We start from the raw sequence: 63,386 nt of genomic DNA, 5'->3' as shown, positions 1-63,386 counted from the left end.
TTTTTGTGTAAGACCTCTCTGTGTTTGTATTAGGGGAATGTGTTTATTCTAGGATCAAATAAGTCCTAATAATGGGGCAAGGTAGGGTCATTTTCTGTTCTGAGTTCTATGACTTCTCATAGAGTGCTTTCTGTGCAGAATGAGTTTACCTATGAAGCAATTAATGTGTACTCTGGAAAACTGTAGTATTGATTTAAGGTAACAGATAGACTGGCCTTTCCCGACTATCATTTTGTCACCTGACCTAGGACAGTCTTTGCCCTTCCTAATCACAGCCTCTGTCTGGGTTTGTGTGCTTCTCTATCTACGGTTCAAATAGGTTTATTTGCAAGAACAGTCTCATGGTTCCGTTAAAGCCTCTGGACTGACCTAAAGCCCACTGATGGTCTTGACCTAAAGCCCACCAAAGCATTGGATCGTGTCAGTTAGAAAAGCTGCTGCAAGCTGCTTACCATACCTCTGGATAAGCCACGAATGGGCAGAAAATTGAGGTTTAGACAAATTGTAAGAAGTTTCTATGGAAGTTTTCACATTGGTTTTGTTCTCAGTTGCCTTCCTGAATGGCCTGGAGACTGAGTTTGAATGGCCGGGTGAGTCTTTTTACAGGAAGATCTTTTCTTTGGTGCTTGTTCCCAAGATGAGGATAAGCAGTGCCTTTGTTCCTGGGCTGTGTGAAGGCTGATAAAGAAATCTATCCATGCTATAAAAGTCAATGTTATAAAAGTAATTTCACTAATTTCACCCTGTGAAGTGGAAAAAGGACTTTCCACAATCACTAGCTAACAGCTCCTCTATAAAAAAACACAAGGGAAGCCATAAGTCTGATCCCAAATCCTTTTCTAGAGTTTGCTTCCACAGTGTTCTTATAGTCTGTGGTCTGGGATCTGATTTTGAACTGATAAGAACAGCAATTACAAGACTAAAGTTGAAATTCAGACTTGAATCACCCTTTATGCCAAATCCTACCCTGACCCTTTAAGAATTCTGAATTTGAACGTATATTCTTGACCTCAGAGCCAGACCTGGGTGGTGACATTCACGCCCTAGAAATGTCCTACCTAGCTTAGTTGGCTTCTCCATGCTACCTGCTAGTGGGTTTGTACTGCTCTGAGAGGAAACAGATTCTTCGAGCACTGCAGTGACTCTGGATGTGACTGGAAAAAACACATAAAGCATGTTTATCGTCAACAAATAGTTATGATTTTATTGAGCGGTAGAATACACAAGAAAAAAATTGTTCTTTTTGAGTTACTGATATATTTTGTTTTTAAAGAATGAAATAATCAGGAGCTGTTCTATAAGGAATGTGGTTTTGATATTTTAACAACTCCTAGAAAACATTTGAAATGTTAGGGCTGTGTTAGGAAGGCTTTCTTAGGAAAGCATCTACTAGAAGAGGCCATGGTGAGGACATGGCAACTTGTTACAGAAAGAAAAGGATGTCTTTGTCGTAATGAAGACCTAAAATCCAGCCAGTGTGATGAGCCCCTGTAGCAAGGAGTGGTGGTGCCTGGAGATATGTCCTGACGAGGCTCTGCTGGTGCTCTGAGCCTCCCAAGCCCAATTTCAGTAGGCAGTTGGGATCTTAGACTCCTCAAATCCATGCTTAAAGGAAAAATCTCAGTGCAAATCCCCTAATTCCCATTGTGCCTCTGCCTAGAATCGTGGGGCTAGATTTCACGTTAGTTCACAAAGCTGGCACGGACCCATGGCCTTCAGTGGAGTTAATTTTTGTTGCCGAAGGTCTAGGCTACAGCTTTAACCTACTTTAGCCAGAGTGGAGGAGAAGCACGTGCTTTGCGGGGGGACTGAAACGCACTGTTGAAGGGCACTGTGTGTTACCCCTGTGCTGTCCCTGCTCTCAGAGCTCGGGGAGGGCAAGCTCAATGCAAGATCCAGCTCACCACGAGATGTCTAGCGATGTTGCCAGCTTCTGCCGTCTCCTTTGAGCCTGTGCTCTGCCCTTTCTTGCCTCGGATCTCTAGCATAAGCTGTTGTCCAGGCAGACGCTAGCGATGAACGGCAGAAAATGGGACACCTGATTTCAAGGTGCTTTTTCTTCTCTCTCCACCCCCTTGGTATTTTTTCTCCCACACTGTCATGCATCCCTCCCCAGCCTGTTCCCTTCCCACGTTTCTCCCATCTCTGTACTTCTCCCAAAACACGTGCCCACCTCTCTCCTGCCCAGCGGCTTCTCTTGCCTTCACTGAACTTGCTTCAGTTAATGCCTTTCCTTGCCAACTGTCTCTGACCATCCTGATCGTCCAGCTTCTACTCCAGTCCCTGCTAACAAGCGACTGAAGAGAAACAAAGCCAGTCCTTTCCTGCCTATTGTTGTATTATCTGCTCTGACACAAACTCTGTGTTTCCAACTCGTGGCCTCTCTCCGTTGCCAAGTGCTCATGTAGCCAATGATGTGGTTTAGCTGGGTTAAATTAACCCTGGCAGGCTCCCAGCATGTTTTACAGACTTTTTGTGTGTGTGTTTGTGTCTCATTACAGTGCAAATGAATGACCTTTATCAAGAGAGAAACTGTACAACGTTTCACCTCATTATTTTCAGAGAAACTAGTTAGTTACAGTCCTCAGAAAGCTGGGCAAAACTGTACTTAAATTTCTGTGTTTGAACCACTTTGATGGCTAATTGTAAGCTGCAAGGGACTCTCATGTGTGACTGATTGCTGCATTTTGCCCAGGTTGGAGACAAAGCCAAGTAAGGTCATGTGAACTTTATTTCCACCTAAGTTTGCAGTTTTACTGAAACTTCTGGAACAACTCCTGTAAACTTGATTTCACTTTGGTGCTACTTAAAACTATAACAAAGCAGATTGCTTCAGAATTCCAGGGCTCTTTGTCAGGGATCTGTTTGACCTGCTCCAGTTAAAAGATGGAGAACTTATATATCAAGGCATGCACGAAACAGCTTGAATTCCAAGACAGAGGGCTGGGATTTTTTGGAGGGAGGAGAAGAAACTATATGAGCCAGGGAGGCTTTGCCTGAAAAAGTAACCAGCATCTTACATTTTCACCAGACAAACTTTTTGCGCATGTAAGTTCAATGAATAAGAAAAATACACGGCTAGTTACAAAGGGTTGGTGACTGTTCTTTGCAGAACAGACCTTTTTCTCTTGCAATAGCAAGGACAAGACACTTGGAAATCAGTTCTGACTATAACATTGCACAGTTTTTATTTCTGGATTTGAGCAACTGAACATTTTTCATTAAAAGGGAAATTTTCTAGAGTCTGAAAGAAGCAAGTAGCTGGGGAAGAGTTAATATCAAGATCTCTCTGTTCCCCCCTTTCTTCCCTTTGGTATCTTCTCCTAAGGTCTTGGGAAAAAAAATTGCCTGTTTGCCTAAGAGCTGGTCTTTTCTTCTGCAGATCGGTGCAGCGTGGTTGCTCTCCTTGAATGTTTCAAGTTCTTTCAGCCATCGTCAGTAATAGCTGCTGTCTCCTGTTAGGCCAGGCTGTTGTGTTGGCAGTACTTTGGGTTTTTAGCAGAAAAACAGTCCTTCCAGTAGACTGGTCAGTGGCAAAAAGGAAGCCAAGCTGCTAAAGCAGGACTATTTACCTAGGCTGAGCTACCAGTTTTCTGCAGTTTCTCTAAGTGTTAAAAAGCAAACAGTTTTCCAAGAAGAAAGGTAAGAGAGGGAAGAGGGGACAGGGCTAAGGAGGCAGAGGCATCGTTGTATTGAGAAAATATTTGCTCTGGAAATAAGAACTGGAAGGGTGAAAAAATATGAACTGTCAGAAAAATAAGCTGAATATTTAAAAGATTGCACTGCTGATGCTACTGTGTGCTTGTGGCTATCCTTGCTGGAGCAGAGACAGCGAGATACATTCAGAAAGAGATGCATATATTAAGGCAGTCATAACAATGTTAGCCACGATCCCAGGCTAGCTTGTTATTACCTGTCTGGGAAATTACAGCATCCAGAAGGATGTTATTTTTTATGCTATTAGAAATCAACTATAAAATCTGCTCAAACTCTGTTTGAGCTTCAGACACCCTGGAGACAGTAGCTTTTCATCCTAACCATTCCTAGTGATATTGAGGTATTGCTAGCTTAGGGGTGGGCTAGAACACCAGAATAAGCCCTTTACAAACCTGAAGTACCACTAGCTAGCTTAAGTTGCAGTCCTGCCTGTGAATTTCCCATCTGTAAGCAAAGATATAATCTCATCTTATTCTCCAAAGAGCGGAGGTGGGGGGGATCCATTTATTTTTTGAAATGGCTGGCCACAGTCCTGGAGTTGTCTCTGTTCATGACACACCTTGCTGATTTTGTGGGACTCTGTCAGCAGTCGAGGATCTGATAGAGAAGATCCAGTTTCAGAGCTGAGCAAAGTAATGAGGCGTGCAAAGTCATTGCCTAATAACTAGAGTATCAAGCCCTATTCTGTGTTTTGAGTGAGCAACAAGACAGCTGTTGGAACTGGAGACTGCTTTTGAAACCATGGCCCTTTATCATAAACTAAAGGGTAGGTCTCTTCTGTCGTAGTATAACTGAATCTAAAGCCCTTGATTTATTTGGGATCAGGTTGCCTGTTAGAGAAGCACCTGGAAGTCATTCATATGATAAGCCATTAATGGATTTTGGTAATGAGGTGTTGGGCGGAAAATGGAGTTTTAGACAACTTGTAAGAGGGTTCTCTGGAAGGTTTCATATCACCAGCACAGGCCGGTCAATTCTGTTTTCAGCTGCCTCCCCGAAGAGCCAAGGGGCCAGGTCAAATGATTTGGGCAGCTCCTCCTTTTGCAGGGAGAACTCTTTTTCTTCGCTGATTGTTCCCAACAGAAGGGTAAACAGTGCCATTGCTCCTGGCCTCTGACAAGCAGACACAGGCTCGGTTTATGCCAGGCATGTGCAGACAGGCAGAACCGTGTGTTTCAGAGCCTAACTGCTCTGGTGAAAAGACCGTTTGTGGTTACACTGGAGCACTCACGAGCAATTAGTCAGTTTGGCTTATGTGACTTATTTTGGTCTTTTATGTAAGTTACTGACAACCATAATGCTGTGCCAGACCTACTGCTCATTAAAGAGAAAATAGACCCTCTCCTAAAGGAGACGTTTTGCTGTATAAGCCGAAAGATCTTCCACAGACCCCTGGAAATAGGGGCCGGTCATAAAATTACACCTATATTAACCCCTCTGAGATGTGGTTAGACATTAGTTGTGCAGGATCAGTATCGCTGCTTTTCCTAAGTGATGCTATGACTAGAGAAAGAAAGGAGGGAGAGAACGGAGGGAGCCCAAGACAGCGGGGCTCTGGGCAGGGCTGAAAGCCCCATCCCAGTACAGCAGCTTCTGGTACCCGTGGGGTGCGATTCCGCATCGCAGGCATCGCAGCCCACCTGAGCTCCCCGTTGCGATGGCGATCCCAGACCACGTTATTTTTTTCCTTGATAACAAAATGAAACTGTGCTGAGCTCCTCTTTTCCACAAACATGGGGAAGAGGAATAAGCTGGATTGCAAATACTCACTGAAGCCTAACAAGTCTTATCTGTCTGTGAATCAGGGGCTTGTGTGGTTTAGGTAGAATTAGAATGAATCTTGTGAAGGGAAGGTCAAGGTCAGATATTAGTGCCCCTTTTTTAAACACTCCTTCTCTCCATCCTCCCGTTTTGTGCGATACTGGCATTGCTTTTCATCCTCTGAAGCACATTTTAAATCTCTCTGGATTAAAGAGGTTGCCTGAGCCCGTACCAGTAACAGTTGACAAGACAGGAACCTCCCCTCCAACTGTGCACGTAGATATAAACCAAAATCTGAGAGTAAAAGACACGTGTGATGTCCCCCCCCCCCCCCCCCGCCCACCCCCCATCCCTCCCGGTCACTCACACCTCCCCATTAAGACTCATATTCACTTATGGAGGTAAGCATCCAGCCATAGATCTCCAGATTTCTTTAGGGACCTGTGGAAAACAAAACGAAGAGAAGTTTGTTCGGCATGCGAATCTTGCCCCTGACATTTTTTTTTCCTACAAAGAAACCTGTTACTGAATTTGAATATGAATGGACACTGAATGTCTTTCCCCAGTATAGCAGATATAGCAAGGAGAGCTAGAGCGAGCAAGAACTTCACCTGATGCCCGCCGTGTTATCTGTAGTCCCTCTGGCCCTGAATAAACAGCAGAGCAGAATTGGCCGGGCTCACCACGTTGCACCTCTGAAGGAGTTGCCCCACTTCCCCCCAGGAATTCTCCTGCAGAATTTCCCATTTACATCAGCTCTGTGAATATTTCGTGACAGATCTGAGCTGGTTTGGGCCTGAAAGTCCTCTGACAAACAGAATGCAGTCTGGAGGCTGGAAATGTAGCTTTATATGGTTTATGGGAGATGATCCTTCTATTGGGAGGGCAAGCAATTGCTGAGATGGTTTCTGAGAACTTCTGTAGGGACATGGGCTCTGTATGGTGGGATGCTGGGCATCACCCACCCTGGGTCTCAGTGTTACATGCATTTTCCTGTGCTAATTGGATAAGAGGACTAAAGGAGGTTTTGAAACGGTTTTCAACCCTTCTGCACGTTGGGGCCAATCTGCTTTAATTCGCATTTGCTTAGAATGGTTTGAGAGTGGAGATCCCTGGCCTGCAGAATACTTTCTCATGTTCCCTGTCATGAATTATTCCCCTTGGAGTAACTGAGACAGAAACGTTAACCCAGAGCCTGCCTAACAAGGACCATTAGACTAGGCTTCAACTATGTCTATAGGGAATAGCCCTGTGCTGCCGGCAGGGCTCCAATGGGAAACAGCACGGGCTGTAACCTGACTCATACCCCTTTGATTCATCTCAGTTTGCAGCCTGAAGATACGCTGCCAGCTCCCGAAAGCAAGAATCATCAGCTGTCAGAACAGCATTTAAAAAGGTATTCTAAAAGACGTCCCTATTAGATCAGGTTAGTACCCATCTAAATGCGAAGTATTGGGTACTTTGATAGCAGCGCTCTGGTTGCAGAAGCTGCTCGGGGGGGGGCCAGTTGCTTCTTCCCCCATGGTGTGGCGAAGCAGCTTCCCATCTGTTGTCACCTGGCATTAGTGCACGAACTGAGTGAAGCTGTGTCATTTCTGCTGTGGGGTCAACATTGCTGCAGGTGTTCCTTGGACTGCGATATGAAAATTATTAACCTAGTTAACACCAGATTACAACATATCGATACGGTATTTCTGAAGGGCCTATAGTGTGCTGAATTCTCTGTACTAGAAAATAGAAGATGTTCAGGTAACAATGAATTGCAAGCTGCAGATGATACCAGAAGGACCTTACCCAATGATGTCTACAAATGCTTTTCCAAGAGGCTTCTCTTCATATTGGACTCCATACTTGGCACACAATGACTTCACCAAAGGTTTCACCTTCCAGAAATTGTGCCGCGGCATTGTTGGAAACAGGCTTGAATAGAGAAAGAGAAAACAAACCTGAGAAAACTCAAGAGACTAACCCCAAGGGATGGGCATCTCCGTCTGCCTCCTCCTAGGGGCTAATTATTAATGCCTTCTCCTCAAGCTGCACAAGCAGACAAAAGAAAGAGAGACACAGAGAGATATCCATGCTTTACAGCCCTCTGTTTCAAGGAGGCTTGTAAAAACCGAATGCATTGATCCTCCTGCCACTCCGCCGTGCCTCAAAACAAATCTGTGTTCAAGAAAGACAATGGAAGTCAGTTCACGCAGGAGAGGATGCTGCGAGTGCAATTCAAGGGAAGCAGGAGTGAGGAAACTCCGCTGAGATGGCTGCCCATTTCCTTGGGGCAATATTAATTGTTTCTTGCCTAATTGAGTTCCCAGTGACCCCCTTTCCCACCTCTGGAAGCTCATGGAACGCAGAAGCAGGTAAAGAAGAATTTGGGCTCTCCTTGCCCTGTGTTGTTCAATGGAGATTTCCTAAGCTGACCTCCAAACCAGTCAGCTTTACCCTAAAAGCCATCTCTTTTACATTTTGTGTTGTCACTGGCAACAGACTGTCCATATGGCCCTGGTTTTAATATCTTTCCTGGAACTTGGTACCCAGCAGCGTACGCAGTCCCACACAGCTGTCACATGCTATAAAACACTGAAGTGCTTTAGGGGAGAGGAAATTTCTGAAATGGATACTCAAGTTCAAGTAGTTAGCTTAGGATTTGAGTCCATAGCCATCGTAACTGGTAGATACGTACCACTGACTTCTAATTAAACCTCAAATTAAAATTGTGTGAGTGAAAGCTGAAGTATTTGGTAGCAAGACGGAAAGAGGCCGTGCCTGTAGTAGAAGCAGACTATGACCCCCAGTAGTCTGGGCGTCTCTTTCTTTGGCATATGGCAGTGCTCCAAGGATCCTGCCCCATCCCACACATGCGCCTTTGGCAGACTTTCCCTCCCCTCAAGTCTGGTGTTGTGACAACCCGGTAATGTCCAAAAGATTCTGGGTCCATACTCACTGGTGCTCGATTTGAAAATTCAGGTGCCCGGTGAACCAGTCATTGAAAAAGGACTGCTCGATATTGCAAGTGGCTGCCACCTGTGAAGGCAAGAAAGCAGATGTGAAGATTAGTGACGTGTCACCCTAAAATCAGAACGAAGCTCCTCTTGCCTGTGGTGTCTTACTGCACTACTGAGCCATCAGAGCACAGAAGACTGCCGTGCTGAGATAGCTGGTTGCAGCAAGGGGAGCTTTAAATCCTCCTTCAGGGCTTACTGTCAGCTCTTGTGCTGACCATGTCTCCAGGGGTTTGACCGGTGGTAAAGGGGACAATATAAGGAGGCAGTTGGTGGACACATGGGGACGAGTCACGTATCAGTCCAATATAAACTCCTAAATCTCAGCCTCTCCCGTTGAAGATCAGATGGTTAACAACAGTACCACGGTGGAAGATGGGGGAGGAAAAATGCATGGATGCAGAAAGCCTGCTTTCCCCATCCCGTCCTGTTATTGCCCAGTTTGCCTTAAGCGCAAGGTCTGAATATTCCGGAAATATTTCTCAGCTACTCTTGCTATTAATGATTGTAAAATTAGGTAGTCCTTCTTAAAATTCTCTTACACTCTGAACTGGCTAAGCTGTGATTTCCACATAGTAACCATAGGACATATACTCTCCTCACCCCCCCAAGATGCATCATAAAACCACATCAGAGAGGCTTATCTCCCTCTATCATATACGTTCTCTCTGTCTCCCCCCAACCTCTCTCTCTTATAATCCCCCTCCCCAAATCTCTCTCTCTCACAACCTCTCTCTGGCTACAAATTCCAGTTGCATAAAGTGCTTAAGCAAAAGCTTAAGGTGAAGATCTGAACACTCCCATGACTTCAGCGAATGTATTCACGTGCTTAATTTAAAACAAATGCTTAGGCACTTTCCTGAATAGTGCTTTCAGCACTTTTTTTTTTAAAGTGCTTTAGTGCTTTTAGCACACGGGAGAGAAATTGACTGTGAGACATTGAAAGCTCACATTCACAACTCCATTAACAACCACAAATACTAATTATACTAATTAACACATAAGATGATTTCTTCTCTCAGCTTAGTCATACTGAATTCATACAGCCAGTGTCAAAATTGCTCTCATTATCCTCTAGGACTGAAAAGTACTTGGACCACTGTAAATAAGAAGTATCCTTTCAGCAGGGTGGGTTTGTCTGACCAGGCATTAAAAAGATGTAGAAAGCAGCTGGTTTTCATTTCAGTCCTTATTGCTGAAATAGAAACTTTAGAAATATATTGAGCTCTCTCTTCAGCTTGGGTTTTCATTGGGGCTCTTCTATTTGCGTATATGCCAAAATACACCGCACAGGAAAGCCACATCGTGCTTCTTGAACCTGATACTGCCTCAAATCTGAAGGAACCTTTGATCGTCAAATTAATTACAGAAGTTTGGATTTCCATGTCTTGACTCAGCATTGCTGGCTCTGAGGAGAACATCTTTATGGGAGCAGTCATGGACAGAGACCATATACAAGTATCTGGGGATAGTGGTAAGCCATCTGCTCGCTGAGTAAATTTCTAATCCATTTTGGGGTGAGTCAGGGGTATTCTTTCCCCTCCCAGTTACCTGAGAGCTAAGCCAGTCTCTGTGCTTCTCACAATCAATTTCCATTGGAATGTGATTCATCTGGGTGACCCACACAAACCAGTGACTCTCCAGAAACCTTCAAAAACAAACAGGCAAAAAGCATGACAATTTATATTGCAGATCGGGATATGAGGCAAATAGACTGGGGTTTACAGGGAGCAGCAGGAGATGCAATTTGTGAGGAAAGTATTTCTCTGAGGTATTGAAGTAAGCGCCTCTAATTCTATGGAAACCAGAGAGAATCACTTCTGTGATGAATTTTTCTTCCCCTCTTAATACCTCTGGGACTAACATAATTATGATTAAGTACAAGCAGGACATCCTCCTGGGCTATCCCTTTCCTTCTTCCTCGGAAGTGGATAAATCTCTCATGCCACTTTTGCCTTTTGCTAAATAAAGATGATCCAACCCCCTGAAAAAAACCCAAGCCCCGATTTAGAACTTCTCAGAACTGTTTTCATCTTTCCCATTGCTTGATGGATATACATTCATTTCAAAATCCACCTGCCCATTGGTGTTAGCTTTCTGGGTGTCAGGCTCAGCACACTGGAGCTCCCAGCTTCCCTTTGCTCTCTCAGTACCTTTGCCATAAGTCTCAACTCTGCCCTGGGCTGGGTATCACTTTAGAGCGACTTGTTTATTGCTCACAGTATATAACTGCATTTTTAGCACCTGTACAGTAGTCTATGGAACTGCACTTTCTTCTCTTTACCCAAAGTAATTTCTCTATGCTGAGACTTAGATGTATGTTGACAAGGTAGTTGTCCAGAAGCATCCTTGCTCTAGCCTTTAGGCTTGTTTTCTGAAAGAGCAGATGATCTGAATTTGCAATTTTGCCTTTCTTCTTGCACTTTTAGCTTAATCAAAATATGGAAGTTTTGGAAATAATGGGTCAGTTGTCATAAGTTTTTTAGCTTGATTTCAGACCAAAAAGGTTGGGTAGGTACTTACACAAATGTATGTCTTTTGAATCTCCTCTTTTCCTTAGGTCCAAAGTGTTTTGAAACTATGAAAACTGAAGTCATGAACAGTGACATTAAATTTTGTGGAGTCAAAAGTTCTAATATTGTGAAGGTTTTTGTACATCTGTTTCCATTTTTTTTTACTCAAAAAAAGAATTTTTTTTTAGAAAATGTTTTTCACTGTGATGAAATGTTTTCCTAAAACTAACGCTGACTGTGGGACTAAATGCCGTCCTTTGGTACTAGCCAGAGGCCATGCAGTCTTCCACACTGGGAGAAGTGGTGAGCATTTCACTTACAGGGGAAGGACGTACAGTGCTCGGGAGGGCTCATGAATTACCTTCCCAGTAAGCTGGGAAGAGGGTGGCTTGAGGCACTCTGGAAGGGTCCAGCCTTGACCAAAGTGGAAAAAATGCATAAATGTGTTGGGATTGGGCAGTGTGTGAGAACAAGGAATGAAGAAAGAAAGAAGAATCTTGGCCGGACCATCTCAAGGGCAAGGAAAGATGCAGGCAGGTGAAGATGCTGAGCACCAGAACCAGCTCTGTTGTGAGGAGGTAGAACTGGGAGATGATAAGAGGAAAGTGAAGCAGTGGGAATAGCCAAGATAACACACAGTGAGGCCAATGGCTGCAGAAAACCTAAATAGGGAAGGCCTGAGGGGCACAGCAGAGCTGAGACTTGGTTCATCTGGCACTGGAGGGAGGGGAGAGCAGCAGGGATGCCCTTTATCTCCTACCTGACAAAAGTGAGGAGAGACAGGGATCCCAGAACGCCATAGAATGGGATGTATGTGATGAAGTAGCGCATGTAGTAGCTGATGGCCCAGGCTAGGTCCTAGGGGAAGAGAGAAGACATTAGGCACTACTTTGCCTATCTCATATAACGTGTCCTTGCTGGTGATGTTAGGGACGCTGGGTGATTAATACAGCAAAGCGCGATCCCTGCCCACTGGTCTCCCTCCCTACTCAAGTGTGATTTCTTACGAGCCAGCCGGACCCCATAAAGATCGAGGGAACGTTTCACTCACCGCCCAGAACCTGCGCCTGATCATGGTCGAGATGATTTGGATTTGGAAATACACAGGGATGAGCAGAGGCGGGAAGACTGCAAAGCAAAGGGAAATGTTTTGGCCATCAGAGGGGTGGAAAGGCACGTGACATGCGTGAGCCAGTGATTTAGGACTGGTTCTAGGGAAAATCTGCCTAGCACTGGTGAGAGAGGTGAGGTGCTGGTGATGGGGGGTGGTTGCCTTTCTGTGAAGGAAGGAGGCTCTGCTACGCACCAGTTCATCTTGACTTATCAAAGAGCATTGACTGGCAACATGCATTTTTTCCATGGAGCCCCTCACACAGAGATTATTTCCTAGTCTCAGTTGTTTGCCTTGCTATACGTGACTATGCTGGCAATGTTCAAGACGCTTGGATATCATTGAGAATCTACCGAACTGAGTTTGGGACCTGCACAGGGGATGGTGGTCCTGAGAAAGGGAAAGATGAGTTGAGACTTACGGAGTCGCTCTGCTAACACAGTAGGGGCTGGAACGGTCAACTGGCATTCAGGGGAAAAGGAAGAGTGCAGGGCAGATACTCACTGAGGAAGAAGTACTCGTGCTGGTGGTTGTAAGGCAGGTACTTCAGCTTCTTCTTGCCATACTGCGGGACACAGAGGAAAAAACTCAGGCTTGGATTATGACACTCACATGCAAGAGAAGATTCTCTGCAATACTTCTTCATTTACTGACTGGAGAGTTTTGACTGAATTCCGACCACCAGGTAAAAAGTGTTTTGGTATGGTTAAATATCTTGACTTTGTAATTGTGCTAGGTGTAAATTCCTTTTTCAAGTCTTCTGGCTTGATATTCAGATAATTTCTATTTACTTGAGAGCCTGATGGCATTTTAATGCATTTCTCCACCTTCTGCCATGCCTGTGGCTGTGGCAAAATCTGCTATCATCTCCATCATTACCAATATAAATGTGATAGGCATAAAGTCTGGCCTTTGGTAAGTCGCTACACTAGATGCCAGTGCAAGACAACGATCCTTGGGTAGTCTTCCATGCAAAATGTCCCAACCATTGATTCTTTTTGACTTCTGCAGCCATCGGTCCCCATGAACTCCTGCCATTAGCCAGATCTTGTAAAAGCTTACTTTACGAACAGTGGGAAAGCTAGCGTGGTCCTTAGCTGTTACTACGGCAAGTCACACAGATGTGCTTAAATCTATAATGGTGTGTCACTAGTTTGACATGTAAGTGATAGGAAATACGAGTGCTGTCACTGAGAGCTATTCTGCACCGATTCCTGTATTACTATGGTCCACCTACGGAAAGCAGATGCAGAGAAATTTCTCCAAACACAGGTTTGGATCTTGGGTTGTTACATTTTTTGCAGGTGCCCATTTCTTTTCAGTGAAAAGAGGGAGCCAAGAGCACCCAGTCTCCTAACCTCACCTCCCTAGTGAAATATCTAGAGCTATACAGAAGTGTCTTTTTTGAGCTCCAGGAGTGTTCACACAAGCAGCTAATGCATGGAGAATCTGGATTGCTGTGAACTTTCATTTTTGCTTCCAGCATAGCAACTTCCCAATGAAGGTAAGTCTTGTAGCACCAATACAGCTGGACTGACTGATATTGGAAGACATTTTCTGTGGAAATGGAAGATCAGTTTTGAAATGTTCTTGATGAAGTACTGAGGACCACCCGATTTTCCCCTCCTGTTGATATTTCAAGCCAGCAGGAAGAAGTTGACTTTAACGACTTTCTCCTTTCTTTCCAATCCCATCTTCATTGCTTTTCCCAAGCTACCCCAAAACACTTTCTCCTGTGGTCGGTATAGGAAACAGGGAATTATATAGTCAATCTTGCTCTTCCACCCAAGGTTTGGGAGGGTGAGATGGCCAAACTCCTGTCAGACAACACAGCCAGATGAAATCCCTGGATGAAGCATTTCCTTTTTTAGCATTCCTGGAAGTCTTGACTGTGTAAGTCATGTCTACTAATACCAGCCAGCTCCTGGTTTTGCACGAGCATTCTCTGAAGCCCTTTAGGACAATGGTTTTCCATGTTTTAGCCGCTTTGCCTTACCTCAACAGGCTGTGTATCTCCGAGGACAAAAATATGCAGCATGTTCACATCTGGGTCCTTCTCGAATATATTGGGCTTGGCATGGTGTTGGAAGTGACGATGGTTCCACCAGTTTGCAGAGGCACCCTGGGCAGATACAAGAACAAGGAGTTCATCCTTGGGAAACTGCAGTTCCTCTAGTGGTAGGATTACCCGTTCATTTATATAAACTAAACCAGTGCAACTCAGATTATGGCCAAACTGTTATTTGCTTTTGAAATAGCAATAAGCAGTAAGTGGCTAAGCTGTCAGTTGCTATGAGACTGCTGGTTTCAGAGGGCTGCTTTGCCCTTGCTAAGGATCATCCGTATTGAAAGAACAGGGAATAAATATACTCTGAGTGAGCTGCATGTCACCATGCCTTCCCACGTGTGAAGTTGTTATTAGTAGCTGAATCATGGAATCATTTAGGTTGGAAAAGACCTTTAAGATCATCGAGTCCAACCGTTAACCCAACACTACTAATCCACCACCAAATCCTCTTGCTGCCTTACTGATTATTATACTGGTTTCCCTCTACTGCCTGTGAGGAATCAGGCAAGATGAAGTGGGTTGGGGAGAATGGGCAAAGCTATGTCCCACCCTCTATACGTTCCTGCTGCAGGTGGATGCCGAAATGCCTGGACTGCACTGGACCTTGCCCAGGATAGAAGTTCTGAAGGCATCTTGAATGGATGGGATGTAGCAGGATGGGACGTTTGAAAAATATTATACCTTAGTGGAGTGCATGGTGAAAATATGACAGGATATTAAAATAGGGGTTTATGCAATTTAATAAGCTTCGTCCTCAGCTGCTATAAATTGGTGCGGTTCCACTGAAGCTTGTGGAACTACTGTCTTCTGTAACAGCTATGATTACAGTCTCTTATCGCTTCTGCACCACAGCTTCACGTGCAATGGTCACTAACTTCTCCTCTGTGCATCTGCTCACTGTGGGAAGGCTTAGAGCTGCCGTTTCCTACTTTAACATAGTCAAAGTGACTGCAGTTGTTTCCACAGTGCCCTGGGTCCATAATGTCCTTTACCTTCAGGTGTCCAATGATAAACTTGTGAACGATGTGGTTCCAGGAAGACTTCTTAAAGACAGAGAGGTGTCCAAAATCATGTTGCAGCCACCCTGCCTGGGTCTGGGATGAAGGGAAATCAAACAGTTAGGAAGCTGTTGGAAATCAGAGTTAAGCACAAAAGGAAATGGAGATAGAAGGCAAGTTGTGAGCGTGAGGAAGAGAGGGAATTAACTGAAGTGAGAGGATAGAATCAGAGAATCATTCAGGTTGGAAAAGACCCTTAAGATCATCAAGTCCAACCGCAAACCTAACACTACCAATATGTGGAAGGAAAGGTCAAATTGATGAGAAAAATGTGTGAGCCACGATCAGCAGTGGGTAGGGGTGGCCAGAAGGCACCACAATGGCAGGTATGCTGTGAATATTTTTCACTGGTGTGAATGTTTTGCGCTGGTAATTAATCTAATATGAAAAGTTCAGCACGCACTGGCCTTCCTCTGAGTGATTGCATAGCCAGTATGCTCTGTGCCTACCACTTCTCACCTGGGAAGTTGTAAGGATGCAGGCGAGGATGAGAGTTGTGATCCAGCCAGTACCGAAGTATGAAACCATTAACCAAGCCAAAACTTCCATTGCAATAATATGGCCGAAGTAAAGAGAGAAGAACAAAGGATTTGCTCTGAACAAGTTCATGTCCTCTGCTGTCTTCCTCAGGGTCCGGAAATCCTCCACCAGCTGGGACTGCAAAATAGACATGCAAGACAGGGTATGAAGCTTATAAGTAAGTCTGAATGAGTCTAAGGAAGGAAGGCTGAGTTCCATACTAAGGACCCTGGCTGTTTCTTGCATTGGTTGGCTACTCCAGAAGTAAGGAAGGACCTGCCTCCATATTCACCCTGTATTCTAGCTTTTCATAGCACTTGCCTATGAATAAACATCCTGGCTGGTCTGAGCCCACGTCCTGACCTTTTGCACCTTGAGCTAGGAGAGTAATTCAAGCCTGCTGCTGTGAATCAGCAGCACTACCTGGCTCTCTTGAGAGTTACATCAGGTGATGGCTCTCATCTGAATGAGCTTTACAAGTATTAAAGAGGCAGCTGGAGAAGGAGCTAATTCAGTCCTATTACTTATGCATAATTCCAGAGCTCTCACGATGAGCACCCAATATCAGAGCACCCGTTGTCTACTTAATATGTGGGTCAGCTACCGTGCAATCATTCGTGAAGAGCATTCCCGGGTTAATGCGGGTTAGCATTGTCTCTTCTATTGTGAGTGATACAGATATATCATAATCATGGCCAGTCACAAACAACGGGACGGGATTGAGTTTCATGGCAAGAGCTAGTCATGCCGTGCGCTGTGCCTGAATAATGAATGAACGGACTGTCTGGGAGGGATACAGAGCTGCCCTGAGGATGCCGGCTGGGTGGAAAAGGGACTTGCTGGGTTGCTGCTCCTTAACAACAGCTCCCGAAATGAGACATCTGGTTCACCTCACCCATAGGTGCCTGCTGCTCGTGCCACGCATGGCACCAACGTGGCCGCTCTCCAGAGCTTTGCTGGTACTGGGCTCAGCAGGATGAGCCAGTTTGAGTCTCAGAGAGGTATTTCCCTGGGAGTAATCTGTCAAAGGAGGCTGCAGAGCAAACAGTGAAAGGGAGTCAAGTCTTGCTGAGGTGGTGAGCAATTTGTTTGGAAGTCTTTTCAGACTTCTTTTCCCACTCCTTCCCCTGTAACAGGCAAGTGATGACACGTGTTTTAGAGCTCGGTCACCAGAGAAGGAATAGCAGAAGGGACACCGGTCACAAGAGCTGGTGCACATTTCCCAGTCCATATGTGTCAGTTCACATTTCCCTTCAGCATGGGATCAGTCCAGCCTGGGCACCGGGAATGTGCTGCTAGAAATGGGACGTGATTACCATAGGCAGAGCTGTTGGTGGCTCTGTGGGAAAGGAAAGGTTTGTACCGCCAGTCTGAATGCGTCATCTCCCTCCCACACACATTTTAATCTATACTGGGATGTGCACATTGCTTCAGATACCGAGTATTCTCCCCCTCTGGAGCTGCCTGTACTGAAGAGACCTTTATAGTCTGCCTGCCTTTGACCTGGAGGACATCCCGAGAGGAAAAAAAAGGTGCAACATACCCATCATAAACCCCAGCTCAGAAACAAATACTCACGTTTTTATCTCGGTCCTGGCTAGGTTCCCCTGGAGCAAGCTCTCCGATAAGTAATGGCTTGAGAAACTTTTGCACCAAGGTGGGATTGATATGGAAGGCCTGGAATGCATCCTGGAGTGGAAATACGAGTAACTGTGTGAGATTCAGGAGGAAGCTGTTGCTTCCTACTCTTTGTGTCATTCCCGTCCATCTCCAGCACTGTCCATCTGCAGTCGTCCCCTCATGTTACCGTGGAAGAGGGATGCCAGGCTGACTTCCACCTCTGCGATCACTGTTCAGTGCAGTACTTTTACTAGAGGCTGATAAATTTGCTTATCTAGTCGCAAGCGAATGGTGAGATCTGGGCTGCTATCTAGACACACAGTGAAAGGCACCTCAAGAAATTTTTTCTAAGCAACTAAATACCTAAATCCTATTAATTCCCTTAGAAGTTAGGCAGAGAGGAATTTGTGCAAATCCCCACTAGGATATAAATACCCTTTGGAAGTCTGCCGCCTGGAGGCAATTCAAGAGAGGGGGTGACTGAATCTGGACATGACTGTAGATACAAAAAATATTACTGAATGTTTTAGCCGGACCTGTAGATCCCAGCACTACCGCAGCTGAGGAAAAAGTGGTGACTCTTCATTTTGGAGACTGCCTTTCTCTTTTTGTTCTGTAAGACGAGTAACTGAATGCTACTGTAGCTCTTCTTTATTCTAGAACCATATTCTAGATATCGAGGCAATTCTATCTCCATGCAAAATGTCTTAGAAAGGAACCAAATCAAAAACACGGTTGTGTACTAGAACTTTAAGCAATTGCCTTAAAGTGCTTGCTATCAAACTTTGCAGTGGCTAGGACCCCATTCAAAAAGGGACCTACACCAAAAAGCAACTTTATTCATTACTCTGAAATATGCTAAGCAGGTTAGCAGTCTTGAAGAGATTATAGTTATCAATACATCTGATAGGACTTCTTGTCATTTCTACTGTGCTGTGGTATGCGGCTGCTTGTCCCTATAAGAGGCCCATTAATCTTTTGCGGAATGGCTTGTATATTTTCTATTCAGTACCTGCCTTGAGTGTTGGGTACATTTTACTGAAGTCTCTCCAACATGTGATAATAGACATAAATAGCTTGCTAAGTTTCAGCAACAGAATCTAACTGAGGGATGAAACTCAATGTTGATGAAACTCGTGAAATAAATCCTATCCCATATACTCCTGAGGCTGGAAAAGCAGTAAACCCAGCTCGAGTATTATTTTTCTTAGATATTTTCAAGACTTCTAATATGGAAGGACAATGCCTTGCTTGTAGAGGCTTTTTGATCCTGGCATTCATGAGTTTGCCTGGCTCTTCTCTTTCTCTACTCCTTCCCCTTTCCACATGTGTTTGTCTACCTATGTCCTACAGGTGCCTGATGGGCGCGTGTATCTGATGCATCTGCTGCTAGTAGTGAGAACTTACACGCTCCTCCTTTCACGTGGCATGGCTTGAATTTTAACCCCAAATATAGTGCTAAGGACAGAAAGTTGACCAAAGTCAGAAACTCTTACTCTGCCCTTGCCTTTTTCTTACCGCACAGAACTGGAGTTAACTCTAGAAAAATCACCTAGGAGAGCTGTAAAGGTGTAATCACATGAAGTGCTAAGACTGGTACAGAAAAAAACAGTCAAAAATAGAAGTCAGGAGTACCACGTTTCAGCCTTTTCACACTTGTCCCATTGCCTAACAATAGTAGGGACCAATTAAAATCTCATTTCTGGCTCTAAACAGAAAGAGCAGGCTGGAAAGTGCTCACTGGGTCCAGCTGACCCTACTGGGAGCTGACCTCCATCGAAAGTCTAGCTCTGGTGTTCAAAAATACCAGCCAACAACCTTGGTCCCAAAGTCCACTAAAATCAATAGAAACTTTCACCTAATTCCAAGACTTTGGATTGAGCTTCAAAATAATGCTCTGACCATAGAAATTTTGCTGCGAGAGGCATATAAGGAGGGAGAGTGAAAGCTGATCTGAGCCATTGAACTTGAAGTTAAAGAAATGATATATGAGAAGTTAGAGATGCAGCATTGGCAGGGGGGTGGGAGGGGGGGAGAAGCGCTAGCTACAGGTGCAGGAGAGAAATAAAAATCTGTGGAATTATTTAAAGATTATAAAAGCCATAAAATGCCAGAGGCTATGGGGGAAGAAGTAAGGGGGGGGAAGTCATTTCAGTGGAGGAGGCAAACTGAAATGCCAGAAATGAAACTGAGGTGCAATTTTTCTGTAAAGTACCAGAATTTCCTAGTTACTCGCAGCTCAGCTCTCATGCCAGTACCCAAACTATCCCCTTTTGTAACTAATTTCAGGGACAAAGTGATTCCTGTTACCACAGGGAGAAGCTTGGATCAATTTGTCCAGGTCCACTCATGAGGACTGCATCACTGGCAAAACTCAGCCCAGCAGGAGTGAGACCGGTGCTTTTTGACTCCATTGGGTTAAGCCACTGGTGTTGCTGTATCGGTGCCAAAATGAAGGTAAAACCCTAGGACCAGCAAAGCTGTTTCTAGAACCCTGTGCTGCAGACAGTTTAGTTTCCCCATGCAAAGAAATACTTGTCCCGAATCATCAGCTTCCTTCTCTACTTTGAGGAATTTAATTTGCTTTACCATAATTTATGCGAATTTCACCCTCTCTGGTGTTATCCTCACAGCCCGCCGGAGTTTAAGAAATACTGTCCTCTCCCTTCTAAAGAGGGGATGATACACTAAAGGACTGACTTGCCCAAGGTTACAACTGGTAGCAGACCGGCCTTAAGCCTTTTTTACTAGTGCTTCAGTTATTGTAGCATTTTCAGCTCTTGGACCCATAAATGCATCACTGAAATGTTAAGTCTGGTTGCTAGTTTCCTTTCCTGGTACAATTTGCAGATGATGTGAAAGAGGAGGGAAGAGCAGAATGAGTGGGGAAGTGAAGAGCTGACTATATGTGCTGCAAGGTTCTGCAATTTTGGGCAAAAAGAGGGGAAGAAGGGGAAAGAGGGAGAGGGTGAACACATAAGAAGCATTATGCTGCTTAATATTGACTCAATATTGTTTAAATTAATGGGGAAAAAAAAGTCTTTGGAGCTCTGACCAGGTACCACCTGATCACCGTGCTGGAGATCTTGCCTATTTGTGTTGTATTAATTGCGGGGTGACTCAGAACAGCAGCTTCTACCTGATCACCTAGAAGGTATTTTTGTCTCCCTGGGGCTTCCCTGCCAGTAAGCCTATCTGTTTTCTAAACATGCTTATAAATGCTTTGTCATGACTTTTCCATGGAGACTTCTCTGCCTCTGAACTTAATAGCCTCACTTCTTTCTGGATGGGATGAAAAGTAAAGTTTGGAACTGGTCAGAAATGCAATCAGGTATGTCAAAACACGGTTGTTACTCAAAACTGCACTACCTATCTTCCACTTCACTGCTATCGCAAGCCTATGCCATGAAGGAAATACTGGCAGCAGGAAAGTTTTACCTTCACTGAGAAGTAATACCCGTATATGTCATTGGCATATGCAAAGAATGGGCTTTTTCAGTATAGCCTCTGCGCAGGAGAGAGAATAACATCTCCTGAATACTCTTACCATCATCAGACAGAAAGCTAGTGATGGAAGGCAGCTATATCTCATGCCTCTCCTTTACTACTAGGTCCCGAATGTAAGATACTATCTGAATTTTGGAATTGTCCTCAGTTCTGTACTAGAGGAGATAAAAAGCAAAAGGCAAAAGATAGTCTCTGGCAAGTGCCATGTGATATTTACACCTGACGCCCCAACTTTGTGGTTTACCGGCCAAATAAGCTGAAGTGTCTCACGGGAAGTGGGCAAGCGGGAATTATTCCAGCTGCTTTTGGTGAAAAAAGCTTCGTATTATTGAGGTATGAACTGTACCTGAGCATTGGAATTGCTTAGTGCAGTCAGTACCAGGATGTTCTTTTGCATCTTTGAATATCTCTGAAAAAGGGACACCGTGAGGTGCCCTTGCATACCCTCCCCTTCATTTTCTGAAGGCAACTGTGCATGATGTGATACCAGAACAGGTTGTCCCAGACGAGTACGCTGTCTCAGCCTGTTAAAGTATGGCCTAAAATGAATGAATGCTCAGTGTTGTTAGTACCTGGAGGGGCAATTCATGCGTAAGCTAGCCTGGGCATTCCTAACCTGACTAGCATCAGCTAGCTGTCTTGTGAGCATCCTGAGATGGATTAGCTCACACAACACCAAGCAGGGTATCTTTAGAGTGGCCCAGTATAGATGTGGAGGTCAGTGAGCGTGTCAGTGGGCAGCTTGCGGTAGATGGATACACGTGATCCTCTAGAGGATTGGTCCAGGATAAATGGACAAGATGCTGAGGTTCCTTTGGTGCGTGTTTGCTGGACTGGAGGTCCTAATTACATGTGGTGCTAAGGAGAGGCTGCGAAAGATGGAAGCCATGTACGAACTAGGAATGGAAACACGTTAAACTGAATTTTTATCATTGCCTTTTCCTCCTCCTAAACTCTTCCAGTTGCGATACCTTGCAACACAGAATGAAAATTGCTAGTTAAGCCTTGACAAGGTCAAGGCGAAGGCTTTCTCACCCTGAATGAGAGAGAGATTTTTTTTTGGCAGTAAACTGTTACTCACCACAGGGAAGCTGGAAACCAGATGCCAATTCTGTTTTACTGCTCAGAGGGGTGATGAACAATTTCAGAGCGTTCTTAAGACCATGCCTTCATGGAGCGTGATCTGACTATAGTGGGATGCCATGTACGCTGGGGAGGCAGGAGGAGGATCAGCAGTAGTAGAATCACAAACCTGTGTTTTCATTCTCCCTTGTAAGGATTCCAGCCAAATGCAATAGCAGATGCTTTTTGGTTTCTAGTGGAGCCATTGGAGTTAAATTCTTGGGCATAGGAGTCAAACTCCTCTGGTTTCAGCAGGCCTGCGTTTAAGCAGCTGAAAGTAAAACCTGGCCCATCTTTTTGAGGGAGAAAGCTATTCATCTCAAAAGGATTTATCGGAAGGGGACAGGAACACCAAAACGCATCTCAGCGCTTCAAGGAAAAGAACGGAAAATAGCCACGGACCATAGGCAAATGGACACTGATGGAAAGGAAAGGTTAGTAATTCTTGCCAATTAATTCTGCCGCACACAGAGCCTCCTCCTTGCTAAGGTGTTAAGAGCCGTGGGAGACGAACAGTTAATGTTACAGCTTGGTCTCTCCTGCCGCTTACCATGCACATACTCGGAAAAGCTCTGAGGCAGTTTAAATTTTATTAACTATGGGCTAACCCCCTGGGGAGAGAACATGCTCTCTGGATGCACTTCTGAAGAAGGTGGCTTTGAGGGAAACTGCAGACAACAATCCCTGAGGCAATTTGTTCCTTTTTCAAGTTGGTTTTTTTGTTTGTTTGTTTTGGTTTTGGTTGGTTGGTTGGTTTTTTTAAAAATTGCTGAAACATGAGACGTAGCTGAACCCAGCCATGAAGTGCAGAGGCAGCTGTAGCAGCAGCAAATGGTTTTCTTTTTTGTTTTTTCTTTTTTTTTTCCTTTTCTGTAGAAACCTGTAACTAAATTCTCTAGAGAATTCTCTCGTGGGGAAAAAGCTAAAAAGCTCCTTGTTTTAAAGCCTCACGCTCGCCCTCCTCACAGAAGCAACTTTGAAACACAGACTGGCCTCTCGTTAACCCTTTCTTGCGCTTGGCTGCCGTGACTGCGTGTCATAAGCTATGCACTGAAGAGGGGAAGGCTTTGCTCCGCTCATGAATTCAGAGCTCCAGGCACAGCGCAAACAAGAGACAAAGACAAACCGGCAGGACTTAAGCAGAGCCGAGCAATCTCTACCAACCGATCTTCCAGATGCTTCGAATCGGCCATGGCTCAACGGAGTTGATCGCCAAGGAGTCGCGTCAATTTGGACCGACCTTTTGGCTCCCCAAAATCAGCGAAAGGGATGAGCTGGGTACCCAGCAGGTGTTAGAGAGATGGGGAGGGAGAAAGAGAGGCAGGCAGCTGGCTCGCACAAAAGCCGGGAAGGCAATGACCTGTCAAGAGGTTGCCGGTGGGAGCTGGGAGGCAGCCCCGGGGTTGTCCGTGCGTGGGTCCTTACCGTGGCATCTTCGCCGGCGCAGTGGCTGATCACTCGATGACCCCCCGGGTGTCTGTTTGCCCACTTGGTGACATTATAAACCTTTCGCTCTATCACCAGCCACTTGTCCGTCCTCAGGTTGTGCTTCTGGATCTCCTCCCAGGTGTAGAAGCGGATTTGCGCCTCCGCCTCCCCCGCCTCCCCTCCTTTCTCACCCCCTTTCCCCATGGGGGCCGCTCGCTGCTTTGTCTTCTCGCCCAAAGCGGGCTGGGGGGGGGGACACACACACAACCTGCCCCTGCGCTTCTCGGGGCCGTGCCGGGGGGGAAGAGCTTTTCCTGCGTGACTTAGCTGATCCCCCGCTCTCTCCCCTGCCCCCTGGCTCATGTCCTCCCTCCTCTTTGTCCCGCCTGCCTGCAAGCCCTCCCCCGCCGCCCCCGAGGCTGCTCTCCCCGCACTGAGCCGCTTGCTCCTCGCACATAACCCCGGGTTCTGGGAAGCTCGGCCCCTTCCACCGCCTCCCCCCCCCCTCTTCCAGCATCCTCCCCCCCCCCGGCATCCTCCTCCATTCAGGACCGGTGAGGTTTCCACAGGGATCAGCAGAGCTCCCGCACCAATCCCGGCCCGCCCGGCCCGCCCGGCCGCTCCCTCCCATTGGCCCGGCCGGATCTTTCGAAGGGAAAAGCCGCCGCGGCGGGGGCCGGGGGCCGGGGGGTGCGGGCGTCCTCTCTTCTCCGCCTCGCTCTTAGTTTCTCTTCCTCGGGGTTTTGGCTCCGGCTTTAGAAAGCTCCCCCCACCCTTTTTCCTCCCCCCCCCCCCTTTTTTCCCTTCCCCCTTTTTTTCCCTATTTCTCTTTTTTCTTTTTTTCCTTTTTCCCTCCCCCCCTTTTCCTTTTTTCCTCCCCACTTTTTTCCTTTTTTAGTTTTTCTTTTTCCCTTTTTCCCTTTTTTCCTTTTCCCCCTTTTTTAGTTTTTCTTTTTTCCTTTTCCCCTTTTTTCCTTTTTCCCCTTTCTTAGTTTTTCTTTTTTCCTTTTTCCCTTTTTTCTTTTTCCTTTCCCCCCTTTCCCCCCTTTCCCCCCCTTTCCCCCCTTTCCCCCCTTTTCCCCCTTTCCCCCCTTTTCCCCCTTTTCCCCCTTTTCCCCCTTTTCCCCCTTTTCCCCCTTTTCCCCCCCTTTCCCCCCCTTTCCCCCCCTTTCCCCCCCTTTCCCCCCCTTTCCCCCCCTTTCCCCCCCTTTCCCCCCCTTTCCCCCCCTTTCCCCCCCTTTCCCCCCCTTTCCCCCCCTTCCCCCCCTTCCCCCCCTTTCCCCCCCTTTCCCCCCCTTTCCCCCCCTTTCCCCCCCTTCCCCCCTTTCCCCCCATTTTCCCCATTTTCCCCCTTTTTGCCCCCTTTTCCCCCCCTTCGCCCTTTTTTCCCACCCTTTCCTCCCTCTTTTCCCCCCCTTCCCCTCCCTTTTTTTTTTCCAGAATTGTCACCTCACTTCTTAGTGTTGGGCTTAAAAAGGATATTTTGGTATTCTGCCTGAAATTAGCATTGTTTTGCTCTATTTTGTCGTGCTGAGTTACCAGCTCGAAGGCTGTCAGATTTAACAGTTTCCTTTTGTCACAGGAGACCTGTTCCTTCTGTTGACAGCAGGCTCAGCTACAGATCTCCTGCTTAGGACAACGCTTTTATGAACACATTGGACAGAGCCATCTTTTCTTTGCTGTGGGGCACTTTGTAATAAAATAATCCCTGTCATTAGGTTATACAAGGTGTTGCGTTGCAAGAGCAAAAACAACAGAAGAGCGTTTTCACTGCTGTCTTTCTCGTGTCTGGCTGCTCTCCAGGGCAAGGCAGTTATGACCCACAGCTTTTCCTTTTCCATTTTGCATTAACAAGTGGAAGGCTTATTACTCCTTTCTGTAGAAGCACTGGCTGGTTCTAAGCAGATTTCATATACAAAGGTTTTAGGATACAGACTGCACTCCCTAAATTACAGCATTCTGTTGCACGAGCAAATCCTAGAATTGGAGCAACACTGGCTTCCAGTAGCTCAGACCTGTGTTTGTCTCATCTTTCAATAGCACTCTATTCTGACCTGGTCTGGAAAAGCAGGCAAAGGAACCCATATGGTTAACCATCAAATGTTTTAATTCACAATGCTTATTTGCTCTCTAGCCAACTATTGTATCTTGTTGAAGGAGGGAGCTTATGCATGGGGTAAGAGGCCACCTCCTCCAGCGAAAGCAAGAAATGCCTCCAGTCCTGGTGCTGTTGTGCTTCTGTCCAGCCTCAGCCATAGTTTAGAGCAGGCACAGACAAGGGTGCTCTGTTTTTTGCCTGCTGCCATTAGCCTGAAGGAGCTGACAACAGTGAATATCTAAAAAATTCTTGCTCCTCTCCTTTTCTCTACCCGTGCTCCCTACACAGGCTACAGGAACGGAGATCAAAGTGAAAGAACGTGCATCGCTTCTATACCAGCGAGAATTACTTTGTGCTGCCTTTGTGCCAAGGCATGCTATAGGTTTCCTCTGTTTCTGCCTGGTCTTATTGCTGCACAAGAACCTCAGCCTATTAAACAGTCTTTTCCTGTGGTGTGGGGTGACGAAAGTCAGAAACGAAAGGAATGTTTTCCCAAGACTTGTTAGTTTTATTTAGTTTGGTTCAAAATAGACCTCTGACAAGGATAATAATAAATGTCAGCAAGACTCTACATTAAGGTGGACCTGAAGCTCATTGCTTGTGATATGGGAAAAGTTTACCATGACACTTTCTGTGCTGAGTTCTTTGAATTTCAGGATTTTAATCCTGCAGGCGTGTCTGCATAGCATTTTGGATGCTTTAACCTTTCTAATGCTAAGGGTGTTCCCGCCGTAGCCTGCCTTTCCCTTGTAACCACACACCTGGAGGCTGCTGTTGTGTTGCTTTCACTGTGGTATCCAAGTGCCCTTATCCTCAGGGCATGGATGCATTTGTATGTGTTTTTCTGCCCGTTATGTCTAATTTGTCCTAAAAATTGATTACCATGGGTAAGTGAATCATCCTTTCTTACCCTATTTTTTTGCCCTTTGCCTTGTAGCTTTTAGTTTCTAACTTTAAAGCCTACTGGATAATACCATAGATAAATAATTTACATATCCAATAAATATTACTTGTATGTTACATGTGCACGGAGGATGCAATTCCTGCACTTCATCAAGGGTGCTCCAGTCAGCGCTAACATCATCTCAGGCAGGAGTAACCAGTAATGAGCTTAAGTAGGTTTTGGTGAAAACTGTATTGTTACTGTTGGAAAACTGCTCTGTGCACTCCCTGCTCCGCTGGAGAGGATGTCCAGAAGAGGACAGTTGTGTGGAAGACCCTATTGCTTCTGTTCCTGGCTGGCCATCGGGAAGATGCTTTTCATTCTCTCCGTTTTTCTCTTTCTCGCCTTGTTTTGGTTGTGGGGTTTTGTTTTGGTTTGGTTTTATTTGTTTGGGTTTTTTGGCTTGGGTTGGGTTTTTTGGTTGTTTCCCCCTCCCCCCCTAAAATAGCTTTGAGGTCCACGTATGCCATAAATTGTGGATTCGGCTAAAAAAAAAAGAAAAATTGCACATATAAGCCTGTCTCAGCCTTTTCTGTGCACCATCCTTTGCAAAATCACCCTATGAGCAAAATTATTCCATGCTGGTTTATAGGAAGAAACCTTGCCAGCAAGTCATTTATCTGCTCAGCCTGGAGGGTTTGGGGCTTGGTGATGTGAAATGTTGAGCAACCTCATTGACTGAGCAGTGCAGTAATGACTTCTATACCAATTACTGCATCCTGAAAGGGAAGCATATGTAAGACCACCTGATAGAAAGAGTAGACAGGAATTTAGAGTTGTACTTAAAGAACTCCAAATGCAACAAAGTGAGAAAGTATATCTAAAGAAACATAAACTCTTAGTAGCAGTGAAAGTCACAGACCCTTGTCATGAACATACATCCCTGCCTTTTTTTTTTTTTTTTTTTTTTTCAGATCATCACTTCTCCACCTTTTGCATTCTGTAGATCTTTTTATAAGAAAGCACAATCAAGGAAGGTGAACAGAAGAAGGTAGGGTAGATAACACGGCAGAATATGTTTAATTTAGGTGCAATTCTGTGACACCTCTAATTTATTTTTTCTTTGATCCTGTTGCATGATGTGTCTATTGATACTCTGCTTTTCTGCTTGTAAGTATAGTGTCATTTTGCTATGCATCATTTGAATTTTCAGGCTACAGCTTTGAAGCAAGGGCTCTAACTATGAAAGTCAGGCTCTTCTAAGCTTTATTTGTTAAGAAATACTGTAGTACTGTCCCGACACCAGACCTTGGCTCATGTCAGTCATTGTGCTGGACTGGTGGAGGAGAAAAGAGGAGAGAGCTGCTTCCAGCTCTGGGATTCCATGTGTAGAAGAAAATCCCAAGGGAAATCAGGCTGGCTGTCAAATCTATGTTGACAAGTTCTGCCTGGCAATAAATTGCTGCTTTGATTTGTTATCTCACTGAGAGATCCATGTTTAGTGAATTTAAACTTCTGTGTTATAGATATTTTTCCCAGTCATCTTTGTGGAACCCCTACGCAGTGGTTCATGGACTCCATGCAGTCTGCAGACCTCAGTTTGAAAATCATTGCCTATAAAGTGCTATTATTGTTTTTCAGCTGTGATTTATAGCGAATCTATTGGATTATGTGAATTACTTTAACATTTCAACTTCTGGTAGCAGTTCAGAACAAAGACCCAGCAACATCTCTTGCTCTGTTGCTTCTGCAGAGTAAAACCATGTACAAATGTAAATTGGTGAATCCCAATGATTTTTTCCTGTTAATAGCAGCTGAAGATCTGGTTCTCTAGTTTCTGTGGCTGTGCTGAGAGGGACAGTAGCTCTGCTTTGAGCCAGGAGGTTGTACTGTAGCTCTCCAGAGGTCCTTTGCAAACTGTATTACTTTATAATTCTATCTAGAAGAAGACTGCAAAGCTGAAGAACAGAGAGATGTCTAAGAAGATGGAGAGGGCCACTGGGCAACGTAGAGAAAAGAGTAAGAAAACATACTACAGCTGATTATTTTAGGATGCATTTCTCCAAGGTTCACTAATGATATTTTACTGTTAGAAAGCAGGGGGGATCCACAGCAAAGACAGATTTTTTTTTGAAAGGAAATTAATTTGCAAATTCATGAAATATTTTTACTTGTTTAGTGTCCTAATTGAAGGTTGTATCCTCTGTGTCCACAACTGGATTCAAAGCCATGACTTCTTTTAACTTGTAGAGATAAAGATATGTATTATTGGTAACTCACAGTATTATCTGATGGTCATAGTCCATCAGATGACTGCTCCACAAAAGGAATGTATTAGCGTTATTGAAATTGGTGATTATTTTATATACAACAAGCTATATCAGTCAGTCCATGGAAGTTCATACTTCAGAGCTGATGACTTTAAGCAGTGGATAATCAATGCAAAGGGCTGGCTCCATATGCAGACGGTGGGCTCGAATGGTATATTTGCCTGAACAAGTCCTCTCTCCTGAGAAATGAACTGATAAGGAGGTGGGTACATTTGGAATCGGCTCTTGTACCTGCTAGACAGACATAGATGTAAAGTCTGCACCCAGAACTCCTCCATCTGGATATTTCACATAGATAATTGTATAATAACTTAACGACAAGTCATTGAAAGGTGCCTATCAAAAAAACCCCAGCGCTATCATCTTCTTGCAGCACAGCCTGTAACGCTGTCAAGGCTTTATGCAGCATTTTGTCTGGGTTTTGTTTGGCTCCTCGGACACAAACCAGCCACAGCAATGCGAGAACAGACCGTCTTCTATGGCCAAGTAGGTGAAAGGCTGCATTTGTTGCATGGGGTAGCTTTAATGGCACAAAGAGCTTGTGTAAGGGACATAAAAGCCCTGAGTTTAATGGGGTAGTTACAAGATGGGGGTGGAAGAAAGGTGAGAAACACGACAGGGAAGAAAGCATGGAAAAGGGGATATAGAGAAGTGCAAAGTGAAGGAGTTTTTGTACGGGGCACATGTAGCAGTAGTATATCTGCTCTTCGGAGTAATGTAGAAATACATAAGCTAATTGAGTAAGTGAAGGACATCTTGCTGGGTGAGTCTGGAATGGGGAAAAAAGCAGGGCAAATTGGTAGTTCCGGTACCTTTACGCTGTGTCATGCATTGATTTGTTAATGTAAAATAAACTAAGATCCTGAGGAAAGCCTGTTAAAAATGTAGTAGAAATCACAATTTTGTGTGTGTTGTCTCATCCCTTTATTGAGTTTTATGTAGAAGGTGGTAAGACCAGATAAAATTCTTTTAATCTGCCTTTTAGAAAGAATTAGAGTCTCCATCAATACCTGGAGGATGACTTTGATGGCAGCACCCAATCTGGCACCAGCACGTGGAAATGCACTGCAGCTGCGCAGTTAGTCCTCATGGATGTGGGGAAAATCCTCCTTTTTCTCCCCCAGTTTCAAAAGCATGAGATCCATCACTGGCCACTTGGTAAGGCTGGATGGCTCCGCAGCACGTGGTGGGAAAAAGAGGTGGCAGGAGAGAGCAGTGAGCAAGGGGTGCATGGGAGGGACATGGAGCAGGGATTTGAAGGGGAAAAAGAGGATGGGCCAAAGCAGAAAGTGGGAGCTGAGGATATTGGGAGAAAAATAGAGTGAACATCAGATTTAGCTGCATCTTTGGACTTTTAGCTACCTTTAGTTACTCCATCAAGGAAAAATACATGTAAGGAGAGAAAGGACTGCAGGCTTCCCCTCCCTTTCACTGGAAGGAAAGGCTGAGGAGCTCTGACCTTGGGTTGAGCTGGGTGAATAATAAATTCAAACACAGTGAGAAACAGCTAAATGACATCCTGACTGGGCTGGGGAAAGGCGTGCTGGAGCAGGGACCCTGAGGTGAGGGAACCCAACGGTTAGGTGGGGATGCCGTTGCAGCATCGCTTTAATAACAAAAGTAAACTTCTTCGCCATCCCTTAAGGGCAGACGCAAACTCTTCCTTCTTTCTGTCTCTCCCCTGAAACAAATTTCTAGTGCTTGAGAAGCAATCAGTAAATGGCTCTGAGGAGGAAACATCCCTGCCCATCACCGTATAGAACAGATGGGTGCATGAAGGCTGATGTGGTTCTGCATATCATCAAGATACATGATTCTGCACCAGAGGAACCTGGTTCAAGCAGAAAGACACCCAAGATGCTGAAGTAACAAGGAGTAATTTATCCAAAGGTAAGCAATAACTACTGTGTATTTCACTGGATCCTTAGCTTGGGCTTTCAGGGTGGAGTATTCTTCCCCTGAAGAAAAGCAAAACAATAATCAGTTCCATGAGGATATCATGGCTCTTCAAAAGAAGAAGAAACTGCACCTTCTTTGAGCATCTCAAAACTTATGTGTACCCACAAGAAAAACTCCATTTGCCTTTTTCAAGAGAAGGGAAAGACTTTTTTCCTCACGTGAATATTTAACAATGGGGTCCCAGGCTACAATAAAATACCTCGACCTCATTTCTATATCTGGAAAGCAGCTTGGGAATAGTGCTTCCATTGTCAAAATGATTTAGGCATCTTAAACTATGTTGTTCTTAGGTCAGTATGAAGCCCTCAAGACGGTTGGCTTGTTGATAATACTGTTTCTGAGTGACAGTGCTCCCAGTTCGGAGTGTAAATGTCCCTTACTAATATCTGACTGCTATTGTCTCCTCATTGCCTTTTGTTCTTCTGCCAGCCGCCAAGAAAGTTTTTTAAGAGCAGATATTTATACAGCACTTTGTAAAACAGGGCTGTGACCAAGGCTTTTAGTTATTAAAATACGGAATGATTAAATAATAATTAGAAAGGAGAGTGATAGTTTCGTACCAAACTTAACAGTCTCTTACCACCTTTGGAGTCCTGCTGTGTTTCCACATCAGTCCTGGCAGAACCATTTTATTGCCATCCAGGTCCTTGAGACTCCTTACTGGACAAAATGTTGTTTGTGCAAATGTATTTGTTAACTTGGATGTTTACTTCCAGTTGCATGAAGACTGGGGATGCGGGAGCTTCAGGATGAAACATGGGTATAGAATATGCAACGTTAAAGTGCAAGGAACCCCCCCGAAAGATTTCCACTGCTGACTAACATGTTCTGAGTCTATCCGCAATTCTTTAGGATGCAAAAAGGAAAAACTAAAGTCAGGAAATTACTTGCTTATGGAGTGGAAGTACCCCTGTAGAGAGGAAATACCAGAACCAATTGATTTTTAGTCTAGGAGAGACCTGTAAAACAAAAACCAATAAATATTTTCTAAGTCAAAACCAGACAAATTAAACTTTTAAGGCTCAAAATTTTAATAGTTAAGCAGAATACGTGCTAAGAATATTAATGCATTATCTTCAAGTCAAGGCTACATGCTTTTCTGAAGCACATTTTAATCAAACGCTGCTTACCATGGTAAATAAATTATTTTCTGTTCCTTATCATATAGAACATTAGACCATTAAAAGCCCCCTGACCTTTAAAAATCTGTGAAAAGGAAGAAATGTGAATGTCTTAGAGTCACTGTTAAATCTTCTTTATATTTCCATTGCATTTGAGTGTAACTTTAATCAGAAAAATGTCTCTTGGAAAACATAGGTTTTTATACAATTTTTTTCAGATATTCTGTATAGTATTGGTCATTTTGCTTCCTCTGCTCTGTTACATAGCTCATGATCACGTGCTACTAGAGTTGGCTAATTAAGTTGATATATTTAAAATGAAGACAAAATGCTATCAAAGATGTGTTTGATATTTTTTTACCCTGACATACGCTAGCATCTTGAGTTGGCGACGCTTTTTCTAGTCATGGGACAGTGGCTGAGAGCTAACTAACTTTACCGGGCAGCCAACAAACAAACAAACAGAAATTCCCATTGTACTGCCATCGCTGGCATGAATTTCACATTCTGCAGTGGATCTTGGGTTGGCCGTGTGGGATTACCAGGGTCAGGGCACAAAGTGGTCGGGATGCCAAGGAAGCAGAGGACATAATCCCACTTGTTTAGCAGAGAAAGCAGCAGACATTGCGAGTACCCATCAGGACAAGAATAAGGAGAGAAAGGCTCTATTCTTAACGTTGCCTTGCCAGTATAATCTCATTTGTAATAATTTTTAATGAAAAGTCCATCCTGCTGATGTTGTCCTGCTACCACCAGATTCTTTCCTATTCTCTTTACTCAGATTTTGCTTTCAAATGTGAAAAACTCTAAACAATTGCTACCTTACTCCCTCAGTTACTAATCTTAATTTACATCTTCTGGAAGACAAAAAATACATTTATTTTTCTCTCAGCAACCCCGTCCCTTATGTGTAGTGATTCCTGGTTGCTTTTTCTGGCGAGATGTAAACTCCTCCCAAATCACAATCTTCCTCCGGTAGTCCACACTGTAATATATTCATTCTTTCCCTCTGTCATGTATAATTTTTGCATCCAAACTTCAACAGTCAGTTATTAGGACGGAGTACCAGAGCAAATACTCCATGCAGTTAATATGGGCTGAAGAAACACTGTTTATATGCAAACCCAAGAATTTATTTTTGGTATAAAGTTTTAGCAACCCAAACAAATAGTTCCAGGTACAATACTAACTCATTTAGTCCAAATTATTCAACTATTACAGCTCATTCCCAAGAATGCCACAGTTGACAAGAATAAAGGAAATATTTCTAGTATTTACCCCTTTTTCTGGCATTATGCTAATCCTTCCAATGCACGTGTGGATCCTAAGCCTGGCACAGGAGCGATGTTACAGTGAGCTGTCAAGATTTTCAAGCTCTTCCCTGCAAGGAGTATGACGCTAAAATTGGTGGTTTCCTCCTGCATTTGCTTCATCAGCATGGGTGTTTTAATTGCACTGGCAGCAGCCTGCATCTTGTAAATCTTCACACCACAATTCCCATGCACCCTGCTTCTTAAGCTTTTCTTAGGCTGAACAAAAGCCAAGCACCAATTCTTCTTTTAGACTTTGATATTTTAAACTGTTTTTCAGCATTTGTTAGATTTCCTTTAAAATCTCCCATTTTGTATGGGTTCAGACCTCACCATCTGTTATTCTAACTCATTTTCCCCTGCTTCAAGATGGTAAAATAAAAGCTGCCACCCTTTCAGTCCATCTCTTCTATTTCCCTATATTACTGCTTTGGTCACCAGATGCCCAGGTACTTAGTGATCCTTCATCACCCAGGTCACTTAGGTATTTTAAAATATGTTACAGCCAAATCATGGTAGTGACATAAGGAGTTTTAATATATTTTCTCTGACTTTTGGTGATCCCCAGTCATCTAGGACGCTAAGAGTGAATTGCAGCCAGATCAGAAGACTGAATCAAAGAGCATCTCTTATCTCCCTTTGGATTTTCGGTGATCCTTGATAGCCGAGAAAGCTGGGTGACAGCTAGATCATGACAGTAAAGAGAAATGGAGATGGGAGTATTGGAGATGAAACAAGGAGTCGGAACAGTGAAAAGAAGAGATGCTTTTGGAAGAGCAGAGTGGCCAGTTCTGGTTTTACCTAGTTAATTGTCTTCCAGCAAAGCCTGACTCTCTGTTAATGCCAACAGTCGTAGCTGGATGGAGGATGCTAGTGAGTGTATAATGGCAGCTGCTTTTCCCTTGCAGTCTTTATTACAAAGATCTCATTCTTGCCCTTATGGGACCTATCGAAATCCTGAGTATGGCAAGTGCCGGAGAACCAACCACTGTTGACAACTGGCTGGTCGTAGCAGGACACGAAAACCTTCATTGCTTGGAGTTGGGTGATTCAAGTAGCCTCCACGATGTCTTGTCTTGGGCTGAACCATCTACTGAGGGGAAAAGAAACAGAGGCACAGATTTTATGTCAGAAGAAGCTTTGAAGGTAATTCCAAGGACTGTTGTATAATTTGTCTGGGAAAATATGTTAATGAGATGTTAACGTGCCTTATAGCTTCTGGTCCTGCTGAAATCAGAGGAGGCATATGAGGGGAACAAGACTGCAGTTTATCAAGCTCAGTGGTGCTTTTTGGCTATTGTTAAGATCCCTTAAAACAAGTTTCCAAAGGTTTAACTTGTGTAGGAAGATAGACTTTTTTTTTTTAATGTGGTGTATAGGAAAAAGAAAACTGACCAATGCCCCCCTGTATTCATGAGGAAGAGTCAAACTGAAAATATCAACTAAATTTAGGACTATTATTCTTTTGTGCAATAGATAATCAGGAAAAATAGAAATTGAAATAATTACTGCACCATTCTGAATATAATGGTTAAATTTAAAAAGATGCTAAACATTTATTAATGTCTTTTATGGTTATGTTTGTGAGATGGTCAGCAGTCAACATACAAAGCAACTTAATTTTTGCTGAGATCAGGAGAGAACCTTTTCTTTCATGGACGGCAGTACAAATGTGTAGAAGCAGGGATGCCTTACTCGATGCATTAGCTGTGGCATTGCTAAAGGGAGGGAGATGAAAGATGTCCGATGCAGCGTTTTGCAGGCACAGAATTTCAAGCTAGAAAGACGTGATGTAGCAATCAGGTGATTCAGAACAAGAAGGGATGCAGTCTGGTGGTTCTTTGTTTCTATGGTTACATTCAACTGGAATTGCTGTAACTAGGTCAGATTGGAAGGTGTGAATGAAAACAAAGAAATTTGGAATCGGTAATGAGAGTTCAGAGAGAAGACTGTTGCTATGAGGGAGAGCAAGAAGGGAGCTGAATGTGGAACCAGGCATTTTAATGTACACTTGTAATGTGTATGTATGAAGTCCCACACAGATGGATCTATTTCAGCGTCATTCACTCTTCTATCATTATGCAGTAGTCTATTATATGAAGAATCATCTGCAGACCCTTAAACAGGCGTATTATGCGATAGACCTGCGGTGACACCTTTCCTCCCTCTGGCTGCATATCCAGGCAGCAGCACCCAAATGGAGCCAGAGGAGCAGAAAAGGCCGCGGCAGCTGAAAGGGAGAGGCAGGACAGACGGAAAAGCCAGAGGGATTTGCTGGAAAAGGGAAACAAAACCAAGGGCAGGGAAGATGAGGCATCCTCAGCCCAGAAGTAAAGGAGAAACAGGTTGTGAAAGTGGTCTAAAAAGAAGCAAGTGAACTGCGCTGCAGAGCCTATGCATTGTTCCTCTGTTGATGGCTCGGGTCCATGGCTTTTCTGCTGTCTCCAAATCCTCTATCTGGTTCATGATATCATTTTCCAGGCTGTGTCTTCACCTGGCATGGAACATTGACCACCAAGCCTCTGTCCTGTCCAACTAGCAAGTCACCTAGGACCAGCCACTTGGTATTTTGATCCCTTTCCCACGTTTCTTACCTGCTCAGTGCAGGATTTGGCATTTGCTTATGTTAAACTACTTGATGTTCTTGTCAGCCTGCCCATCTTTCTCGCCCTCCACGATATCAACTGTTCCCCCCCCCCCCCCCCCAGTCTGATACAATCAGACAATCTCTATAAAGGTGCATTTCTCCCATTTCCCCTCTTGGAAGTGAAGGCATTTAAATAGCCCTGGCACCAGCACAGACACCTTTAGGAATGCATCTTGTAACCGGCTACTTTTTGAGCACGCCACGACGAGGAGGTCGATAGATCCGGTCAAAAGGATTTCGTCCTGTGCCTACGGCTGCACCAACGCTCTATTACAGCCCAGAATTTATTCCAGTCTGGGCAGCTGAAGATGCCAGGCACCCGCTTGTTGCCGGGGCCCGAAGTTTCCTCCTTTTCCGTGATTTCCATCACCAAATCCCGCAGCAACGCCGGCTGCATCCCCGGGCGCCGCAGCCTCGGAGCGCGGCGGGGCCACCCGCGCTCCCCGCCCGGCCACCGCGCGTTCCCCCAAAGGGGCGGGCGCAAGGCGAGCGGGACCCAATGGGCTTGGGGGAATCGAGGGGAGGCGGGGCTTGAGGGCTCGGGGAGCCAACGGGAGGCGGGCCAGCGGTCCCGTTTACAAGAGGAGGTTGGGAGGGAGCGAGGAGGGGGGACTCGGTGCCGGCGGGGAGGGTTCGGCCGGCGCCGAGTCGAGCCGAAGCGAGCCGAATCGAACCGAAGCGAGCCGAGCCCAACCGAGGGGAGCCGAGCCGAGCCGAGTCTAACCGAACCGAACCGAAAGCGAGCCGAGCCAAACCCAAACGAACGGAGCCGAGCTCAGCCGAGCCGAGCCGAGCCCAGCCGAACGGAGCCGAGCCCCACCGAACGGAGCCGAACCGAACCATGGAGGACTCGGAGCCCGGCCGGGGGCTTCGGTTCTTTACCTGGGAGGAGATCGGGCGGCGGAACGGGGGGGGTCCGCCGCCGCAGGAGCGGTGGTTGGTGATCGAGAGGAAGGTGTACGACATCAGTCGCTTCTACCGGAGGCACCCGGGAGGGGCCCGGGTCATCAGCCACTACGCCGGGCAGGACGCCACGGTGAGGGGCGGCGGGGGGCGCGGGGGGTCCGTCCCCGGCTCTTTCTGGGCATCCCGGGGAGGGCTGGAAGAGGGATGCTCGGGGCGTGGGCAATACAACAAAAATAATAACGAATGCTACCAAAAATGGGTGTCCGCAACGGGGCATAAATCTGGGGGGGAACCCAGTCGGTTTTTTGCACAAATGCTGTAAATAAGAACTCCCCGGGTTTGATTCACGTCTAGCCACAGGCCAGATCTGAAGAGAAACGCCCGAGGTATTCATAGGGACACCGGGGTGTGCGGGGCTAGACTTATTTATTTTTTTTTTTTGCAAGTACACGAATGCCTTCAGCCTCCTTTAACTTTAAAAACCCAGGCCGGTGTTTGCAGGAGATGGCGCTGGTGTAAAATAGTACTGAAAGTCGTATTTCAGTCCTTTAAAAAAAAAAAACAACCACCCGTGTCTGAGTGCCAGTGACCATCGCAAAGCGGAGTCAACGTTGTTCGAATTGGCAGCGCAGGTGTGGGGTAATTTTGTCCGTGTTATTTCCTTCCTTCGCCTGGTCATGTCTTTCACGAAAGAAAATGCGTTTCTCCAAAAGGAAGTATTTAGACCCAAGGGCAGGTGTGGATGTTGAAGCTACCCTCAGAAGTGTTTTCGATGGACCATGTTTCAGCCCAGTTTTGTCCCTGAGCAGAAAGAATGAACCTTGAGATCTAGTGCTTTCCTTCACTTCATCGTATGCATATTATCTTCAGCTTTAAATTATACATGAATTTGCACGTACTTCATGAGGTCAGGATGCGCACGTGCATTTTTGAAGCCCCGTTGCTGTTGCGCGATCAGAAACGAGTCAGTCAGAGCGGGCAGCACGTAGAGCTGAACACGGTTAGATGGTCAGATTGCAGCCAGCTGCATTCTTTAGGCGTTGTCTGTGTCACTGCTGGGTGCAATTGAACTGCTGACCGCTCAGGAACCCGAGCCAAGTAAATTCAAATTTTTTTAATAGTTTTGTCCTGGAAATGAAAAGAATCAGGCTCCTCAAAAACAGGAAAAAAAAAAGGGAAAGGTCAGGAAAGAACATTTCTAGTTTGCTGAATGCCACTGGAGTGTTCTGCTTTCTAGAAGTTGGAATCAGCGGTCCTTTAACCTCCCATTAGGATTGCACTGCCAGGTTTTACAGCCTCTGTGGAAAGGATTGGTCTAAACGTGTGGTACCATCCTACTCTGATCTGCCCAGATACTCCTCCCCATTTTTTTTCCCTCTTCCAATGAGAAAATGCAAATGTACATTCTCCTCTTCTCTTTCCCTCTTTTATTCACATAAGCCTGAGCAGAGAGTACTCCATAAGGGATGCTACATCTGTAGTACAACAGGGCTGACCCAGAGCTGGCAACATCAGCTGTTTTTTTAACCCCTTTCTTGACTAGACATCTTTTAAAAGGACAATTTATTTTGAAAGCATGCAATGATGAGCTAGTAATTATAGTGCTGAACAGTTCATGGTGCAGGAAGCTTCCAAACTGACGTGCAGTGGGCAAATATTGTCTCAGAAACGAAAAAGCAGCCTTAGGCTGAGGGAGATTGGAAAATATACGCTGATGTGGACATGGAGAGAGAAATATGCAAAAGGAGATAAATGGGAGATCTTCAGTAGGAAGTAGATGTCAAAACTGCTGTGTGTGCTCAGGGGATTTGTAATCTAAATATAGTGGTAGAATCTATAGTGGTAACAATCACTAGTGATTTTTTCACCTTGCTGGCTGGTTACCATGGAGATAGACATTACATTTAAATGAGAAAAGTAACCGATTTCCCTAACAGGGATCTTTGGAATGGTAAGGATGAAAAAAGGCTTTTTTCATGGGACTCTTCAGAAACATGGAGGGGAACCACATGGGGAACAGGAGGCTGGTAGCAAGAAAACAAAACTATTCTAGGAAGATGTGACTGGGTGGGCATTGGGGATTGCCAAGGAAGCACATTTGGAACAACGTGGGGCTTTTGAGAGATTGGTGTGGGTCCCCAGAAGCTGCCATCAGCTGTCTGTGTCCTGCTTATCCCATTATTTTTCCCAGTTCAGCTAGCTGATTCAGTTTTTGTGCTAATATCTTGCCCTCCTTCCCAGTCAGACTTTCATTTCAGGATATGGGACCTGAGGAAAAATAAGATGGAAGGTAAAGACAAAATAGAGACAGAGGAATATGTGGTTGAGATGATATATCTTGAGGTTCAACGGGGTATGAAATTTTCAGATTCAGAAGTAAGAGGGGAGTGAGCCCATATTTCTTGGTGACCTGCACTTAACAGCATCCAGATAGGAAACAATACAGAGAATTCAGCTTCAGATGATCATTTGTGGTGTGAAGAAAGCAGTAAGATTTGTGGCAGTAAAATCTGGTTCAGCCAGCTCCATTAGTAGGGTTGCTTTCTGCTGAGTCCAGGATATCATGAAATACATTTCTTTTGCTGCCACCTGAACAATCGTTTTTTCTTCATCCTGTTCCTATATCTGTATTTCAGGATCCTTTCATAGCATTTCATCTTGACAAGACACTAGTAAGAAAGTACATGCGCCCACTCTTGATTGGGGAACTGGCACCAGATCAACCCAGCTTTGAGCCCAGCAAGAATGTAAGTATCTTAAAAACTCGGTATTCGGGTTGAAATTGTGCTATTCAGCTCCTCTTACTGGCAGCCAGAATTCCCTGTACATAAAATGATAGTATCTCCTGGAATCTCTGTGTTGGTCTGAAGCTTCCCCTTGACTTCATGTCGTTATTAGTAGTCTTAGGGAAGGTTTGCCTCCAGGTGACCCTCAGCTTTTTCCCATTGCCACAGTAGCAACTTGAGAGGGGACACTGAGTTCCCCTTTGGGTTCCTGAGGCATTTTCAGACCAGCAGATACTCTTGGGTCTCCCCACAGAAAAAGCTGGTAGAAGATTTCCGTGAACTCCGTGCAACCGTCGAGAAGATGGGGCTTCTCAACCCCAACCGCACCTTTTTCATCCTGTATCTCTGTCACATCTTGGTGTTGGATGTTGCAGCCTGGCTCACCATCTGGTATTTTGGAGCATCCACAGTGCCTTTCCTCTTCTCTGCAGTGCTTCTAGGCACTGTCCAGGTAAGCAGCTAGGCGAAAAGAAGCCCCAGAAACACCAAAAGCCAACCCTTTGAGACTTAGGTGCTCATTGCCATGAGCACGGGAGAAATCTTGTCTTCGTGGACTTCCCAAATTCCCGCTTCTCCCTGGGTCCCACCGAAGGGGCAAAATTACAGTGCCACAACACGCTGCTTCGGTAGAGCAGGCTTTGCCCTGCTTTTTCCTTCCTGTAGTTCCTCAAAGCCCTCCTTATTCCCAGCCTTCTTCATACAATGAAAGCCATGCTACGCTTCTGAGGTCCCTTGTGCCAGAACTCCAAGGCACTGTGCAGGGGCCAAGCCACCGTGTTCCCATGGGAACTTGCAGCGAGTTAGAGGAGAGGGCAGAGCAGCTTTCAAAGCCCCAGCTATTTCTCCTGTGGCCAGCTGATCCCCTTGGAATTACAAGTACTCGGAGGAGGCAGCAGCAAGCTGCTCCTTAAAGGAGACTTTGTTGCTGATTTCAGTGCAGTTTTGTAAGAGAATAAATGCTGTTTCTGAGCTCCATGACTTCCCCCCCCGCCCCGATTTTTTCCTTCCTCATGAAAACAACTACCTGGGACTAAAAGTCATTAGGCAAAGTCTGGACTGCAGTATACAGTAAAACAGAAGTGTTTGGACTGGGTTTTAGTAGTGGAAATGCTCTTGCTATCCAGGGTTACGTTGTGAGGAGCGTGGGAGCGGGAGAAAAGAAAGCCCTTTTCCGACGCAGAGCCTCTTGACTCTTCTTTTTCCCCAGCAGCACTGTTTGTTTTTTTTTAATTCCAGACCCAGGCTGGCTGGCTCCAGCATGATTTTGGACACCTTTCAGTCTTTAGCAAGTCCAGATGGAACCACTGGGTGCACAAGTTTGTGATCGGCCATCTGAAGGTGGGCATTTAGTGCTGAGAGGGACTGCTAGAGCCTTGCCTGGGAAGCTCTGCAGTCAAAACCAATCTCAGTATAAGAAGAAAGCAAATGCAAGGAACTACTGGGGAGGGAGGACGAAGGGCAGAAGGTACAACTTCTTTACAGCGCTCTCTTCTCATCCCTTCCTGCAGGGAGCACCAGCCAGCTGGTGGAATCACCTCCACTTCCAACACCACGCTAAACCCAACTGCTTCCAAAAGGACCCTGACGTTAACATGCACCCCTCATTTTTTGCTTTGGGAAGAACACTCTCTGTAGAGGTGAGACCTGATGAAGGCTGGGAGGTTACAGCATTAGGATTCAAATTTGGAAAGCTTCAGGGAGCTTGGAGACTAGTGACCAGTTGGTTTGGTCAATGAGCTGTCTCAGTATTTTGGAAATTTGGAAAAGGTGCAGCTTGGCATTAATAGCCTTTGAAAAACAAGAAGAAATAAGATCCTGATGCATCACTAGCTTCCATATACTTAATGTTGCAAATGGTTTTTTTATGGTTTTTGCCCTAATACAATCTTGCTCTGGGTTGAAGTTTTCCAAATTTACTCTGAAGGTTTTAAAAAAACCACCCAAACTGCTTCTGTAAAATGAGAAGTACACCCAGAAAATTATTTGAGTTGACCTGCTATTTTATATAGCGCTATTTTTGCCTTTCACTTGTCCCTAATATTCCTTAGTAATACTTCAATATTTCTGAGATTTTTATATTCTTAAAATTTCAATAGAAGTTATTTTGGCTGTGTTTTAAAATAAGAATGAAATATTTGTCATGATTACAAGTTTGTATTTCTCTGATGAGAGACTTGCAGTTGTATGAAGATAAGATTGCCAGTTGTTCTCTTTACCAAGATCAGCTTGGACTAATTGTAGCATTTGGGGAAACGAAGTAGTGGATGACAAGCAAGGACTCTGGAACGTTTACAATTACTGATGAAAGAAGATAGTTCAGTGGTCTCAGTCTGACAGTGGGTGTCAGACTGGGTCCCATCTGGAGTCCAACTCTATTTCTGGTACAACTCTGAGGTTAATTGAATGGCTTTAGCATTTGCTGGTCCTTAAAAAAAATAGTTACATAAATTCATAGTGTCACCTGGCTTAAATGTTCCAATTTGCATTGAAATTAAGGGAGGGCTGCTGTTTGGAATTAGTTTGGACATATACAGGGTTATAATGGAGTTCCTCAAGGAAGTCAGTGACATGTTCTGTTATGTTTATACAGTGAAAAATTAGCAGGCTCAGAGGGAGGATAACCTATTCAGCCCTGTTCCTGTGCACACAGTTTAATGTCTAGATGCTCATTTCTCTGCTTTGGAGACTAATCGCAAGTAGGTGGGAGTTCTACGTGCTGTGATCTTTACTGATAGTATCATAGGTTTTTCTTTTTTTCTGAAGCTCTATATTGGCAGCAAACTGTTCTCAGCGCCTCATGTGGTTTTCGGTTTAAGTGTTGTTAGGCAACTGTGCCCTCTGTAGGGAAAGAGCTTCCAGAGCACGTCACTGTCTGTGGTGCAAGGGAATACCCAGCCTCTTCTGCATCCAAGGCAGGGATGAAGACTTCCCATAGCAGTCACAGACTGAAGTTCCAGGGGATGATGAAGCCAATGGCATGTGGATGCTGGCATGGTTTGATAGGGCATCTCTTTCAAAGGTTAGGAGGTATCTAAGTATGCATTTTTTCCAAAGCATATGTTGGACTGTATGTACAGATGTCTTTAGCTGTCTTCACGGCCTGAGTAATTTGCTTATTTTAACAGCTTGGTGTACAAAAGAAGAAATTCATGCCTTATAATCACCAGCACAAGTACTTCTTCTTCAGTGAGTAACCCTACCCTTTTGCAGTTCTATGAACAGCATTCACTCAACCCCTTCCTTTTCCAGTCCATCTGCCTGGGATGAAAGGGCACAGTTAATGTCTCTGCAATCTGTTTCCCCAATCTAGTTGGTCCTCCAGCTCTGGTGCCTCTTTACTTCCAGTGGTACATATTCTACTTTGTGGTACAGCGGAAACAGTGGGTGGTAAGTCGGCTCCACATTGCCAATGGTGACTTCTCCTTGTTTTACAGATACGTTTCTGCGAAGAAATTACTGGGAGGAACTCTGAGCCATCTATCTCTGTGGCAAGGGGTGTGGGTATACAATCTGAGCAATAATGTTTGCTGGGGGAGAGAGGGTACCTTCCACAGAGCCCTTCTCCTCTGTGAAAGATCATTCACAGTTGGGTAACAAAAGATGTTCTCTGATGTTCTGGCTCGGGCCGGGGGGTGTGAGTGTCTGGAAGCATCCCTTCTTCTGCAAAGTTGATGTTCATACAGAACTTGTCCTTCACGTAGCATGAGAGTCTAGTTTAAGGTAGAAGCGGTCACTCTGACCACTCTTTTTTGTTTTCCCAAACCAATACAATAAAAACTGACGGGCACAGAAAAAGGGGAAAAGTAGCAGAAATCAGGAAGGGTCGGAGGAGGATTCAGTGCGCCTCCATTTTGCAAAATGATATATAAAAATCAAGTAGCTTTCAGGTAGCCTAAAACTGAATCCTCACAGTTCAGTGTGAAGTGGAATAAAGGAATGTGTAGTAGACTTTCAGAGTCGTTAGGAAGGTAGTTTATTAGGGGAAGATCTAGGACCTTGAGAAATAACATGGCGTTTAGAGACTTTAGAAAAAATATAGAAAAAAGATGGCTCTTCTCTGAGATGTAGGGGTTAGAGACAAGGCGTCTTGGCTGGTTTATTCTTGCCTGGGGGATGGGACAGTCAGGAGAAAATGAACATGAGGGAAATCAGAGTTTGCAAGAAATGTGAAGAGGAACAAAAAAGGATGACATGGAGGTAAACCAGAGCTCTTTATTCTTTTAATTGGCTTTTCTTACTTCTTTCTTCCTCTTTAGATCCAGAGGAAAGCAAGATGCTTTAGAGCGTGTCCTCTCTAGTGTTTGCCCTGTGCTGGGTTCATAAGACTCATAAGCCCTGTGCCAGGCTCCGGAGCACAGGAATGGCTGGGGAGTGGCTGTGTGTCAGATTGCTTTGTGATGGGGCTGGGGAGGAAAAATCTATCAGTAGAAGATATTGTGGGAGGTTTTAAAGGGAATGCCACATAGAGTGGATGGTAAATTCAGAAGCCAGTAATTTTTCCTGTTAATGAAGTTTTATCTGTTCCCTATACTACAGGACCTGGCCTGGATGATGACCTTCTACATCCGATTCTTTCTCACCTACTTGCCCTTACTGGGGGTGAAGGGTATCCTGGGGCTTCATCTGTTAGTCAGGTATCATTCAACTTATAATTCCTGCATTTTCTTTACGCAGTTCCTATCGATCCTTCGTGTCAGCTTTTCTTCAGCCTCCTGGTTATCTTTCTTATCGGCTCCCTATTCTTCTGTCTCTTTATGCCTTTCGGCCAGACAGAGGTTGTTGTTGGTCAGGCATGTGTCTTTAGAAGGTAGAAAGTGTCTGTGTAGAAGGTAGAAGGTGTGTGTAGGTCTGGTCTGCTGACCAGATGTTTGGGGTTCCTGGTGTTCGTTTTATCAAGCAACGACTAGCTTGTATGCGTACGAGTGTTTTGTACTGACTTGTTACGGCATAGGTGTGAGACCAGTAATGGTTTTGTGTGTGTTTGTATGCACAGGTTTATAGAAAGTAACTGGTTTGTCTGGATTACACAAATGAATCACATCCCGATGCACATTGATTATGATAAGAATGTGGACTGGTTCTCTACCCAGGTAAGACCTTCTTCCCGGAGACCTGTGACTTTGAGGTGAGAAGTTACAGTTCTGGGTACATAATGCCCAAGAGAGCTGATCGCAGAAGTGATGGGAACCGAGAGAGTAAAACATAAGCAGCTTGTCCTCACTGTGTGAAGCGAGAGATTAGTGCGAAGAAAGAAGGTGCCGAAGTGGCATGAAGGCTTCAAATGCTGAGCACAGATGCCTCAATGAAAATAATTAGAGATGCAGATCATCTGCATCTAATAATTAGAGCATTGTAAATGCTCTTCAGATAGAGAGCTTTCTGTGCATGAAGGATGCACATCTCTCTTGTGTGCTCTGTCTTATTTTAGTTCTGAAGCCATTACACAGTTTTTTAAGTGAGGGAGGTGAAAGTCATAGTTGTTATGGCTTATCTCACTGGGGAAGTCAAGTCTGTTTTCCTAAATTATGCCCCTAAGAATCGTATATCTCAGCATGGCCATCTCGTGTTGGTTGGAGATAGCTCTTGGAGCTGCTGTATTCAGCCAGAAGGCATGAGATGATGAGGAACTTGTACCTGCTTACTGTTGTGTTTGGCACATGTAAGAGAAGAGGCATTCCTAAAGCCAAAACTTAAATGTTACTGGTTTTTGCTTTTTTTATTCAGCTCCAGGCAACCTGTAATGTTCATCAGTCCTTATTCAATGACTGGTTTAGTGGACATCTGAACTTCCAAATCGAGCACCAGTGAGTTGAAGCATGGGTTGGGGATGTGAGGGAATTTCGAGGAGTGTGCTAGTTACACTAGGTCTGAAGAGCCTACAAGGTCCCTGTCTCTCTATCAGCTAATACAAGAACAAAAGATAATGTGGGTAAATTTTGTGTTCTTTACATGGGGATGGAATGGGAACTCCAAGAAACTTTTTTGGAGCACTGGGAAGCACCAACACCACTTCAGATATGAGTAGCATGGCACAGGAATGAGAATTGCCAGCCTCCTGGTTTTACAGATACTGACTAAAAGTGACACGAGAGGGACCGCTACAGAGCTCTAATGGCTATGGGCACAAGGGGAGGTTGAGGCACTCCCAAGCTTAGGCACAGAAGAGGGGCAGAAATTCTGTGGGGTCATGATGGATGCCATTGAATCACCACATTCTTTTCCCACAGCCTTTTTCCGACAATGCCTCGACACAACTACTGGAAGGTGGCCCCTTTGGTGAAGTCCCTGTGTGCCAAACATGGTATTGAGTACCAGTGCAAGCCATTGCTCACCGCCTTTGCGGACATAGTGCAGTATGTATCAACCCGCCGCATTCCCTAAGTGAAAGGTTTTTCAATATTACGGAGTGAACAGGCGAGGGATGTGGGAAGGGGAGGGGCAGCCAGCGTGGATCACAGAAGTTCTGTGAATAGCTGTAGATAGTATAGATGACTATGAAGGGGATTGGAAAACTTCAGCCGTGGCGCTGGTTTCAGTAGCAGCAGACGGAAGGTGCCAGTAGGAACAACCTAATGGAGAGCTCCTTTTCTTCAGCTCTGACGAGACAGAGGTCAGTAGGATGCGAGGTCTGGCACCTCTGTCTCCAAATATGCTCCAGGGAAAGAGGTGTTTTCATAAAGATGTATTTGAACCGTCATTCATTCTTTCTTTTTTCTTCCTTTCCTCCCCTCCTTGCCCCCCAGATATTTCTTATTTCATTGAAAAGTCGTGTGGCTGTCTTCTGCCATGCTTGCTCCTTTTGTTTTCATTCTAATTAAGTTGTTTCCTTTAACATTCCAGTCTTTCTTTGATGTAGCCACAGTGGTTTGGTGGTTCTTCATGTTTCCAAGGAGCTCTAGTCTACCTTGCCTTGCCTCTGAAGATCTCTGAGCAACCTGATCTAGTTGAAGATGTCCCTGCTCATTGCGGGAGGGTTGCACTAGATGACCTTTAAAGGTCCTGTCCAACCCAAACCATTCTGTGATCTCCTTTGCTTAATCTCTAGACAGGAATTCTCACAATGGTCTGTTCCCTGGACGCTGTATTTCATTACCTTGTTTCTAAGGAACTGCGGTTCTCTCTTGGCAGCTCTTTGAAAGATTCAGGGGAGCTCTGGCTGGATGCCTATCTACATAAATAAGCAGCAGTAGATCCTTACAGAGGAATTCCCCACCTTCGTTGCCTCCTGTGGTGGTCACCATGAAGATACTGCACAGAGGAGAGAGAGCTGGCTAAGCCAGAGGTGGGGAGGTGGCTCAGCTTTTTTCCATTGATGAATGTGATTAATATGATTGTTTAAAAGATGTGTTCTTAATTCTTCTTGTGCTTCTTTCATTCCTCTTTGGTGCTGAGTTATGTGGAAAAGCTGAATGGAGGAGGTTATGTTCCACCAACCTGGAGGCAGCTTTGGGACTGGGAAAAGGTTCTTTTCTGTCTGCTGATACTTCATTTGCTGAGTATATAGGAGGGAAGTCTCTTGTCTAACATAGGCTTTTGTGAGGTGGCTCTCATTATGAATGTAGCAAGAAAGTTGAGACAGCATGAACTCAAAAGAACACAGGAGTTATTAAAATGTGGAAGCAATAAGGAATTGCGTAGGTACAGTATTTTCAAATACCTATGTGTAATTAACAATGGCAATAGAAGTGCCCAAACCAAGGGGCAGCGGGGAACGTCTGAGAGCCCAAACCAACTTGTGTGGATGTGGTGGAGAAGGTGCAGGCAGCAGTTCTGTAGGAATAAGCATGAGGAAAAAGATCTAATTAGAGCCCTAACTGAGGTAGAGAAACAGGAAAGTGGAGGTTATTCCGCAGGCACGTAGATGTGAGCTTGGCATGCCATATTCTGTGGGAATGCTGCCCTCCACATCTCTTCGGTGGTGAAAGCCTCTGGGTGATTTGCCGATTGGTAACCTCCCATGGAGTCTCTAAAAGTGGTTTCCACAGTGCCGTACTTCTGAGGGTTACTGAACCTGTCACTGAAAGTCAGAAGGGACAGAAATACGGCACATCCATACTCGGGATCCCTACAAAGGTGACTAAGGAAGCAAAAGGGTAATCGGTCTGTGGTCACCTGAAGCTTCACTCTTTTTTGAATGATTTGTTAAGCAGAGAAAACTCATGACTTCTGGCCCATGGAGCTGGAGGTGTTCCTGTCTGAGCTGCAGCCAAATTTAATGAAGGTGTAAAAGTGTTAGGGGTTGGGATACTGTTTAAATGCATTTAACTTTTCAATCGGCAGAAGTCAGCGGGCTGCGTACCTGTAGGCACACGTCAACCAATGCATTGCTGGTCTTTCTCTGGTAGATGATGTGCCTTCAAAACACACCCCAAGAGGGCATGTACTGTGTGATTTATTGGAATATTAATTAGCTTTACTGCATTTCCTGGTGTCTTTTCATTTACTACACCAACGTTACAGATGCCAAACTAGGATATAGCACCTGGCATATCACTAATGAAGATGGCTCCATCACCCTGTTACCTCAGTGACAGGTGGCTTAGTCTCCAGAGGGATGGGTTGATTTTTGAGGAAGATACGGTGCTTTTTCTCATTAACATTCAAAAGGTGGATGGCTTGTGATGGAGTGGAAGAAATGCATCTGCCCAGGCCAACAGTGTTGTTAAGCACAGAATAAAATTGTAATGGAAGTAATAAAATAATCATTGAATCATTGATACCTGTTGATAAAGACCATAAAGGAAATGGGCCTTAGTTACTCTTTCACCTTGATTTTTCCTGCTCCTTTTCTTTCCCTCTTATTATTTAGAACTGTTGGTGGAGGAAAGTCTAGTAATAAAATTCCTTATCTTACCAACTATTGCTGTCACCAGAGTAAAATATGTCTGCATAAGAGTCTGCACTCTCTAAAATGTGGAACAAATGCTTGTCCACAGAGAACCATCGTAAACCTCAGCATTTGTATTTTGGAGGAAGGGAATCAGGTCTGTCCTTTTTCACTTGTGTGAAGTATGCAGTATAAACAATTAAACCAAAATGAATCCTACCAAAACAAAACCACACACCAGTTCTTCCTCCAGAATGAGGAGGAAAGGAAAAAATTAACTACCCCTGACTTCTGGAAGTTGCGTTACTTTATATGTAGCAAGGTACACGTTTTATGAAATCAAGAGCTGCTCTGTAAGGACTTAGATTCAACAGGCTGTCAGCTCTCAGATGAAATTTCAGTGGCACTGCCAAAGTTCCCTCTGACCTTGGAGTGTTGACCCTCAGCCACAAAGGGACAGAAGTCTTGTTAGGCTAGTCAGGAGAGCTGTTTAACATCTCAGCTCCATAATGGAATCCCCCAGGTTAGGCTCTTCATATGTACAGAGAAAGCTGGACAAGTGGGGAGCTGCCTAAGCTAGACAAGATAAAACACTGAAGGCAAGGAATTCTTCAAAAATCCTCTAGAGGCATTCCATCTCCCTAACTCAAGCTTCACAACTCAGAATTTTGTCCATCGGATAAAACTGGGCAGACTGTCCTGGTAGCAAGAATGCTTCCATCTCATGTTCTGGCCATAATTGCCAGGTTCGAGAACAAAGTTCATTCCTGCTCTCTTTCTGTGGCCCAGTGAGCCTTTAATTCACACGTGCAAGTAGAATGGTTTCACCAGGCAAGGAAGGTACTATTCCTCTTTTGTCAGGACAAATTTTCAATCGTCTCTGACAAAAGAGGGAACTGAGCCTAAGCTGCTCTGGTTGCTGGATGCTAGTGCTGTAATCACGGAGATACTTCATAAAAGTGCGAGTACCTGCAACATATTTTGAAGGAAGACAGCTAGACTTCAACTCAGTTCATGAAGCTTTGGAATGGATTGTGACAAGCGAGGTAAGTAGGAGAAATGCTGCTTGTGGGTCAAGTGGGCCGTTAAGTGTTCAGCAATGTTGAAGTGCTTGGTGTTTCCCAGCAAGTGGCTTTTTTCTGAATGCCGAGAGTCAGAACATTAATTATCTGGATGTTTAATTTTGAAAATTCAGATAAATTTAAGCTACCCCCAGGGCTAGGATGATCTAGGCGTTAACAGTTTTGAAGAGAATAATGTGTCTAAGTTCCACCTTAGTGCCTAAGGCCTTGGAGACGCGTGTTGTGTTTTCTCTGCCACAGTAGGGAGGAACCATCCACAATACAATAAACCCATTGCCTGACTAACCAGGAAAAATAACGTGATGAACTGATTCACAGTCCTAAAGGGTAAGACCGAAAGGGGCCCTGAATCAACATAAGCAGATGTGCATATGTTGAGTTTGGTAGAAGTTCTCCAGGTGTATGACAGCTCAGGAGGAGAAGTAAGCTGTATCACAACTTCTTCCGTTTCTGAGATTACTCTGGGCTGTTTAGAGTCCACAGTGACATTACTCTGAGGCACCTAATATTGAAATTCTACAATTTTCAAATGCAAATCCAAAACCCCTTTCAGGTTCCCCGAACACGCATTGGGATACACCTTTTTGGAACACCACCACCAGCCCCAGATTTGTCATGTAGTGGAAGTCCTTTGGCTTAAAACATGGAACCTGAACAGTTCAGCCTTAAAACGTGGAACCTGAACATTGTGAAATAGCCACAGCATGGCAGTCAGGCATCAGAAATGAAGTAGGACATCCATCCTCACTGTGTTTAAAGGCTCCGGTCTTGCTATTTTCCTACTTTTCTGTTCACTTAAAGGAAGTAAATATGAAATTAATGCACAGCTCAAAGCAACTTTTGGCTGATGTGAGAATGGAACTCCTAAAACTCACTAACCAACCATTATATCCCCATCTCGCCCTCTGTAATAAGTAAGACTGTATTAAAATAACCTTTGCCCGTAAGCAGGAGTAGCTTCTGGGGCCTTTTGCTTTTGGGTCTTTATTTTAGTTCATTCTAAACACTAGGAAATGAAAGGTATGCTAAATATCTAGTACAGATTTAATAAACATAAAAATGCATTCTCTCTGAAGATCTCTCCAGTGGAGCTGATCATGAGGTAGGGGAAAGTAATTAATCTTATGCTGTCGGTAATTGTTCAAAGCCATGTGACCACTGAGATGGTAGTTCTGAGGTTTTGTGTTGCATTCACATATCCTGTACTTACATGCTCTTTTTCTGCCACAGTTGTGGCAGGTTAGGCAACAAAGTATGTGAATTACATGGTGTAAGGAGAGATTTAATGAATAGGATAATTGCTAAAAAAATCCTGGCACTGTAGCAAGGCCTGTTTAGGGATGAAGACAGAGCATTTACACCCAAGGTGAAGCCTGTTAGTCTTCAGCCTCTCCATGGGATTTGGATGTTGGTAGAGGACATAGTCCCCAAAGATGTTCAAACGAGAACAAATTTACCAGGCATTTGCATGGGGTCTTAAAAACTGCAGTCTGAGGTTCATAAGGCTTTGAAGATTACCTAGTTAAGCAGAATATTGTTGGGCAAAGAGGTAGCTCCAGCCCGGAATAAATGACTTTTTTCAAATCAGGGAGGAACATTTTCAGTAATGGAGTAGCTGGAATTATAAAAACGTTAGGGTGATGTTAAAATAGTTAAGGGTGGAAGAGGAAACTGTTGTAGCTTTCCCCTTCCCAACACCCACTCATTTTGACATGTTAATGTAATGAATTATCTGGATTTGCAATCCTTGCCCAACCCATGCAAGTGTTTGCTTCCATTATCCTGAATTCCTGAAGAGGTAAACTGTGTTGTTTACAGAAATTTCTCTAGAGAAGAAGGAGAAATTAAGATGATTGTAGGTCCATACAGGATAGATCATGGATGCAGCTGAGCCACTCGGAAACAGGATGATTTGTTGCTTCCCAAGATAGATTCTTTTATAAGGAATATAAAAAGATTTCTTAACAGGTCAGGTGTAGAAGACTAATGTATTAATGCAACACTACTCATGGGTGAGGAGAGGCTTACGTTACACTGGAAGAGAGTTCATTGGCATGAATGTGGTTTCTGTGCGATTTACATCTGCTGCAGAGACTAATATTAAGTGTTCAGAAAATGGTGAGGAATTTCTGCAAAGAAGGTTTTGAAACAGCAATAAAAACTAGTGCACCGATGAGTACTTATATGAAAGGCTGATTATGATGGTGTCCTTTGGGCAAAATAGTTTGCTTCTGTGAGAAGCAGCAGTTTTGTAGAGTTGGAGGATCAAGTGATACAATGCTTTTTTTTTTAGGAAAAATAGCTTAAAATATACCGTAATGAATAAAATATCATCTAACAGTGCAATTTTAATGGCTGGAATGCTTGTCTAAGGACAAAAGAGTCTTTAGAACATCAAGTTTACGTGTGTCTGGCACCTCCACTAGATGTTCTAGGAATACTGTGGAGACATATTTGGTCATGGTGAAAATTGCCCTTCCATTTTCATTGCTGGAGGCTTTGTTTCACAGATTCTGCAATACAATGGTAGCAAACGCTTGATGCTTGGCAGTCAGTGACAAAGTCTTTCAAGTCTTGTTGAGATGGGGAAACTGGAAAATGTCTCGCATGTTGAATGCAAAACAACATTTGATCCCCAGAGGCAGAGAAAGGTGAAGTGGAATCACTAATATAGAGGAAGCTGTTAGGCCATTTCCAAAGGTCTGACTGATCCATAGTAGCCTACCTTGTCTTTGATCACAAGTACTAGCGTGGCTTTTTGATTTTTGCAGCTAATCATTTGGGCTTTTGTCAATTTGGTGATTTTTTTTTTTGGTATATTTATATATACATTTGTTAGTTATTTTTTTGGAGGGGCAGTCCTGCATGCTTACCAAGAGTGTACGGGCAATTCAGTTTTCTAGAACAAATTTAAGTTTCCTTGCTTGTTTGCAAGTAGATTTCTTCACTGAGTCATCCACCCCAAGAAACTATGTCTCTGCATCCTCTGAACCATGGTCACCATGTCTTGAATGATAGCTTATTGCTATTAATGCATAAAAAGGTGGTTGAATGTTTGTGCCATTAAAAACAAAAAGAAAAGTTCTTCACACAGCACTAGCTGGCTTTAAGCAGATTTGTAATTTGTCCAGTGCTCAAAAACCTACTTGGTAGCCAAGCACGTGAGCAGAAGCATAGAGTGATGCTTCCCCTGTAAAAACAGGAGGCTCTTAGCCGAATATTTTTTGTGATGCTCCTTCCATTTTGGAACTCCTTTCTGGGTCTGCTAGAGGCCAGGTTTCTTACTGTTTCACCTCTACTGCCAAGCCTGTCTTTTTTCCATCTCCTTCTTCCCCTTTCTACCCAGGCTTTGGAGAGTGGAGGCAGAATCACATAGGGCTAATCTAGCAGCCTCGTGGGAACATTGTAAAAGTTGTTCTATGCTTAGGTTAGGATTAAACTCTTCAAGGTTATAACTGTCTAAAAACGAAGCATTTTGGCTCCCTCTACAGCCATTGGAGGTAGAGGAGGCGGTTCTAGATGCTCTTTTAATTAAAAATCTAAGATAAATGCAGTGAATTGCCTCTGAAGATGCTTGCTGCTTTTCATGCTCAATAGGAAGAACATAGACAACTAGTTCAGATTAGATGCCTCACTTTGTATTAAACTGCTAAGGTTAGATGACCATTACTGTCAGAACTCAGTTCTATGGGAAGAGGATTGTTTTTACTGATTTACATTTCTTGGTGTATAGGAGATGTTGCTAACTCCTACAGCTACTGAAGGTGACCTCTGGACAGTGCAAATAAGTCCTGTATGGGTGCCAAAGGCAGTGTCTTTCTGGGCAGACAACGGGGCTTCAGGACCTCTGAATCATAGGACCATTCAGGTTGAAAGGGACATCATATATTTATATATCATATATCATATCAGGGTCATCTATTCTGACCTCATGCTCAAAACAGTGTAAATACTGAATTCAGGCAAGGTTGCTTAGGGCTTTGCTCAGTTGGGTCCTGAAAACTTGCAGGGCCAGAGATCCTGTAGGCTTTCTGGGCAATGTCTTCCAAAGCTTAATTATCTTTGTAGAGAAAACTTTTGTCAGGACCTCCCTCGTTTCATGTTATTACCTGCTGCTTTCCTTACACTGGCTCAAGCCACAGAAAAGGGAGCAAGATTTTGCTTTCAGTGACAGACACAGGCTCTGGCAAAAAGCACATGGAGGTAAATGAAGCGACCCTGCCTACTTGGAGAGTCCCCATGCAGAATCTTGTCTGCATGCCTCATTACTGAAATATGAAATTGTGTTTCTCCTAAAAGCTAGAGTAATAAGAACAAACCCATTTCAATGGGTATCTTAAACTCAACTCAAGGAGAACCAGCCACTGCTGAGAAATTTAATCCATTTTGCTTTTCTGGCCCTTCATAATTATCTCTGAGGTAATTAGGAGAACAGAACAGAAAAAGACATGGAAGTTGTTCTATGTTGTCTGTTGCACATGAGCTCCCAGCTGAATGCTGGTTTCTGAAATGCCTAAAAAAAGACCTGTATATACAAAAGCTAAAAAGGGACAGGAATAGGGTTCCTACGTTCTACATGGATATATCTGCTATCAGGATATTTTATTCAGGTGTGGTGTCTGCAATACAAAACCACTGTTGAAGAGCTTAAGAGGACATAGGGCAGAGATGCAGGAAAAACGAAAGCCTTAGGAAAGTTCCTCATTGTAGAAGAATAAAATTGTTGGAGCTCCCTGAGCCCAATAAAAGAAGAGGCAGTGACTGGGTCATAAAATGAGAAACTTTATAGCAGAGAGTACTTCAATCTGTTGGTGATAAAGGAATACTCAGTAGCCAAAATGTGAATCAATACCAGTTTCAAGCTATACAGAAGGTGCAGATTCTTAGTAGCAAGGTTCATTAGCCCAATGTTCAATATAGCAGGAGCAGTGATAGATTGTCCACTAAAGGAAATATCAAAATTCAAAAATAATTTTTTAGAAGATAATTCCTTGTAAAATGTAGCTGTTGTTTGCTTTGACTCAGAAAGAGATCAGGGCGGTCCTGTGGGCAGTATTATCATAATTAGGTCACCTCCTGCATAATAGATCTTTTGAAATGAACATGAGTGCTTCTAAAACAATAATTTAGATACATAGCCAGATAGAATGATAACTTCTTCTGGCAAGAAAAGATGTAGATGTCCTAACAAGTGAGTCTGAATTCCTTTCCAGGATCATCTCACAATAAATTATGAAAAAGGAACAAGCAGTAATAAATGCTGGATGTTTCCCAAGTAAAAGAAAAGGCGAATGAAGACGCTGCCAATGAGCTCAGGTTATGTCTTGGTCATTTTGAGGTTCTCTTTGTTTTATTGCCTCTTCTCCCCTCATCCAAGAAGAAGATCAGAAACATGTGACTTCAGTTGAAACTAGAAAGCTACAAATATTTCCGTCCTGAGCAAATATTCCAAAGTTACCAAAGTAGAGGAATAAATAAGGGGAAAAGGCTTGCTGGAGTCTAATTCAGATTCCGGAACAGACATTCAGAGCAGCTGATTCATGTTACAGTCTATGTCTCATAGACAGCTTCTAATTCTTCAAGAAAACTTTTCTTCTGAGAGAACAACATCACTTTAACAAAGATAGTCACCAGCCATAACTGCTGTGAGGCAGAACATGTCAAGGCAGGGGTAGAATAGGGTAGATTCCTAAACTTGTGTCATCAGATGCAAGACTAGAGGCAGAATGTGTGGAATTTTTTTTTTCCTGAAAATAGAAAAGAGAGAATTTGCAAAATTGCCGAAGTCATATCAGAGCAATAGGACTCATCAGGATTCTCTTCTGTCTTAGTTTGTTCAAGATTTTTGTACTGGAGGAACTGATGCCATGGTGTACTCCAGCCTGTTGTACCTGTGAATGAAGAACTTGTCAGAGAGAACCAGGATGAGGTCCGGCCCAGGAGTAGAAGGAGTTGGGACTTTCTGTAATGTGGGAGGAAAGCAGGATTGCCTTGGCAATGCCTCAGTCCTCAAAGGCTATGTTAAGGGGGGTAAAATTCTTACTCGTGCTGGTTCAGACCATTTGCTGTAGAATTAACCGTACTTGGGAAGTTGACTACCTGACAGATGGATGTTCTAGTCTCAGAGTTAAAATGGGATCTAGCACGATGCCTTCTTGATTAAAATGGATAGCGGCTGAACTTCTTGTCATAAGACAGACCTACATGTCCCATATATGAATCTAAAAAGCCATACACCTACTCCATGCTGCCTCAAATTTTCAGGTAGCGATGAAGCCTTAGTTTCTCCAGGGATGAAGAGGTCTGCGCAGTTACGTTTACTGAACGTGGCTTGCTACCCCAGGAGACTACATAATTTATGGGAAACCCGGATGGAGAAAGTGGAAATAGATTAACATCAGACAGACCTTGCTCCTGCAAAAGGGAGTACCCGGTGGTCTGAAGCATGGTCACTAGATTGCCAAGACAGTGCCTGCCCAGTAATACACTTGATTGCCCAGATATAAAAGCTCCTGATACTCATTCTAGGAGGAAGTGTCACACAGAGGGAGGATGCCATCTGGTTTTCAAAATTTAAAGAGAATTTCACCATAGTTGCTGGAGATATGTCCAGAACTATAATCGATTTGACATTGCCAAAAACTGTCTCAACAGAGAAGAGCTATAGCCAACAAGAACTCGGGAACAAACACAAAGAACTCTAGAAATAGGACAGGAATGGGGTCTAACTTCCATGTATTAACTCCAAACTGGAGATTTAGAAGGTTGCTTACAAGGATTGTAGGTATTTGCCTGATGCTTGAATATTTTTCTGCTGCTTGACCATTTTCCTTTATCAGCCAGACATTCACATACAGATCTGGAGTATCCTTTGTCCCTTGAAATGAGCCACTCTCAAGACTAGCTTGATCCTGAAGACCTGTGAGGCCATGCAGGGATGACATGAAAGCACTCTACGTTGGCAATTCCTTCTCTTAAATATTCCTGTACTTTTAACAAAGAAGGGCATACGTTCTTGTTCTTAGAACCAAACTCCAGCTGGAGTTTTCTTGCAGGCAGCTCTTGACCTGTGCTGAGCTGTATGTCAGCCCTCTTTGGCATGTAAACACACTGCTCACCTGCATCTGAAAGCACTTCTGCATGCTTCCCTTGTTTTGAGAGAGGTACAGGCGATTTCCCTCATTAGATAATGATAGTTCTTACCAAAAATATTAAAAGCAAAACAAATGCAACAGAAAAATACCAAGCAGTTTGTACTGCTGCAGTCTAGAGTCCCTGGGTCCTGAACGTGCTAGGCTTCTGCCCTTGCACATACGCCATGTACCATGGAGTATCTAGAAATGGGTCCAGAACTCATTCCATTTTTGTCTGAAGTGGTAGAGTAGCTTGTGGCTAAAAGTTATGATCTGCCACCAGAGAGAAAAGAACTGGCAGTTAGGAGTATATTTGCACCACATCAGAGCTATGTGCCCCAGCTTAGCTACACCGGACTTGAGCCTTTGCTGCTTTTATTTAAGAGCAAAGTTTGAAAAATGAAAGAAAGTAATCATTACAGTCAGCATGAGCAAGGAGCTCTGACATGAGTATGGAGGAGTCTTAGAGTATAAAAACTTCATGGGACTTATGTCCCTAGCAAGGAGGGGAGAAACAAACTCAGGAGAGCATTTTGGATTGATAAGGAACTATCTATGAGGTAGATTGGGAATGCAAAGAATAGGGAAAAGGTTGTGGAAGTGCAAGTAAGAATTGCTGAAGTGTCAAAGAAAATTAAACTTTTCAAAAGAAATCAAAGCAAGTAGCAAAAGCTTCTTCAGCCATAGGAATGAAAAATACGACTGACCTCCTTGTGGAGAGGGTAGGATGTAGAAGTTTAAGCTTGATGCCCATCTCTGAGTCAAAATGCATATGTTGCCCTGCTAAGAATATACACCAATATGTGTCTGAAGAAGAACGGTGTGGGAGACAGGTGGTGAAGGCCAGAGAATTGAACTATGGTCGAATAGTGCAGGAGGCAAGTTGTTGCAGGATCCCTCCCTCCTATGTTGCAGAAGTTGGAAGGTGGCCCAAGACCCACGGGAAGGACAGAAAGGTGCTCTGTGTGTAGGCTGTGGAACCACTGTGGGTGTTTTAATCCTTGCTTATGCCACGTTGTTCCTAAGTGGTGTTGCACAAGTCCTCTGCTAAATAAACTTCCGAGCATGGTCACTTTTTGTAGTTTTGTGGATGCACAATTTCAGATAGCCAGAGCATTCAGAAGTGTGTCTGCAATCAGTGGGTGCTCTGCACAGAACACAGAAAAGGCTATAAAAATGCTGACTAGTCTGAGAAAACCAACCCCAAATATATGACAGTGGGAAAACAAAATGAGGTTCTTATAGGCATTTAAGATTTTTAACTCAAATCATGCTGTGTCTTATTTCTTCTTTGTAACAATATATAATGCTACCCGTGTGCCTGAGAGAGGGGCTTTTTAACAGCTGTTAAATTTAGAATTTGTAATTTTAGACCAGCTGAATTTAGATCTTAAAGCCACAGAAGAGCCCCTGGGGTTCTGAATTCCATGAAGTTGGCAGATGTGAAAGGTATATTTCATAGGAATCACAGGTTAAATGAGATACATGAAATGAAAATATTAAGTACGTGGTGATTGTTGAAGAGATTAATATCAACCCTCTTTAAAATGAATTTGGGTGTGTATTTACAGGTGATGTGTGTATGAGAAGGTCACACCAGAATTGCAATAGCAAATTGTGTCAAGTTTTACAGCTTCATTGTGCAGCATTGTAGCATCTTCTGTGTAGGAGTTTTAGTAACTTAGAAGTACAAAAAATTTATGTAATATAGTTCAGTGTCTTAATGCAACTTACTGTTCTGAGGGGAGTTTTAGTTTAGAAGGTTCACAGTGCGTATTACAGAACCTAATTTTACACCTCATTATAATTAAAATGTCATCCATCTTGGTTTTTTATTGTTTACCCATAAAATGCAACCCAAAGCTAGGAGTGAAAGCAAAGTTTGCCCCCACCTAAATGGTAGTATTTCACAGGTGGTTTTTTCTCTTTTGCAAAAGATATGAAGATTGCTTTCACAGAGGAAAAAAACCCCATGTGTTATCTTACTACTGGTATCTGGATTAAGGAATGAAACAAAGTTAATCACGACTTGGAATATCTGAGCAAACTAAACCCCTCAAGGCAGTGAAGAGAAGAGGGCCTCCACTGCAAACTTGACTCTGTGCCCTGCAAAAAAAAAGCTTGGTTTTGCTTTTGGTTTCTCTTCCCATTTCTGAAAGTACATGATGTTCCTGAAAAGTAGCCCCATCTGAGATACAGGGTAGTGTCTCATTAATTCAGAATATAATAAAAAAAGGAAAACCTGGTCCTTTTCTCCTCCTGACTGACATGGTATCTTTTAATGTTCTTACCAAGCAAATAACTACTGGATTATTTTTTTCCTCCAAAATATTTCTTCAAAACAGAAGTTTGCAGTCTGCAAAAGTTATTGTCTCTTGAAAAGATTGAGGAGATGTTTCAGAGTGTAGTCTTGTCCTGAATTATGGATTCCCAATTAAGTTTTGTGCCGGAGAGAACATGATTTTAACGATTTCAGTTTTCTTGCCGTGTTTAGAGGTCAGAGCCACTTCAGGGCAGAACATCCACAAACCCTCCACAAAGAAGGTGCTGTTCCAGCATGGCTTCAGACCAGCCAGGGCAGGGCAGAGGGATTCAGGTCTGCCTACATAGGTAAGTGCAGCCGTAATTATAGATGCTTACCTTCCAGGTCACGCTTCTCAAACTCTCTGTACTGTTGACGTCTAACCCTGGAGACATGTACAACCCATAGCTGTCTGTCTGTCTTATACCTAAGTTCTCACCCTTCTGGGTGAGACTGTACAGCTCGTAAAGTAGATGTTCTTCATCCAGTCTTGCCCAGGAGCCTCACTTAGTAGGTATTCTCACAGCATGTGTGACAGGCTCCATGCAAAATTTAGGTTTTGTAGAAAAGGTGGTCAAAAGAACCATAGGTGGCATCCTATATGACAAAATTACTCAGAACTTAGAGGACTTCTCTGGAATTTTCTTAGAAACAAGATGCTTCAGTGTATCCTAGTACTAGATTTTTTTTCTGGACCGCTCTGTGCTGTGCCAGTTTATCTCCAACAGATTAAGCGTAAACTGCGAACATTTACGTGATACAGGATAAAAGTGTTGATGCAATAACTACCAGTTCAGAAGTCACGTACTGGCTTTCTGGAAATCTGGAAAACAACATCATGTGCCTGTGCAAGGAGACAAAAGCAGCAATGTAGAATAGCTCTGTGCACGTGTACTAGCTCCCAGATACATACGACATGGATTTTGGCTTGTGTGTGGGTAGGTGTTGCAGAACGCTGACTGTGGTGTAAATTCACTCTAACTGATTTCTCAATAGTTTCTCTGGGTGAGTATGTCTGTCATTTTCACTATCTGGGCTTTTCCATGCAACTCTGAAATTTGTTTGGCGACCTGGATAGTATAGACAGAGAGACAGCTTCTGCTTTCAGATTGGGAAAGGACTTGTTTGAGGTTTTTTCATCTAATGTAATAGCGATGCACATTACAGGACCCTCTGGATGGGATCTGATGCTAAATAAATTCAGACATGGAATACTATGCACACAGTTAATATGGAGGACAATTATCTTAGAATTCCCAAACTCGATTCATCTAAGTAACAGCAGTAGTTTGGTGGATATTGGCACCCACAGTGTGTGTCAACAGGGAAATTCATGATTACTGACTGTGTGTCTATAGGCAGAGACATCCCGTATTTGTTCACTCCAATATGTTCCTGGCTCTGTATTCTCCAGCTCCTTGTAGACCAGAATCTAAACCCGGATTTTTATCTACTCCTTTTCAGGTAGCTGCTGCATTTACAAGTCTGAATATAGGGCAATGGGAAGGTTTTTTGTACTTTCAGCCAGCTATGGAGTAACTTGAATTTTTTTTGCATGTGTATAAAAAAACCACATAGGCAGAAATTTGCAACAACTACTGTGTATTTTATTACCACCTCAAGTACTGAACACGATTTATGTAAGACTCTACACATATTTCGTGCTAGAACATGAACACATCATTAGTGCGGACACTCTTAACTTTTATTTAGAGCAAGATAAAGTGTTACAAAACACAATGTGACAGCACAGTAGAAATTATTCCTCCCATTCTTTTATCACTGCCTTCCAATGAATACCAATAGTCACATTCTCTTTTACCTAGGGTGGTTCAACCATTGCCACATGTCAGAAACTTTTAAACAGTTGTTTGGGGCTTGACTGATTAATTTGCAAGATGCTACATTATGTAAAGAATTAGAATTGCATAATTAACAGTTCTGTGTCAGCCAGAAAGACTGCCCGCTCCACGCAGGGCTGAGGGCAAGGCAGGTGTCTCTGCTATGTGAGATTTCAGCTGTCTGCCCAACTGGTTTTGGGCTGCTGTTAAGTCACTGGGAAACACAAGGAAGACAAAAACCCAAGACTTCACGTTTGCCACTGTGTTTGCAGGCTGAGACTCGCAAAAAGTGTGCTAAGAAAAATAACTGTAATCTGAGAAGCCTCATCATCACTTATAGCACAAATATCCTGTAAACTCTATTCCAGGGTGCCTTAAGGACAAACTCTTTCAAATAAAGTTATTCTGTATAAATTAAATGGTACTTTTCTCCTGATGCAGAGGCCTATCAGATCATTTCTGTTTTGATCAGCTTTTGCCTGGGCTTCCTGCACGCCATCTGCTTGGGAGACAGGGAACGCAGCCGTAATTTCACCTCACCCTGCTGAGGTACCTTGATCAAGAACATAGTTTGGCTTTCCTGTCCTTCTGTCCTTCCCCAAGTCTGCAGCTTCAGTCCTCCTCAGAATTGGGAGCTCATCACAACAACCACTTTTCTTTGAGTCACAGTATGTGAATTGTCTGTGAAACTCACTGTCACAAGAAATAGTTGAGACCTAGAACTTGTTAGGTTTCAGGGAGGGACTGGCATTGTTGTAGACAATATTTGTGGTTATAAACATAAATAAAAATTTGGGGTAAGGTTGAAAACTCGTGATTTGGGATTTAACTCACTATTGCATTTTAAAGGGATAGGATGGAAACCTAATGAGGACAGACTATACCATATCTGCCTACTGCTTGTACCTTCCTCAAAAGCACCCAAGACTAGTAATTTTGGATTTAAAAAAAATACAAGAATTAAGAGAATCCTAAATCACAAGTAGGGCAATATTTCATATATGTGGGCTTAGTTTTTTTCTGGGTCACCTGCAAAATTGATGTGACTTCGTAGGAAACATGGCATTGCCTTCTCTTTGCTATTTATTACAACTGAGAACTCTTACCTCTTTACTGCACAGCAGGTCCTCTCTGAACATCAGAGATATTTAGACTTTGGCTCTACAAGACTAATATTTAAATAAGGTTAATTATGTAAACAGCACCATTAAACATAGTTTTAGAAACTCCTAATCTACAGCCAAACTTGGTGTTAATTGTTGTTGTTGTTGTTGTTATTCTCAACCCCAAAATCTTTTAATACCTGTTGTTGACTTATGAATGAATTAGTTGAATAATGAGGTGATTGAATGACTGGACTACACACAGGAAACTCTGAAAACAACTGTAGGCAAAATACTGTTAATACACAAGCTAAATTAACTGGACATAAATAATGTTTTCTTAATGTGTTCTTTCTTTACTCTGTTCTGGTGGTATTTTGATCAACAATGCTTTTAGTTAAGACAGACACATGAATTTAGCGTGTCGGTGTCAACACAGAAAATTTCAAAGACCAAGGACAATCTGAAGTTTTTGGGTAGTGATGAGACCGTTGAGATATACGTTGTGGAGAGATTGCAGACCTTGGAGCATTCTGCTGTTTTACTGTGTTAGTATACAAGTTGGCTCCATGCCTTGAAGGCAGGAATTACAGTTGAATACAAGATGTTAGCAAACATATTTAATAGCAGCTTTTGGCTTTCCACACAGGCTCCTTTACAGCTTTACATTTTGGCACTGTATGACATTATGAAGCTCCACTGTACAGTAAATGCAGGATTTCCTGACGTTAGTGACTGATTAAAGGATTACGGAATGCTGAAAGTGCTTCGGTTTTCTAATAATGTCACTGAATATTTGCTGCAGAAAAGCTGTCCGCAGCCTTCCTCGGATTTCTCTTCTGGCTAATCCCCATATTGGCTCAGCAGTATGGAAGCAAGTTAGCAGCTTACCTTATCCAGTTCCTAATGCTCTGTGAAGGTGCTCACTTAATAGTCCTTTCTGTCATTTTGCCATCTCATTTAACTGAATAACAGATAATCTTCCCAATTTTTTTTTTAATGCATATTTGTATTCAGTGAAGTAGTTTACAGCTCTCACAAGTAATCAGACCTTCCAAAGGCAACTCAGAAAGGACAAGAAGGAACAGGGCTTTTATTCAAGGGTGTGTCGAAGTGTCTGGTGTGACCGTGGAAGAGGAGGGAGCTGTGGAAGGGTGTGTTTGGGCAAGGGGAGCCAACCAGCCCTAGAAGCACAGGGAGTGGCTTGGAGTGGGACTGTATAACGGGCAGGCTGAGATGGTTCACCCACTGCCTGGACACAGCGCTGCGAAGCTTAGACTGGTGAATCTCAGTGCTGCCTGCCCATCTACCAGTACAGATGGCTCCGCAGACTGGCTCCACTGCAAAGGAGACGCAACCTGTTTCAGCCTTTCTACGGCTTTTCACTTGGGAAGAAATCAGAATCCACAACGGCCGTGGGCAAAGTCAGGAGCAATGGCTGGTGATTGACAGGAAGGTTTATGATGTCAGCAAGTTTTCCAAACACCACCCTGGAGGCAGCCGAGTTATTAGCCACTATGCTGGCCAAGATGCTACGGTAAGGTCTAGGAGGGTAGTGGAGGAAGGTGGTTCCATTGGCAGGGCAGGATGACATGGTGGGGCTCCAGTGGAGAGCGCTCGCGGTAATTGGCA

The 63,386-nt window shown here is 43.9% G+C and overlaps 3 protein-coding genes and 1 long non-coding RNA gene across 5 annotated transcripts in view; 3 read left to right on the top strand and 1 right to left on the bottom strand.

Moving 5' to 3' along the window:
- Positions 1–3,158: 3,158 nt before the first annotated feature.
- Positions 3,159–23,780, bottom strand: LOC128152955 (acyl-CoA 6-desaturase-like). Its single transcript, XM_052811733.1, has 12 exons — positions 23,424–23,780; positions 17,328–17,438; positions 15,690–15,887; positions 15,165–15,266; positions 14,101–14,226; positions 12,609–12,669; positions 12,045–12,121; positions 11,754–11,851; positions 10,032–10,128; positions 8,423–8,502; positions 7,273–7,398; positions 3,159–5,919 (listed from the first exon to the last, which is right to left on the bottom strand). The coding sequence occupies exons 1-12, from the start codon at positions 23,628–23,630 to the stop codon at positions 5,868–5,870; spliced, it is 1,335 nt and encodes a 444-aa protein (XP_052667693.1). The 5' UTR covers positions 23,631–23,780; the 3' UTR covers positions 3,159–5,867.
- On the top strand, positions 21,950–36,122 carry LOC128152962 (uncharacterized). The gene is made up of 7 exons (XR_008238798.1): positions 21,950–22,432; positions 28,351–28,426; positions 29,111–29,223; positions 29,723–29,952; positions 30,436–30,627; positions 33,696–34,273; positions 35,213–36,122. It is a non-coding gene; the product is annotated as an uncharacterized LOC128152962 (long non-coding RNA).
- A 256-nt stretch (positions 36,123–36,378) lies between these two features.
- On the top strand, positions 36,379–48,326 carry LOC128152960 (acyl-CoA (8-3)-desaturase-like). Its single transcript, XM_052811746.1, has 12 exons — positions 36,379–36,810; positions 39,317–39,427; positions 39,720–39,917; positions 40,703–40,804; positions 40,975–41,103; positions 42,592–42,652; positions 42,777–42,853; positions 44,003–44,100; positions 44,460–44,556; positions 45,191–45,270; positions 45,694–45,819; positions 46,595–48,326. The coding sequence occupies exons 1-12, from the start codon at positions 36,616–36,618 to the stop codon at positions 46,644–46,646; spliced, it is 1,326 nt and encodes a 441-aa protein (XP_052667706.1). The 5' UTR covers positions 36,379–36,615; the 3' UTR covers positions 46,647–48,326.
- A 14,127-nt stretch (positions 48,327–62,453) lies between these two features.
- LOC128152959 (acyl-CoA (8-3)-desaturase-like) overlaps positions 62,454–63,386 on the top strand; it is an 11,978-nt gene continuing 11,045 nt past the window's right edge. For both annotated transcript variants that reach the window (XR_008238797.1, XM_052811744.1), the window contains exon 1: positions 62,454–63,291. Coding sequence is in view for 1 of the 2 variants with exons in the window: in XM_052811744.1 (XP_052667704.1) it covers positions 63,073–63,291 (219 nt within the window). In the remaining variant the exon portion in view is untranslated. The remainder of the gene's footprint in view (positions 63,292–63,386) is intronic.

This window comes from Harpia harpyja, chromosome 16 (genome assembly GCF_026419915.1).
Source record: "Harpia harpyja isolate bHarHar1 chromosome 16, bHarHar1 primary haplotype, whole genome shotgun sequence".
Classification (NCBI taxonomy): Eukaryota; Metazoa; Chordata; class Aves; order Accipitriformes; family Accipitridae; genus Harpia; species Harpia harpyja.
The sequence above is the reverse complement of the archived record's forward strand: the minus strand, read 5'-3'. Positions and strand labels throughout refer to the sequence as shown.

Excerpts from the sequence above, each read along its gene's own strand:
- LOC128152955 (XM_052811733.1), bottom strand. The coding sequence starts at position 23,630 with ATGGGGAAAGGGGGTGAGAAAGGAGGGGAGGCGGGGGAGGCGGAGGCG. Across the intron at positions 12,670-14,100 it reads GAGATACACAGCCTGTTGAG|TATGGCAAGAAGAAGCTGAA; the intron begins GTAAGGCAAAGC and ends TGTGTCCCGCAG. Across the intron at positions 8,503-10,031 it reads GAGACTGGCTTAGCTCTCAG|GTGGCAGCCACTTGCAATAT; the intron begins GTAACTGGGAGG and ends TTGCCTTCACAG.
- LOC128152960 (XM_052811746.1), top strand. The coding sequence starts at position 36,616 with ATGGAGGACTCGGAGCCCGGCCGGGGGCTTCGGTTCTTTACCTGGGAG. Across the intron at positions 41,104-42,591 it reads GAAGAACACTCTCTGTAGAG|CTTGGTGTACAAAAGAAGAA; the intron begins GTGAGACCTGAT and ends TTATTTTAACAG. Across the intron at positions 42,854-44,002 it reads TACAGCGGAAACAGTGGGTG|GACCTGGCCTGGATGATGAC; the intron begins GTAAGTCGGCTC and ends CCTATACTACAG.